We start from the raw sequence: 72089 nt of genomic DNA, 5'->3' as shown, positions 1-72089 counted from the left end.
ACGCTGCCTGCCAGCTGAATCTTTCCCTGTCACTGGGGGACTGGCTCTCTTACGCCCTCTCTCTGCCCCCTGGGCTGTCATGAGTGTGTTCTCTGCCCTGTGTTCTCTGAGCTTTTGAGTAAAATGGTGGAAGGGAAGCATGTGATGGAAAGAGCGATTTCCAGTGTTCAGAGAGAGAAAAAAATGCATCCTGCCTGGAGCAGAAATAAGACTCCTGACGTCGTCTGCTGTTAGCTGTCCTGCGGCTGGTTTTCCAGCTTGGTCTTTGACACCAACAATCATGTGGGCTGGGTAGGGGTGGAAGTATGAAAGGCTTGACATAGAAAATCACAATCACGGGGTGCAGAAAACCAGCCACTTCGACCTTACCTCACTCCACCCTCTTTCCATTCACCACATGGCTCAGTAATAGGAAAGCAATCTAAATGCTGTGCATGTGTATCCATGGTATTGCTTCCTTTAAAATATGAAAATATCCTCAGGATTTTTCATGAACTGTACTTGGTGTTCACTGATATGAAAAGCTGGTTCTTTACCACCACCTTCCTTGCATGGTTTTTGATTCATGGACATGCGCTTCCCCCCAAGTCCACAGCCTCTATCATAACTGCCCACCTCCTACGAGACTGCAGTCTCTGAGAGGGCAGGTCTGAAGTCTGACGCAGTCACAGGTTACCTCCATGCCCAGCATGATGCCTGGCATGATAGGAGGGCTCAATAATTATTTACCGATTAAATAATGCAAAGATAAATCATTAGCTCTCAGTCTAGTCCCAGGGTAGGGGAATCATGTTCACCCACCCCCATCCTTTACTCCATGATGTCTCACTGTAACATGCTAAATCCCAGTGGAAAACCATCAAAGTTGTCAGAAAGGCAATAGAACAGTCAAAAGCATGCAAAAATTCATTATAAAACTTGTGAGACATCGGCCATGGTTCTATCTTTTTTTTTTTTGTCATAGAAGTAGAAGATGAGGGCAAATGAACGTCCTGAGCACCATACAATGGCAGTGACTCCGAGCACCACGACCCTGGATCCGGTCCCCACCCGCTCTGCAGCACCACCATTTTCCCGGCACTCTGTCCAGGCACAGGTCATAGACCATCGTGGTGTCCACAGCAGAGAACTGACTTCAAGTCCTGGCTCTGCCCCTTGCTAACTGGTGGGCGACTGTGGTTACATGCTCCCAGAATTTGTATGTTGAAGTCCTACTTCCCTAGGGACTTCAGAATGTGACCTTATTTGGAAACTGGGCTGTCGGCAGATGCAATCAGTTAAAATGAGATCATGTTACAGAAGGGTGGGCCTCTAGTCCAATATGACTGGTATCCTTATATTAATAAAAAGAAGAAATGTGGACACAGAGACACACAGAGGGAGAATGCCATGTGAAGACACACACAGGCCAGGAGCAACTACAGGCTAGAGAGAGGCCTGCAGCAGAGGGGGCGTGGCCCTGCCGACACCTTGTTTCAGACTGCTGGCTTCCAAAACTGTGAGAAATAATTCCTATTGTTTAAGCCACCCAGTTTGTAGTGCTTTGTTATATACGGTAGCCATGGAGAAATTAATACAGTGACTTTTGGCAAATTAATTTCTTTGTGCCTGTGTTTCATTGTTTTTTTAAAGAAAAGATTAGTAATGGTCCCTATCTCAAGACAATTCAGTCTGTGGTTGGTTGAATTCCAGAGCATGGAATCCAAGAATACAGAGGCCTGACTGTGCTTTCATTCACTAGACACTAACTTTGTACCTTCTCTGTGCTAGAGGACAGCTAAGGATCTCACGAGTTCAGGTGTGACCTTCCAGGGAAGAATGTTTTATATTATTTTATTATTTCTGATACTGAAGCATTGAAAGTAAAATGATCCTAGATTTCCATCAGTTTCTGCTCTACATTTCTAACTTTCTCATAATTTACAAAACACCAGAAACTCAAGAGACTAGGAGAACTTTAAAAGAATCTATGAATGAAGGATTGAAATAGCTAATGGGGGAGTGGGTGAGGACAAAAAAATTAAGGAATTATTATTCTCTTTTCATTTTAAACAAAGGATTCTTTCCTAAACAAAGGATCTCTTATACTTCACACCACTCAGTCAGTCAGTCAGCTCAGTCGCTCAGTCGTGTCCGACTCTTTGCGACCCCATGAATCGCAGCACACCAGGCCTCCCTGTCCATCACCAACTCCCAGAGTTTACTCAAACCCATGTCCATCGAGTCAGTGATGCCATCCAACCATCTCATTTTCTGTCGTCCCCTTCTCCTCTTGCCCCCAATCCCTCCCAGCATCAGGGTCTTTTCCAATGAGTCAACTCTTCGCATGAGGTGGCCAAAGTACTGGAGTTTCAGCTTCAGCATTAGTCCTTCCAATGAACACCCAGGACTGATCTCCTTTAGGATGGACTGGTTGGATCTCCTTGCAGTCCAAGGGACTCTCAAAAGTCTTCTCCAATACCATAGTTCAAAAGCATTAATTTTTTGGCACTCAGCTTTCTTTACAGTCCAACTCTCACATCCATACATGACCACTGGAAAAACCATAGCCTTGACCAGACGGACCTTTGTTGAAGCTTAATTTCTGTGTGTGAGTGTTGTGCAGTTTCTTTGGGAAAGGAGTGTGAATATCTCTACTCTCTTGGCCAAAATGAGCACCAGGAATTTAATTCATCATTCATTCGTCTATCAACCATTCAACAAGTATTTATTGAGCACTTAATATGTGTTAGGGTTTCCCTGGTGGCTCAGACAGTAAAGAATCTGCCTTCAGTGCAGAAGACCTGAGTTGAATCCCTGGGTCAGAAAGATCCCCTGGAGAAGGGAACCACAGTCCATTCCAGTATTCTTGCCTGGAGGATTCCATGGTCTGAGGAGCCTGGTGGGCTACAGTCAATGGGGTTGCAAAGAGTCGGACACGACTGAGCGACTAATACTTTCAATATGTACTAGGTGCTATTTTGGACACTGGACATACAGCAATGGATAGAACTTTTTTTAATGGCAATGTGTTTTTATTTATTTGTTTTTGGGAGTACGGGGTCTTCATCACTGCACGTGGGCTCTGTCTAGTGATGCGCAGGCTTCTCGTTGCAGAGGCTTCTCTTGTTGCCGAGCACAGGCTCTAGTGCGCTCCAGCCTTGGTAGTTGTGGCACATGGGCTAAGTTGCCCTGTGGCATGTGGGATCCTCCCGGACCAGGGATCAAACCTGTGTCCTCTGCATTGGCAGGCAGATTCTTAACCACTGGGCCACCAGGGAAGCCCTGGATAGAACGTTAAAAAAAACTATTTCTTCATAGACTTCACATTCTGGTGAGGGAAAAAGACAGTCAACACAATAAATATATAAAATATATAATATAAATATGTATGTATGTCAGATCGTCATAAATTCTAAAGAGAAAATGAAATCAGGGACATAGTGGGGTGAAGGATTTCCATTAGGGGAGAAATTTTAAATAGAATGACCAGGAAGGCCTCGGTGAGGAAGGTGGCATTTGAAAGCCCTGAAAGAGGTGAGGGAGTGAGCTGTCAGATACCGGCAGAAGGGACAGCAAGTGCAAAGGCCTCAGGGCATGAGGAGAACAGAAGGCAGACTCCCGTGGCTGGAGTAGAATGAGAGGAGGTGAGAAGTGTGTGAGGGAACTGAAGAGAAGGAGGTGACAGGGGCCGAGTCATAGAGGGCCTTGACGTCACCATAAGAGTTTTGGCTTCCGTTCTCACAGCGGAGCAGATGTGTACTCGGTGCTCCAGGGCGCCACATCGAGGATCTCTGGCTGCTGCTTGGTCTCTTCTCGACTGCGTCAGGGGCAAGAGGATGAAGGGAGACGTGTTAGAGGCTCTGTGATGATTCAGACAAGAGGTGGCAGTGGCCTGGACAGGATGGCACGGGACAGCAGCTGGGTATATTCTGAGGGTAGAGTAAGCAGGATTCACTAAATGGGATGTGAAATATGAAATAAAGAGAGGAGTTATGACTAAGTCTAGGGTTTCTGGTCTGAGCAGTTGGAAGAATAGAAGTTTCATAGCAGGCTCACAGGCAATCTCTAGAGTGTGATTCTGGATCCATAGGGTTGGGTTCTAGACACCTATTAAGCCTGGTACTCAATTTTAAAATTATTTCTATTTATTTTTGGCCACACCACATGGCATGTGGGATCTTAGTTCCCCAACCAGGGATTGAACCCATGCTCCCTGCAACGGAAGCACAGAGCCTTAACCATTGGACCACCAGAGAAGTCTGTTGCATGGTATTTGATATCCTTCTATGACTGCCTAATGAATTACTGCAAACTTGGTGGCTTGAAATAACCAAATGTATCCCCTCACAGTTCTACAGACCAGAAGTCCAAAATTCGTTTCAGTGGATGAGATCGAGGTGTCAGCAGGGCCGCCACAGGGCTTCAGGAAAGAATCTGTTCCTTGCAGCTCACAGCCCCTGGTGGCTGCTGGCGTCCCTGGGCTTGTGGCTGCAGCACCTCAACCTCTGCTTCCGTGGTCACATGGCCTTCTTGTCTTCTGTGTGTTAGGTCTCCCCGCCCCTTCCTCTTGTAAAGTTACAGGTGATAGCATCTCAGACCCACCCAGATAAACCAGGAGCATCTCCATGTTTCAGTATCTTTAACATATCACATAATCATCAACCGCCCTTTGCCATTTAAAGTAGCACACATAGGTGGCAGGGACTGAGGCGGATATGTTTTGGAGGGCCATGACAGCCTACCAGACATCCAAGTGGAGATGTTGCATAAGAAATTCCATATATGAGTCTGGATTTCAGGGAAGAGGTACAAGCTGGAGGCACAAATCTACAAGTCATCAGTATTTACGGTCATGAGACTGGACCATCCAGGGAGTGCCTGTAAAAGAAAAGGATGTCCAAAACCCAGGCCTGGGCCCCTCCACTGTTCACAAGTGTGGAATATTGGGAGAAGTCAGCAAAGGAGACTGAGAAGGAGCAGATGGAGAGGCCAGAAGAAAACTGGGAGGCTTCTGAGAGGCACACACAGGATGCTTCTGAAACAGCAGAGAGTAATCAACTATATCAAATACTCTGATGGGTCCAGTAACATGAGATCTAAGAGTACTGGGTTTAACAACATGGAGGTCACTGTCAATCTCAGCAAGGGCCGTTTGAATGCAGAGAAGGGGTCAAAAGTCTGATGGGAGAGGTCTCAGGAGACACTAAAGAAAGGAACAGGAAATAGCAAGCCCTGACAACTTTTCGAGATGCTTTGCCCTGGGAGGCAATACCCAAAACAATCCCCTTACCTGTCTTCACTTTCAGATTAACTGCAAAAAAGGCCATCAGAAATGTTCTGGCTGAAATTCTAGGATCCATAAAACAGGTGGATGCTGAAGATTTCACCTGACTATCTCTTCCAAGGTCTGCCTCGTGAGTCCTTCTTTACCACGAAGGCTGATTGCATTCTGAAAACTCCCCATGAAAGAGTTGTCCCTGAAGTTGAAACCCTTAGTCTCTGTGGTCAGAGGGATCACACACTCTCCCAAGCCCCAGACACAAGCAGGGAGGCCCTGACTCTTAGAGATGTGCTGTGAACCCTCTCCCAGGCACTGAAAGATCTTTAAATAACAAAATTTCCAAGCTGGTGGGAGCCATGCACCATAGTACACACACTCTGGAGATGTAGAGCTAATTAGCCTTGAACTAGGCAACTTTCCAAGTCTCTCAGAGAAGTTTATTTATGCCTCATATAACTGAGGGCAGTGACTACAGTCTTTGATTTTAATTCCACATTTGAGAAGGTGTGAGGCGTTCCTTTAATGCTGATGGAGAACAGCATGAGTAAATTAGCACAGGCTTGCAAGGAGTTAGTTGAGGAAAATTATACAATTCTCTCACGAGTTTCTAGAAGACAACACAGTGTACTTTTCAGAACCATGACACCTAAGGAAACAAGACCAGACTCCAGCAAGGCTGGAGGGATCATCCTAGTCGTCGTTAATTGAGTGCTTATTCTACGACAGGCATAGCACCAGATGCTTCGTGCGCTTTATTGCTTAATCCTCATAAGAGTCTTGTGGAGCAGTTACTCCTGTTAAACTCGTGTTAAAGCTGGAGGAAAATGAGGTTCAGGGAAATCACATGGCTTCAGGCCATTCCCATGGGAACTGCAGGTGACTGCAAAACCACAGCAGGTAGATCCTCATCTATGGAGGTGAAATGCCTGCAGTTCGCCAAGGAAGATGGAACCAGGGCTTCAGGAAAAAACCAATCTGCTTCATTGCCCTACTTCTGAAAATGCTTTGGCGATAGCCAACATCCTTTAAAAGTCTCCTCTGGAGAAAGAAAATGAAATTCTTCCTTTGTGAATTGAGACAGAGACACAAGTGACCTCGAAGGTATGGGGTATGGGGTGCTCCTTATGTAAAAGAAACCTTGTAATTACAGATATTCATTTCTAGACAGAGCAGTCCTCTGAGTTTATTGAGGGAGACTGGGGTTTGGTTATCAGCCCAGTGGACTGTGCATGTTAAAGAGGGAAAGAATGAATGTAGCTCCCATTTGCTACAGCCTGTGTGCCCAATAGGATTTTTTTTTCCCCTATGGCAGTTATTTTAATAAGGTGAAATTTAACACAACACCAGTGTTTAAATACCCCCAGAGAGTAAGTGGTGCATGTGCTTTGGCATATGAAGGGAAGAACTACTGGTTTCCAGAAACTTAATGGGTTACCCAAGGCCAGATCTAGGCAAAAGTTGTCAAATAAAAGTGATCTGCAGTAGTTCTTTTGATCAACACCTTCTTCCTTTAGGAAACCCCAGACAGCCTCAGGTATCTGCTACCTGCAAGTAGAAAAAGCAAGGGAATTCCAGAAAAACATCTACTTCTGCTTCATTGACCACATGAAAGCCTTTGACTGTGTGGATGACAACAAACTGTGAAAAATTCTTAAGAAAATGGGAATACCAGACCACCTTACCTGTCTCCTAAGATACCTGTATGCAGGTCAAGAAGCAACAGTTAGAATGAGACATGGGAACAACAAACTGGTTCAAAATTGGGAAAGGAATACATCAAGGCTGTGTATTGTTACCCTACTTATTTAACTCCCATGCAGAGTGCATCATACAAAATGCTGGGCTGGATGACTCACAAGCTGGAATCAAGATTGCTGGGGAAAATATCAACAACCTCAGATATGCAGATGATACCACTAAAATTGAAGAGAAACTGAATAGCCTGTTGATGAAGGTGAAAAAGAGAGTGAAAAGGCTGGCTTAAAACTCAACATTCAAAAAACAAAGATCATGGCAACTGGTTCCATCTCTTCATGGCATGTAGAAGGGGAAAAAGTGGAAACAGTGACAGATTTTATTTTCTTCAGCTCCAAAATTATGGCAGATGGTGACTGCAGCCATGAAATTAAAAGATGCTTTCTCCTTGGAAGAAAAGCTATGACAAAACTAGACAGCATATTAAAAGCAGAAACATCACTTTGCCAACAAAGGTCCATATAGTCAAAGTTATGGCTTTTCCAGTAGTTATGTGTGGATGTGAAAGTTGGACCACAAAGAAGGCTGAGCGCCAAAGAATTGATGCTTTCTAACTGTGATGTTGGAGAAGACTCCTGATAGTCCCTTGGGCAGCAAGGAGATTGAGGGCAGGGGGAGAAGGGGGTGACAAAGGATGAGATGGTTGGATGGCATCACCAACTCAATGGACATGAGTTTGAGCAAACTCCAGGAAATAGTGAAGAACAGGGAAGACTGGTGTGCTGCAGTCCATGGGTCGCAAAGAGTTGGACACAACTTAGTGACTGATCGACAACAACCTGCAAATAATCCCTCATCTATGGAGGCCCCAGTCCTTCCCCTTCTTGCTCTTACTAGAATTTGTGTCCTGGACTCGATTTTTTGAGCTTCCTCTGAGTTGACCACTAAACTGATTAGAACTGGTGATGTTCAGAGAAGAGAAGCACTTTTAGGTGCTGTGGAAGCCACAGTCAATAGCAGTGGCTTATCTTCCTTTATCCAGCTTTGGACCCACCTCTGAAATTGGCCATACTTTCCCATGCCGTGTATAATCCATTGAGCATCTAAGAGGTATATGCCAAGAAAGACATGCATGCAGAGGAACTACTTTAATAAAATGATCTTCATGGATCTGGTCATTATTCAATAGGAATTAGTTTCTCAAATCCAAGTGAGAGACTAATCAGACAAAAATTACACTCTGAAAAGGTTGCTTTTCATACCCAAACCTTCCCCCACATCACAAAACAAAAGCCAAACTCATATACACACAGCCCAACATTGTAATTCAGTGTCTGTGCTTCAGTATCACACGGACCAGGTTAGTTACCTGTTTCTGTTACTTGTTAACGGATAACGGCCTGGCGTCAGGTGGCAAGTTTCCTCATCTACGAGACCAAGGTGGTAATACTTCATGCCCCAAAAGGGCTTTGTGCAGATCAGATGTGCTAACTCAGTACCATGCTTGGCTTCAGAAGATGTTAGCCCCAGGACCATCACTCTTTGAATAAGAATAGCTATACTTATTGTGTAGCTTACCCATTGGTAACCACTCTTCTAAGAAAGGAAGCTTGGAACATAGGTTAACTTATTGAATTTTCACAACCCTACAATGTATAGGAGGGGGATCATGAAGGACAAGGTGGCCTGGCGTGCTGCTGTCTATGGGGTTGCAAAGAGTCAGACGCAACTGAGTGACTGAACAACGACAATATCGGTACTGTTGTCCCCATTTGAAAGAGGAGCAAAGGAAGGCGCAGAGAAGCTAAGTGATTTACCAAAGCAACACAGCACGGAAACGGCAGAGCACCGCTCAAACCCTAGGAGTTGGGCTCCAGGGTCCGCACTGTCTACCACACCAAGTTCTATGGATTGGATGGGGGGCTTCTCGAAGGCACACCAGGTTTACCCCCATCTTACATCAAGGAAAAGTTGTCAGGCAGAGAGAAGATTATATGTGAACTCTGTCCCCAAAAGGGAAACAGAGGGCAAGCAATTCTCAAGCCTAGAGGAGACTTCCCCTGGGAGAATACCAACTCTGCATGCCCGCTGGAAGGGAGCGGTTCTCAAATCTCAAGTCAAGGTCTGAGTTTCTAGAGCGCTCTGAGATTTAAGCAGAGGGTGTTCCTCACCAGAAATGAACACAGGTCACCATGAAGTTAGGAACGAAGGAGACATTCTATAAAAAGTGCTAAAGAAAGAAGGGCGGGGCAGGAGGGGAAAAGGAAACAGGGAGGAGGAAGGGAGTAATAGTCCTACAGTTGTAATTCACACGCAGCTCAGGATCTGGCAGCATTTATGGGGACAGCCTGTCCAATAACACACACAATACACAATGCTCTAAGGGCCTGTAGGATGTTGAAATGTTTTCTTGAACAAGATTCACAAAAGGAATTCTTGTTGTTTGACGTTCCTCCGGGTTTGTTAGGCCACAATGACCCTTGCGAATTGCTGTGTGTGCCACGGGGCAGTGATTAGCGTATATTCCCACTGGCTGTATTTATTCAAGCCCAAGCCTTGACTCTCCAGTTTGGGTGCTGCTATGTATGTCTCCTACTCCATTCACTCATTTGATACTTGGGCAAGGAAAGGAGTAGGGGAAAGAGAACATCCTTTGTGGAGATATCGCCTAAAATTTTCAATGACTCTAAGGAAATTTTCCAACTTGTGGTTCTTTTCAAAAGCATCTCATCTTTTAACAAAATCTCTTTAAAATTGTATCAAAAGAAGAAATCTGCACTTGGGAATTCATCAAGATAAAGTCTGGGCTGCTCCACCTTCAGACAGCAGCTCCAGGGACCAAAACTATTAGTTGTTGCCCTGTGAACGTTTCCTGGCCGAGTGGACAAAACCAAAGCCAGGGTCCACAGAGAAAGTAAAAGGCCTCCAAGGTGTTGGCCCCTCAGCCTTATTTCTGGGAGTACATCCTGTTGCCATGGGAATAAAAACCCTTCAACTATTGTTTCCAGCGGCTGGCTACATGCAGGAAAACGCTAGTATTATTACTATTATTTTGCAAATAGCATCTATAATTTCCACCAACAAATTCTGAAAACCTATAACCACTTCAGAGTAGAAGGGAACAAATAAATTGCTTTTCAGTTTCTTTTCCTTGCAGTTGTCCTTTTTGAGGGAAATTAGAAATTACAAAGCAGGAGAATGGGCAATGAGTTCTCATCAGTTGTGAGTTGCAAGCTAACCATCTATGCCGTATCCCTGCTATCAGGTACTCGAAGGTCTTCACTGGGCTGACCGAGTCTTTTGCAGTAGATCCATGAACTGCCTTCCAGGCTTCTAGATCCGCTTGCCTGGTGACCTTAGAGCTGAGAAGGGCCACACCCGCCCTGTAGAGGCAGCTGCTGCAAAGTCAGCTTCCTGCTCCCTGGGCAGCACATGGCCAAGCTGCTGCATCCCCACTCCCTGCCTCTTTTTTAATTTCCTAAAGGACTTCTTTGACCACACAGATAAATTTCATTTAAATTCAGGCACATACACCCACAGGCTGATCAACAGAGAGACCATGAATTGAATGATAAATAATACATGCAGACAAAGACAACACCAGGGCTTATTTGTGGATGAAAGAACACTAGAAATTATTTTTGATGGAAGTATAAAGATTAAATTCATGTACGGGGTGGGGGAGGAAGTATTTTTTTTAAAGCTCCTGAAGAAACAACCTTATTGTTTCACTCTCCAAAAGGAGCTTTCTCTCTTGAGTTGGGAATTCAATGGGCACTGGTAACTCACGCCTCAGTGAAGCTGCTTGTCCACCAAGAATACAGCCCAAGGGAGCAGAAACGGAACTTAAATCTAAGATAAGGCACCTGCTGGTGGGGAGGTCTGGAATCTGTCTCCCTGCTTCCAGTGATTTTCTTTGGGGAACTATGCCTTTTCAACTTCCATGTCATACAGCCAAATGGTATTATGTCCCACCATCCACGATGATGGGAACAGGGTTGGGAATATAACCCAAGTCCCACTGAGACCCAGTTGCTGGGCTTGACTTTCCTTTCACTGAAGTTTCCAGCCTCTGAGACATAAGCCTGGAGCTGCGGGTGTTCATGTGGTCAGGAGATCCTGCCTTGAGAACACTGGAGGACTTCTCTGGTGGTCCAGTGATAAAGAGTCCGCCTGCCAATGCAGGGGACACGGGGTCAATCCCTGGTCTGGAAAGATTTCATATACCTTGGAGCAACTAAGCCCATGAGCCCCAACTACTGAAGCCCATGCCCATTAGGGCCTGTGCTCAGAAGTCACTGAAATGAGAAGCAATGAAAGAGTAGACTCTGTGCAGCAATGAAGATCCAGTGCAGCCAAAGATAATTTATACATATGTATAAAGAGCACAGGGAAACGGAGCCAAGAAACAGAAAGCTTCAGATTCCTCCCAACTGTGTAGTGTGCCTGGGTTTAGCCATTCCTGAAGCCAAACTGTGAAGTGAAGTGAAGTGAAAGCTGCTCAGTCGTGTCTGACTCTTTGCAACCCCATGGACTATAGCCCGCCAGGCTCCTCTGCCCATGGAATTCTCCAGGCAAGAATACTGGAGTGGGTCGCCTTTCCCTTCTCCAGGAGATCTTCCCAACCCAAGGATCGAACCCAGGTCTCCGGCATTGCAGGCAGATTCTTTACCATCTGAGCCACCAGGGAAGCCAGACTAACCTCCACATTTTTACATAAACCAATTAATTCATTTTTGTGCTTAAGTCAGTTTCAGCTGGGTTTCTGTCACTTTCAGAGAACCACTCAGCCAGATGGACTGATGATTTCTGCTCAGAGAGCCTATATAACTGTGCAATAGAAACAAATATGATTTTAAATTTAGGAGAAAAAGAACATGGGGAGATTAGGACCCTGTGCCTAAGCAATCACAGAGCCCAGGTTGGGCAGCATCTCATCCCTCTGGTATGATTCCAGTCTCACTTTCAGCTCTGGAGCTCCCACAGGGATTTGAGTAGGAATTTCTATTGCTAAAGCTGAGATACTAACTTGGGATGCTAACAGAGAATTATTTGTGGAACCCGTAACCTTGGGCTTCCCAGGTGGCAGTGGTGGTAAAGAATTTGCCTGCCAATGAGATGACAACCCTAACCCTAACCCCAACCTTAACCCTAAACCCTAACCCTAACAGTAAGAGATGCGGGTTCCATCCTTGCGTCGGGAAGATCCCTTGGAGGAGGAGATGGTAACTCACTCCAGTATTCTTGCCTGGAGGATCCCAAGGATAGAGAAGCCGAGAGGGCTACAGTCCATAGGGCTGCAAAGAGTTGGACACGACTGAAGCGACTTAGCACGCTCACACCCCTAACCTTAAATTTTGACAGTTTAAATAAGTGTTCATAAATATGTATAATATGCATAAACATATACAGATATGGGTATACATATAGATAATTATTTATATTAACATGAAGGCAGTCTTCTTATGGGTAATAGTAAGAAGGTCTATCTCATTGATGGGCAAAACCTACATAAGAAAATCCAGGTTCATCAATTGATAAATTAGGGAGTAATTTATTAACTAAAGATTACACAGGCTGTCTATAAAGAATTACATGGCAGACAAGGCCATTGCCTGAGATCGGGGTGAACAATTCTCAGAAGGAGGGACACTGCCCTGGGAAGACAGCTCAAAAGAGGTTTCATGCAATATGGGAAATGCAATTTAAAGGGGGCGAATTTAAACAAGAGAATCAAATCAAAACCATGGATATTACAAGAATGTATGCTGCTAAAAATAGTTGAATGAGGAAAGTGTTTTTATAAACTGCTCCAAGCAGTAGACAGGACCATTCATAAAGGAAACCATGGATAACGTGAACGATGAAAAACCTAATATTCTTTATCTCAGGGTTTAAGACGACTCCCACAAGGAGGAACCTTCTGGTCCTCGGGGAGGAGTATGGCTTCCATGCTCAGAAGATGGGCTGTCTTTCCTTTTCTGTGCATAGACAGCCTCCAGTCAGGCTCTGTGACTCCTTACCCAGAGCTGATCTACCCAAGTCTTTTGACTGTACCTTCAAAATATATGTAGACCCTAGCTTATTCTCCCCCTTATGTCCTGGACACCACTGGCTCGCATATCGATTCCTGTATCTCCTGGTTGGTTTCCCTGCTTCCACCCTTGCCCTCCTACAGTCTCTTCTATAGACAACAAAGTCAGCCTTTAAAAACACAAGTCAACCATGGCAATATTAATGTTATTTGTTATGTAACTTACTTCATTGATCATTTCTCATCCAGTCTTAATTCTAAATACCATCTATATATTTTTTTGAACTTTTTATTTTGTATTGGGGTATGGCAGAGTAACAGTGTAACAATGTTGTGATAGTTTCAGGTAAATAGCAAAGGGACTCAGCGATACATATATTTGTAAGTATACTTATATATGGTTAGCAAATAAACATATTTGCTATTTATTAAGGAAGATCAAAGCAAAAAAAAATAGATGAATATGTTACTTTTGGAATATGTTATTTTTTGTTATATATTATTTATTTTAATTTTTGAATATATTAATTTTGTAAGTTAAAGAAAAAACATGATGCACGAGTTATTTCCAATATTCTAGGCCATCTGAATATGCCTATTCATCAAGAAGTATTTTTTAGTTATTTAATGTAATTTTTCTGAAGGGAAAAGTAGTAATAGCTTTGTGCTTAGTCACTCAGTTGTGTCCAACTCTTCGCTACCCCATGGACCATAGCCCACCAGGCTCCTCTGCCCATGGGGATTCTACAAGCAAGAATACTGCAGTGGGTTGCCAGTATTCTTGCCAGTATCTCCTCCAGGGGATCTTCCCAACCCAGGGATCAAATCCAGGTCTCCCACACTGCAGGCAGATTCCTTACCAACTGAGCCACCAGGAAAGCCCAATAATAGCTTTAAAATGTTTAAAATAACAGGCATCAACTTAAATGTTACTGTGTGAACTCAAACGTCTGATTGTATATGAGTACATAATTGTAGAACAATATCTCTGATTATTATAGTTGCTATTGAAAATTATTCTTTTGTTGTGAATATAACTGAAAATAAAACAAATAAGTGATAAAATGAAAAAAAAATAAATGTACAAGTCAGATCACGTCACTTCTTGGCTAGAAATCTCTCCATTTCCCCCAGGAAAAGCCAAAGTTTAAAGGGTCAAAACAAAGAATGATTACGACACATTTCAACCAGATAAAAAAATGAAATCAAAGGGCAACATTTTGGCTTTTTTTTTTTTTTCCTTGTTGAAAGGTGAGTGCAAAATCCAGCAGAGAATACAAGTACACTGATATTCAAAGTTTCATAAGACAAAAGCTATCAAACATTTTAAAACAAAGGAGAGGAGACGTGAAGCATCATGGGGATAAAGTAAGAAGCACTGGACTGACATAGGATTGTCTGGATTTATACCCCAGCTCTACCACTTTAACTAGCTATGAGATGCTAAACAAATCACTTCCCCAAGTCTCAGTTTCCTCATCTGTGAAATGAGGGTGCTAATAGTACCTACCTTATCAGGTCATTTGACAATAAAATGAGATAATACATGTAACCAATTGGGTTGACCAAAAAGTTCATTTAGGTTTTTTGTAAGATGTTTTTCATAAAGTTCATTCAGGCATAACCCAAATGAATTTTTCACCAACTCCATACTTAAAACTTGCCTAACATATTGTGGGAGTTCAACAAATGCTGGTAGTAGATATCATGTTTATATCTATTATCTATGTGTTAAAGAAAAAATGTTCAGATAATTTAGTTATGAGAAAGTATCAACATATTACCACAATCATGTTCGCAAGGGAAAAAGGCCCTAGTACTCCAAATCAGAGATACTCAACTGGCAAAGACAATGGTGCATATCACATTGTCAGATACAAAAGAAAAAGAATGCCTGATTAAAGGTCTCTGAAATCTTTTCTGACAACCAGCTGAAGTCAGCTGGGTGGGTAAGTAACAAATTTCCTAGACCCAATTTTCATCTCATTAAAATTCAGCAAAAAAATCGCATAAGCATTTCTTTTCTAGGAGGAAGCTATGGTCTTTCATCACACAGAAAGATTCTACCCCAAACCAGACTTGGAACAATTTTCTGTTACAGAAGAGAAGTGCACTGAAGCATCACGCTCCCTCACTATTTCCTTGGAAGTCCTCTGTATAGGGAGTGTGATGGTGACTCACATTATCATCTCAAAATAATGAGGAGGAGGCCTCACTCCCAAAGCAGACCAAGTTTATGTGGTTAGGTCATATGACATGACAACAAAAGAGTGTGAAAGGAAATCTCATTCATAATAACAGTTCAATGGTATTAATATCATGGAAAGAATATAGTATTTGAGTCAAACAGACTTTAGAGTCAAATCCTGATTTGGTCAAGTTACCTAACCTTGCTTAGCCTCGTTTTACTTATCTGAAAATAAAGATGATGATCTCTGCCTCACAGGGTTATTGTGTGAATACGGTAAGACAAAATATTTTTCAAACATCCAATGTATTTTTCACACAACCCAATGTGTTGTATGTTACATAAACACAAGATAATATTCATCTTCCCTTTTTCCTTCTCCTCCCTACCTGCAATGTCCACTCTAGTTAGAAATTTTCAACTTAAAAAAATGTTTATTTCTATTTATTTATTCTGTTTGGCTGTGCCAGCTCTTAGTTGCAGCAGCTGGGATCTTTGATCTTCATTGCAGCATGCAGGATCTTCAGTTGCAGAATGTAGAATCTAGGTCCCCAACTCAGGATTGAACCTGGGGCCCCCTGCATTAGGAGTGTAGAGTCTTAGCCACTGGACCACCAGGGAAGTCCTCAATTTATATGTCAAATAACAACCCATTAAGTCCCCAAGCTAACTGTCATGCTCTCATTTCCTGCTTTTGTTAGGAATTCTCAGGAGGGGAGCAAAGTTAGCAGGAATCAGACTCTCCCATGTACTCCAAATGGGTACACTTACAACAACCTAAAGCTCACATCTAGGGTATTACCTTCTAATGGTCATGACGTGTCCAATCTTTGGAGCTCAAAAACTAGGGGAGGCTCCCAATGTGTCTGGGAGAATGGCCCTCTCCCCCACCTATGGGCCAGGCTTTGTAACTTGAGTTTATGTCCACAGTCTGAGTGGTTCCAGCCAGCTCCTGACAAGAATCCTCCACCCCCAAGCACAGCATTCAGCTGCTCCTTGGACTGGATGGGGACAGATGTTACAGGATCTCCTCTACCTCATCTTCTTTTCTCGCTCCCAGTTGCAAAATCAAAATTCCCATGTGTTAGATTAGAAGCAAATATGGTGGTGGTGTGTATTTGGGGGAGAAGGTGAAGGAGGGGGTCACTATTGAAAGCAGTCAATTCACTAAGCTCAGAATAAACCTTTATTGAATATTCTGAATTTGAAGGATGTCCAAGGAGGGGAGAAAATATAGACTCAGTCACAATTATGTTCTTGGTCAACTGAAAGAAGGAGCCTCCTCCCTAAGGCCAGAGCAGTTATGTCTCATTCTGCATTATATCCTCAATATACTTGCACAGAATGGAACATCAACAGTTACTGAAAGTATAAATGAATTAGTGAATATTCCTCTTTAGCCAACTTAATATATACTCAAAAGATGTGCTTTTTTTTTTGTTTTATAGTGTACTTTAATATCTATCGAATGAAGTAAATGCTTCATTTCCTAAAATAGATGTGGCCAGGGGATTATAAAACATTTGGTACATTTATTCTGTAATTTGGAATTTTATTATGTGAATTTTCAGAAGATGTGATTCTTGTTAGACCAAAACATTGTTGATGAAGTATCTGAGCACTAAAAGTGATGGTTTCCTGCGTGAGTGAGGATAATAAAACATGTGCCTTGTCAAAATTAGGGACTGGGCTCAGATCAATCAAATGAGACTCAATGAAGAAAAACAAAGTGGTTTCCACATGAACAGACATGGAGTAAGCAGAGGATTGGCACTGTTGATCTGGCTGAGCATGAGTCATAAATGGTTTGGAAGTCCATGGAGGGCCCCGAGGCAACAGCAGAGCCTGATGTATCGGGCTGGGCTGCAGGAACTTTAAGGTCAAATAGGCATGAGTTCATTATGTTTGATTTGGCCTTCACTAAGTACAAACCCGGTGGGGATGCTAAGTGTATTCTTCAAGTTCCAAATTTCAATATCAATGTAAACCAACTAAAGAAGTTTCTGAGGAAAATGAGAATGATAAAAGTTTCGAAAAACAAGTCTTATGAGAAAATACAAAAAAGATGGCCTATGTTTGGTTTTTAAGGAGACAGATGAAGGGGAGTCATGAATCTTTAGGTGCATAAAATTACTTTACAAAGAGGATAGAATTATTCATTATTTCTTTTTTAAAAAATATCTATTTAGTTGACTGCTCTGGATCTTAGTTGCGGCATTCGAGATCTTTAGGTTGCACATGCAGACTCTTTTGTTGCAGCACATGAACTCTTGGTTGCAGTGTGTGGGATCTAGCTAGCTCCCTGACCAGGGATGGAACCTGAGCCCCCTGCACTGCGAGTCTGGAGTCTTAGCTACTGGATCACCAGGGAAGTCCTGATTTATTCTCTTAAGGGAAATAAGTCAGAAAGAGAAAGACAAATCCCATATGAGATCACTTACATGTCGACTCTAAAATATGACACAACTGAACTCATCTACAAAACAGAAACAGACTCACTGACCCTAGAAGACAGACCTATGGTTACCAAAGAGGACAGGGGGTAGAGGAGGGATAAATTAGGAGTATGGGATGAGCAGATACACACTACTATATATAACATAGATAAGCAACAAGGAACTACTCTATAGCACAGGGAACTATATTCAATATTCTGTCATAAACCACAATGGAAAAGAACACACATATATATATATGTCTATAACTGAATCACTTTGCTGCATAGCAGAAACTAACACAACTTTCCATATACAGTGGAGAGTTGAAATAATAAAGGCATGGTGTCGACTTTGCTTCATGAGTACCAGTAAACCCATGACATAGGCAATGAAGACAAACATTAGTGCAGCCTGCTCCACCTGGGGCAGAAGATGGCCCTTAGTCAACGTATTACTCAAATTACATCAAGGCTGTATATTGTCACCCTGCTTATTTAAATTCTATGCAGAATACATCATGCAAAATGCCGGGCTAGATGAATCACAAGCTGGAATCAAGATTGCTAGGAGAAGTATCACTAACCTCAGATGCAGATGATTCCACTATAATGGCAGAATGCAAAGAGGAACTAAAGAGCCTCTTGATGAAGGTGAAACAGAAGAGTAGAAAAGCTGGCTTAAAACTCAGCATTCAAAAAACTAAGATCATGGCTTCAGGTCCCATCACTTTATAGCAAATAGATGGGGAAAAAGCGGAAACAGTGACAGACTTTATTTTCTTGGGTTCCAAAATCACTGCAAATGGTGACTGCAGCCATAAAACTAAAAAACACTTGTTCCTTGGAAAAAACTATGAACAACTTAGACAGCATATTAAAAAGCAGAGACATTACTTTGCCAACAAAGGTCTGTCTAGACAAAGCTATGGTTTTTCCAGTAGTCATGTATGGATGTGAGAGTTGGACTATAAAGAAAGCTGAGCGCCAAAGAATTGATGCTTTTGAACTGTGGTGTTGGAGAAGGCGCTTGAGAGTCCCTTGGATTGCAAGGAGATCAAACCAGTCAATACTAAAGGAAATCAACCCTGAATATTCATTGGAAGGACTGACGCTGAAGCTGAAGCTCTAAAACTTCAGCCACCTGATGTTTAGAACTGACTCACAGCAAAAGACCCTGATGCTGGGAAAGATTGAGGGCAGGAGGAGAAGAGAGCATGAGATGTCTGGATGGCCTCATCAGCTCAATGGACATGAGTCTGGGCAAACTCCGGGAGATAGTTAGGGGCAGGAAAGCCTGGCGTGCTGCGGTCCTTGGGGTCACAAAGAAGCAACACGCCTGAGTGTCTGAACAACAATCACTCCAAAGCTCTGCTTTTCCTCCACTAGCATAAACAAAGTCTACCTTCACAGAAACCTCAGCAGGAGGAAACAATTCTTTATCCTCTCACACAGAAGGACAGAAGGTATCAAAATAAAAATATTAACACATACTAGGAAAAAGCGGTCGAGTGGAGAGGTTTATGCGGTCACCAGCAATGCCAGTTCCCTAATTCCTGTGTGAGTAAATTGGTAAGGCCTCCAGGGCCTAGAGCAAGTGGGAATCTCTGTCCTCTGTGAACTTACACTTTAATTTGGTTTATGCCTCCCCAGTATAGGCTGAGAACCTATACAAGTTGTTCAAGAAGCCTAAAGGAGGTTTTTTTTTAATAGCATGCAGCACAATATGGTCCTCCTCTGGTGGTTTAAGCTCCCATACATCCCCAGGGACACAGTCATAGGCACTCTGTAAAAACCTCTTGGCTTTTCTCCATCTCAGGCCTGCTCTCCCACCCTGGTCCCTGACCCTGGGCATGTTTGTTCTGCCCCGTGTCTGCATTCTCTGTCCAGCTGCCTCTTCCCTAGTTTACAAGCACGCTACTGTCTCCTCAGATTAATGATCCTTGTATTGTCTCTGCTTGACCCTCTCTTCAGACTTTGCCTCGGTGCTTTCTTTTGGATTTCCTGCGACTGCATGAATGCTGGATTACCCAAGGTTACTCTGAATATTGGCTTCCCTGGTGGCTCAGTCGGTAAAGAATCTGCCTGCAATGCAGGAGAGCAGGGTTCAGTCTCTGGGTGGGGAAGATCCCCTGGAGAAGGGAATGGCTGCCCACTCCAGTATTCTTGCCTGGAAAATCTCATGGACAGAGGAGTCTGGTGGGCTACAGTCCATGAGGTCGCAAGGGTCAGACACGACTTGGTGACTAAACCCACTGTGAATATAAATGAATTTGAAGTATCTTGAAGGGTCATCAAGATGCAAAGTATAGACTTTAGGCCCAGATTCAGAAATCTCTCAACCCGCCAGTCTGTAAGAATGTGAGGGAAGTAGATGGAGGTGCCCTCCCCTCAAAAGGAAAAAGCACTCTCTTTGTTCTGATAAGAACTGGGTCACAAACAATATGCCTCCAGGGGTCAGAGAAACACTGGAAATGGCTGAAGGGGACCAGGAAGCAGAGTGGTGGGAACCGTGGCCTGCTAGAGAGCATGCTATGTGTTAGTCTGTATTAGTCTGCTAGGCCTGTCATAACAAAGCGCCCCAGACCGGGTGGCTTAAACAACAGAAATTTCTTTTCTCTTAGTTCTGGGGGCTAGAATTCCAAGATCAAGGAGGTGGCAGGTTAAGTTTCTTCTGCCGCCTCTCTTCTTGCTGTGTCGATGGCCATCTTTTGCTGGGCGCTCACACGTTCTTTCCTCTGTATCTGCCTGTGTCCTAATCTCTTCTTATCAAGGCACCAGTCATATTGGATTAGGGCCCACCATAGTGACCTCATTTTATAATACCTCTTTAAAGATGCTAATTTCCATATATAGTCACATTCTGAGGTACTGGGAGTTAGGATGTCAACATATGATTTAGGCGGACACAGTTTAGCCCATGATACCCTCTAAAAGAGGAACCATTACTTGACTTCTGCTAAAGTGTGCCATCATAACGTGGGTCCAACATAGATGGTACATCTTATTTCTCAGGAGAAAGCAGAAATATAGAATTTCACAGGAAATCCTCAATTTTAAAATGTAGATGACTAGGTTTTCTTTCTTAAAAATATTATATGGGGGAAAAAATACATCATGTGGGCTGTAGATGCCACCAGGCAGTCAGTTTCTGACCTCTTCAGTGAGGCATGTGGCTTTCCTTGGCACCCCGCAGCAGGCATGGCCACTTGAGATGCTGGAGATTAGGCATCCTAAGCAGCTGATACCAAAGGCACGTGGGACAGCCTTGTGGGCTCTTCTCCCAGCAACATGCTGACCTTGACCTTGCAACGGTGAGAGGGCTGGGCAAAGACCAACCTCAGCAAAGAGTGGAAAGAGAAAGTGTACCCTAAAGCCGGGGCCCTGGGGTGTAACATCCTTCCCCAGGCCCCTGATTCTTCTTGAGCTTTCCCGGGCCGGAGATGGCACCCCACAACAAGCAGCCAAAGAGAAAAGTGGAAACTCAGCAAATGACTATGTGGAAGCCAAAGTATTTAAACTTGTTGCTTTTCACACCACAAGCCTCACCCCCAGCACCAGGGTTCAGTAACCTCACTGACCCACTTCAGCACTATTGTCCTCAGGGATAGAGGGATGGAGTAAGGGGTTTTTTGGTAAAGGACACAGGGATGAATGGGAGAGTTGGGTACTCACAGAACCTAATAAGAAGACCAATTCCAAGTGCTCATCAGGAAAGCTCTCACAAACACTCTGACCTGGCTCTGTCCCCAAGAAAACCCTATAAATGGGCACAGAGAAGAAACCAGGACATTTCAGAAAAGATCTGTGATGTCTCTGGGCTTCCTTCAAACACTTGGGTAGAGAAGTCACGGGCTAAGAGTCACATCTGACCCTGCGTCATAACTCTCCTAGATTCTGTAGAGTCTTGGTAGCTAAAGTCCTACCAGACTGAGCTGTCCTACAGCCCAGAGCTGTCTGGTAGGGACCAAGGACTAAGAACAATGGGAGGTGGCCTTCATCTGTCAAACGGACAGGAGAAAGGTCAAGTCCAGAGAGGCAGAGGTGAAACTAGCAAACTGGATCCATGTGGGCAAGGGCCATGATCTAATTCAAGGAGGCCAAACAGGATTGCACTCATGTGCCAACTCTGATTGGTCGTGGCAGCTGGGAGTTGAACATGACCTGCAGCCTTGTGGGGACACAAGGAAAGAGTGCTATGACTGATTAGCCCTGTCTGCCCTGGGCACAAGATGGAGGGTGGCCATGACTGTGTCATCCCTGCTCTAGGAGGTCAGGCAGCACCAATCAAATACCTAGGTTTGGAGATGGGAAATATCAAAAGTGCTTTAGCTTTACAAGAAGCCAGAAGCTAGGTGAGGGGTCTTAGTACAAGAAGCCAGAACAGAAACAAGAGATTCTGCATTATTTGCCTAAGGAGCAAAACAAAAGCTTAGGAGCATGGAGGTCAAAGCAGAGATGGGAAAACCTGAGGTGCTGATTTTGAGAAGCTAATTGATAACCTACAAGCTAGGAAAATGGTAGGAACCGGTGGTTCTCAATCGCCAAAATAAGCAAGGAGCCAGAGCGTAGGTATTATAAACAGGGGAAACGAATGACTGCAGTGACGATCAATGCACGTGTGCCTGGAGGATGGTTCACTGGCCAGAGAAGCCAGGCAGCAAATGCTCTGTGACCAAGGCATGCAGATATGCAGGTCTGATAGAATGCAGCTGCAGTTCGCTAAGAAAAAGCTGGGTCCTAAAATCACTTTAGGACCCAGCCTAACACAGGCCAGTTTCTGGACTGCAGGCTCACTTGTTCACTCAAAGGATTATTTATTAAACAGCTGCACTCTGTCAGAAGCAGAGAGAAAACAAGGCATACTTGGGCCCTTGAGGAGCTCAAACTGAGGCAGGAAAATCAGAAAGGCCCAAGTCACCATAATGAACGTGCTGAGCACTGTGCTAAAGGTAAACGGCATTCAGCACACAGGGACAGCAGAAATTGATGTTCAGATCTGAAAATGAGCGTGAGCTTGTTGAATGCAAGAGCCAAGATAACAAATAATTACACAAAATTACCTAATGTGTACTAGGCATCATGATCAATGCTTTATTTACATACATTAACTCATTTCCGCCTCTGAGGGAAGTATTTTGTTATTACCATTTTAGAGATGAAGAAACTAAGGCTTAGAGATATTAGGGACTTGCTCAAGGTCCCACAGTTAGTTAAATGCAGAGCCACAGTTAGAACCTTTGTGGTCTGCTCCCAGAGCCTGTGCCTTGCTGCTTAGGGAATTAGATCTAAAACGTTCTTTTTAAATTAATTAATTAATTATTTGGTTGCTTCGGGTCTTAGTCACGGCATGTGAGATCTTTCATTGTGGTGCATGGACTCTCTAGTTACGGGGCATGGGCTCCAGAGGATGTGAAGTCAGTAGTTGCAGCATTGTAGACTTAGTTGGTCTGCAGCATGTGTTATCTTAGTTCCCCAACCAGGGATCGAACCCACATCCCTTGCATTGCAAGGCAGGTGCTTAACCACTGGACCACCAAGGAAGTCCCTAAAATGTCATTCTTGAAAGATGTTTCAGGGGTAAAATAGACCTTGGAGTCCACATAATACAAGTGATATCCCGGACAGAGATAGTTAAGGTGGAGGCCTCAAAATCTTGAATTCTTAGATTGTTCTGAACTCTCTGAGACTTCAGAAGCACCCCCACACTTCTCTATATCCCTAGGACAAAATTAACGGGTACCCAGCAAGGATGCTATTCAATCTGAAACAAAAATAAATCAAGGATGAATGACCAGGAAGCTAAGGGCTACCATACCAATAAGAAGCCATGATCCCCTGCCCCATTTCCAGATATGAGCAAGTTTTGAAGACCTAATAATTGAAGGAGAGGTCAGGTCCCCAGGAGGAAGGACCCTGAAACATCACGGCAAGTGTGCCCAGTAATGATTCCTCCAGTCCTTTCCCAAAGAGAAGTGTGACTATTTGCCACATGTACACTGAGGCAAGGAAAATGCCCAAATATTCTGAGGTCTATTGAACCTAAGATCTGACTCAACATTGATAACTGGAGACTCAAAGTAACAACATGGCCCTTCTGTTTGAGTGAGGACACATCAGTTCCAGGAGGCACCCTGGCATAGGTCTGGCTTACTGAATCCAAGGACCCATTCAATGGTTATTCCTAACTCTCTAAATGTACAATTTGATGCACATATACCCACACTATTGCCTTGGACTGTGGGGAAATCCAAGTGGAAACCTTTGAAATGGCATTTCTTACCAAACCCAGTTCAAAATAATAATAAATCAAAGGCAATATAGTTTCTTAGGGGAATGGGAGGAAAAAATGTAAAGGATGCATATCCATTTACTTCACCAGTCTGGTCTCTACAAAAACCAGACAGGTCCTAAAGGATGACTGTAGAGTGTACCACTCAACCAAGCCCAAACACAGCTGCTGTACCAGATGTGGGATATTTGTTGAACCAGATGAACATGGCCTGGGGTACATGGAATGTAGCCACTGAACTGGCAAATACAAAAAAGAGGATCAGAAACAGAAAACAGTGTATATTCAGACTCCGGTCTGAGGGCTAGACCAACTCTCCCACCTGCTGTCATAATACATGTGCTAGTTGCCCAGTCATGTCTGACTCTTTGCGACCCCATGACCATAGCCCGCCATGGAATTCTCCAGGCAAGAATACTGGTGTGAGTATCCAATCCATTCCCTTCTCCAGGAGATCTTCCTGACCCAGAAATTGAACCTGGGTCTCCCTCATTGCAGGCAGATTCTTTACCATCTGAACCACCAGGGAAGCATAGCATAGTTCAAAATAAAACCCTGGCCTGGTTAGACATCCCACAGAATATCACACTGGTTCATTATGCTAGTGACATCATGCTAATTGGATTGGATAAACAAGAAGTGGCTAGCATGTTGCAGGCCTGGTTAAGCAACATGCACTCCAGAGGGTGGGCAACAAATCCTATGAAGATTCAGAAACATCGGTAAGACTTTTAGGTCCCCAGGGATCTGAGGAATGCCAGGGCGTCCTCTCCAAAATAAGGGATAAATTATCACATCGTGTGCATGGCTCCATGAAGAAAAAAGGCCAGGAATGGGTACCTGAGACTTATTAATACTTCACACCACACATGGGAAAATAAGACCATTCCTGGAAGCCACTGCTGCTTGGAAATGGCTACCCGTAACTTAACCATACAAGGAGTGCAAACCACTTAATACAAATGCATCCCTAGCTCACCTCCTCTTACCAGGAACCCAAAAGGCCAACAACACCCAACACAAGAGGAAGTAAGAGTGCAGATCTGTTTTAAAAGTCTGTCCAGTGAACACAATGCTAGGGCCCCTTCCCAGAGCCTTGAAAAGAGTCTATACATGTGAGGAGTCCTGAAGTTCAAGTGCCATCAGCTTCTAGGTAAATCCACAGATGGCAAGGAACCAAGAGAATGAACATATAGATAAGACTGGGGGAGTGTCAGGCCAAGGCTGGGCTGGATATGAGTGCTTATTTTTTAATGCACTTTTCAGATCCTCTTTCTTCAATTCAGTTCAGTCGCTCAGTCGTGTCCAACTCTCTGCAACCCCATGAATCGCAGCATGCCAGGCCTCCCTGTCCATCACCAACTCCCAGAGTTTACTCAAACTCATGCCCATCGAGTCGGTGATGCCATCCAGCCATCTCATCCTCTGTCATCCCCTTCTCCTCCTGCCCTCAATCCCTCCCAGCATCAGGGTCTTTTCCAACGAGTCAACTCTTCACATGAGGTGGCCAAAGTATTGGAGTTTCAGCTTCAGCATCAGTCCTTCCAATGAACACCCAGCACTGATCTCCTTTAGGATGGACTGGTTGGATTTCCTTGCAGTCCAAGGGACTCTCAAGAGTCTTCTCCAACACCACAGTGCAAAAGCATCAATTTTTTGGCACTCAACTTTCTTCACAGTCCAACTCTCACATCCATACACGACCACTGGAAAAACCATAGCCTTGACCAGATGGACCTTTGTTAGCAAAGTAATGTCTCTGCTTTTTAATATGTTATCTAGGTTGGTCATAACTTTCCTTCCAAGGAGTAAGCGTCTTTTAATTTCATGGCTGCAGTCACCATCTGCAGTGATTTTGGAGCCCCCAAAAATAAAGTCTGACACTGTTTCCACTGTCTCCCCATCTATTTCCCATGAGGTGATGGGACCAGATGCCATGATCTTAGTTTTCTGAATGTTAAGCTTTAAGCCAATCTTTTCACTCTCCTCTTTCACTTTCATCAAGAGGCTTTTTAGTTCCTCTTCACTTTCTGCCATAAGAGTGGTGTCATCTGCATATCTGAGGTTATTGATATTTCTCCCAGCAATCTTGATTCCAGCTTGTGCTTCTTCCAGCCCAGCATTTCTCATGATGTACTCTGCATATAAGTTAAATAAGCAGGGTGACAATATACAGCCTTGACGTACTCCTTTTCCTATTTGGAACCAGTCTGTTGTTCCATGTCCAGTTCTAACTGTTGCTTCCTGACCTGCATACAGGTTTCTCAAGAGGCAGGTCAGGTGGTCTGGTATTCCCATCTCTTTCAGAATTTTCCAGAGTTTATTGTGATCCACACAGTCAAAGGCTTTGGCATAGTCAATAAAGCAGAAATAGATGTTTTTCTGGAACTCTCTTGCTTTTTCGATGATCCAGCAGATATTGGCAATTTGATCTCTGGTTCCTCTGCCTTTTCTAAAACCAGCTTGAACGTCTAACCTCTTTCTTATTCCTACGTATATAAATGTTTTCACTACTGTGGCAACTGCCAAAGGCTTTTTATTTATACATTTTATCAAACTAGGTCCCATCCAATATTCTCATAATTGGGAACAGTTGGTAAAGTACAGGCACTGGGAAAGGAGGCGGTTTTCCACCCTCATCCAAAAAGAGGCATGGAGACCAAGAGTCTGGCCCCTCAACTGCTGCTGTGGGTGGGAATCAGAAAGAGCTCGACATTCTTGCCACAGTCTAAAATTCAGGAGTTTTAGACCCAAGCCTGAGAGCTCCCAGCTTCAGTTTTCCCCATCTGCAAATCAATGATATTTACCAGCCAGTGACTGCTGAATGAGTGGCACTACTTAACGGCAAAATATTAGTATCATTGCTTTTTCTCTTTAATATCACAGGCAAGATAAATTTATGATATTGTAATTGTTTCCATGACAGCAAATCATATTGTCCCAAACAGGGGATTTTATGACTTCATGGTTGGATTAAGAAAAAGGAGAAATCAGATTGAGAGTGAGAAATTTGCTCAAGCATAAATATCTTCAACCACAGCAAGGGGAATAGCACAGATTACAGATAGGCAAAATTGCCTTCAGTTTAAATGTTCTTTTCACAAGTTCATCTTGGTGCAGAAGCCCCCGTCTCCAGGCATATAATTTGGGTAATGATGCCTCTTTGCTTGAATTCACAGAAGGCTAATGATGAAGCTCATCTATTTCGGGAATGCTCTGGCAATGCTAATACTAATTGTTTTGCAGCAGATATCTGGATTTCTGCTGTAAGCGGTTTTGTTTGGCTTTTCTAATTGTTTGGGTTTTTTTTTTTTTTCCTTTAACTCCCACAAGGTCTTATCTACATAAATTTATTTGGAAAAAACCAATTTCCAGATAAAAACTGGCTTTTTGTCATCTGAAAATCTGTCAAAAGCTCCTTCTCCTCACGAGAGCATCTGTTTTGCCTTTCTTAGGTTCCTATTGACTTTATTCCCATATTTCCAGCATCTCTCACTAGTTTCTATCTATTAGTTTAAGAAGAAGACAAAATTTCTTCCTAATTTTGAAGCAACTTAAATTTAATCTCAGTTTCATTTAACCACAGACAACAAACAACAACTTGGGACTTTAAAACTCTGGGTCTCTGTCTCCTCCCTCCCTGTCTCTCCTTTCTTCCTCCTCCTCTCCCTCCCCCTCTTCTCTCTCCCTTCCCTCCCCACCCTCCTTCTCTCTCTCTCTCTTCCCTTGCTTCTCTCTCTCCTCATTTCTCCCCAAGCCCACTCCACTCTTTTGCATTGAAGTATTTCTAGCACCTTCCAAGAGTGATCTCCCCACCTCTTCCTTTTAATCCTCAAATAGCCAGAATCTGTGAGTTCCTGCTGATTCATAAAATTTCATGAGAACCAGTTGGCCAGGAGCATGGCGTGGCTTCCTACTCTGCACACCCCAGAGATTTGCTGCATCTTATCAAGTTCTCTCGGTGATCTTTCTCCCTTCTCACTCTGAAGATTCCACTTTGTGGAATCCTATACAATGAATTATAAGCAGACCTCAAAGATATTGCAGGTTTTGTTCCAGACCATCACAGTCAAGCAAATATTTCAATAAAATAAGTCACATGAATTTCTTGGTTTCCCAGTGAATATAAAAGTTAGTTTACACTATACTGTGGTCGTTTAAGTGTGTAATAACATTATGCCTAAAAAAATGTACATACTTAATTTAAAAATATTTTATTGCTAAGTTGTAGTAGTAGAATCGAAGTTCACTGGTCACAGATTATATCTATATAATTATTATACAATTATATTATTATAGTATATATAATATAAATAAATTATATAGTTATAATCAAAGATCACTTATCACAGATTATATATATATAATTATTGTATAATTATATTATTACTATAACAAATATAATAATAATGAAAAAGTTTGAAATATGGTGAGAATTACCAAAATGTGAAAGAGAGACATAAAGTGAGTAAGTGCTGTTGGAAAAATAGCACTGATAGGGTTGCTTGACACAGGTTACCCAAAACCTCCAACTTGTAAAAAAGCAAGAACACAGTATACGTGAAGCACAGTAAATGAAGTGAAAGTGAAAGTCACTCAGTCGTGTCTGACTCTTTGCAACACCATGGACTATACAGTCCATGGAATTCTCCAGGCCAGAATACTTGAATGGGTAGCCTTTCCCTTCTTCAGGGATCGAACCCAGGTCTGCTGCATTGCAGGCAGATTCCTTAGCAGCTAAGCTATCAGGGAAGCCCGAAGCACAATAAAGCAAAGTGCAAAGAAACAAGCTGTGTCTGGATGCTTCAACATGCTTCCATTAGCAAATGCTCCGTGATGCTTAGTTTTAATATATGTCAATTTAGTACCTGGTTATTTAATCAAATGCTAATCTAGGTGTTTCTGTGAAGGCAATTGGTTGATGTGGTGAACATCTACAATAGTTGACCTTCAGGAGATGACCCTGAATAATGTGAATGAGCCTTGTTCAATCCGCTGAAGGCCTTAGGAGCAAGAACAGGCTTCTCAAAGAAGAAATGCTGTCAAGACTGTAACATCTATTTCCACCTGAGTTTCCTAGCTGCTGCCTGCCCTACAAATTTAGGGCTTTCCAGAACCCCACAATCATGCGAGCCCATTCTTAAATTAAGTCTGTGTGTGTGTGTGTGTGTGTGTGTGTTCTCTGAAGAGCCCTGACTGACAGGTGCATGTAAAGAACACACTGGTGTTCAGAGACATGCCGAGCATATACTATGAGAAATCAAGGACACGTAAGATATGGTTCACTCCCCTCCAAAGAGTTATAAGTCATGGGAGAACCAAAACTACCTGTGCCTGCGCCTGCTCCTACAGGTAACTGGTAGGAGCATGAGGTGAAGAAGGTGGTTTGCAGGTTTGAGGAAGGACAGAAGGCCATTAATATCTGCTGGGTCAACACGCAATTTTGGGTGAATGGCAACTATGCCAGGCAAAGGCAGAGGGGCGTAGAAGGGGGTCAGTGAGAATTGAAAGTGACCTTGGCCTTTCTCCAGCGGGGCTCTGCTTGCAGGGTGCAGCCCTCACCTGGATCACCATCTCCTTCCAGGAAAAGCCAGCCCTTCCCGAGTGCTCCCTTCATCCACGCTACCATCTGCCTATTCCATGACGGAGAACTTCTGAGAAATCTTTGGCTCATTCCTAATCTTCATTAATCCAGCTCACTAGCAAATCCTGCTGCCACTTTTGTTTCTTACTATTTAGCCATTCTACCTTTCTTTTTGTACCATCACAGCCTGAGAAGAGACACTGATAAATTCCCATGGGGACAATCTTCCACCTCAGGCTTCTTCCCTCTAAATCTGCTACCCTCCTCCACCGACCCTTGCCACCTCAACCAGAATGATCTTCCCCTACTGGTGTCATTTTTGGTTTTTTCTTTTTATTTATTGGAGTATAAGTAAAAACATTTATTTATACTCATTTACAAACAACATTTACAATGTTGTTAGTTTCTGCCGTACAACAAATGAATCAGCTATGATATACATGTGCCCCCCGCCATGGACCTCCCTCCCACCCCTCTAGGTCATCAGAGAGCCCCGAGCTGAGCTCCCTGTGTGATACAACAACTTCCCACTAGCTATGGTTTCACTCAAGGTGGTGTATTTACGCCAAACCTAATTTCCCAATTCATCCCACTCTCCTCTTCCCACCATGTCCACACATCCATTCTTTACGTCTCCGTCTCTACTCTTGCCCTGAAACTAGGCTCATCTGTACCATTTTTCTAGATTCCACATACATGTGTTAATGTAGAATATTTGTTTTTCTCTTTCTGACTTACTTCACTCTGTATGACAGACTCCAGGTCCATCCACGCCTCTGCAAATGACCCGATTTCATTCCTCGTTATGGCTGAGTAATATTGCTTTTATTGAACCATCATTTTTATGTTACTTTTCTTACCCTTCTTGAGCTGGGATTCTAGCAGCTTTCCACATCGCCAAAGATAGAGCCAAGGTGCTAATCGTTTGTTTCCAAGGCCAGGGAGCTCCAGCCACCTTTCTTCTTCACTATGTCCCTCCCCCTTGGCCTGACCTTCTTCTTGCCCCAAACCTGTTCCTAAGCTGTGCCACGGGCTTGGCCAGGCCACCTGGGAAAACTCGCTGAACCGATCCAGTACTCTCACAGGCTTCCCTGGCCCTGACTATGTGTAAGTCCCACCACTCCCTATCTCTTCCTGTTACCTCGTTCACGGGCTCACCCTCATCTGTCACTCCCGATCCTGGCATCTAAGTGTGATGTTAAGGGAACACACAGGGCCAGGGACAGCCTGGGTCCAGGATCTGGTTTGTCAGCTGGAAGGATGGCTCCTACTTGAAGCACCTGCTTAGGTCCGTGATCTAAAAATGCAGGGAGGAGGAAGCACTCGTGAAACCAGGAAGGCTCCAGCACCATGATGTGCTCACAGCTTTAAAAACAACAGCCAAGGAGCTTCCCTGGTGGTCCAGTGGTTGAGAATTCACCTTCCAATGCAGGGGACTCAGATTGATCCCTGGTTGGGGAACTAAGATCACAGATTCCTTGGATCAACTAAGTCCTCAGGCCGCAACTACAGAGCCCACATGTTCTGGAGTCTGCCCACAACAACAAAAGATCCCACACACACCAACTAAGACCCAATGCAGTAAAAAACAAATAACTGAAAAAGTAAAAGCAGTAATAAAAATGCAGCATTTCTACTTTGAAGTTTTGTTAAAAGGCAGTGGGGTGGGGGGTGGGGGGCAAACCCAGTTCTTAGTGTAAAAACATCCTGTGAATGTAACAACCTTCAATGGGTTGAAGTTACAGGGAAATATATTCCCTCCCCAAACCCCAAACCCCTATTCACATCGCAAAACAGCAAAGTCATGGACCAGGCACTGTGATTTTAGCCTTTCTCTGAACACTCTCCCTCTGGCTCCTGACAGAGTTTGGAGATCATCCTTTGACCTCATTCTTCAGAGCCAGCGAACACCATCAGCCTGTGAGCCAACTTGGCCTAAACATCACCCCTGAGACTCAAAACCCGGCTTCAGAAGAGTGGGCAGGCCTGGAGACACTGGAAGGAGAGAGGGCAGCAGGCCTCGCTGGCTGTTACTGGAAGGACCAGGTCAGGGGAAGGAAGTCTTCCACAGCCGGTAGTCAGATGAAGAAATGGAGAGACAGCCATCCTCGGAGAGACGCTGCCACCGAGAAAGGCCGAGCTGGAGACCCTGAGTTTCCCCCACAGACCCTGCCTGACCCCCCTGTATGAGCATCCCCCCACCCCGATCCTCCCCTACTCAACTGTCTCTCCAGCAGGTATACACTCCCCAGTTAGAGAGGTTGATGCTAACCTGACTGAATTCTAAAAGCAACCAAGAAGGCTTAAAAAAAAAAAATTCCTGGTGATCTATTTGGAGGAAATCTGCTGGAGAAATAAAAAGGTAGCGCTTTGAGTAGCACCTGCAGCCCTGATGGTTGTGTGCGATGCAAGTGAAACAAATCGTCCTGAGCTTCTCTACCCGGGAAAAACAAGGAGGAAACGGTCCATCTTGCCTTTGTTTGCGGGGAATTTCAGAATTCCCATCTCCGCTCTTTTCATTCTGTGCTCTTAGCCAAACGCAAACCCTGAACTGCACACTAGAGGTCGCTGTTCATTACGCTCCAATCTCATCTCCAAGGCGCGTGGGGGAAGGGCTGACCGCCTCTTTTCTCCATGTAGTGGGAGGAACCTGCAGGCTCCGGCGGCTGGGAAATCTGCTTGGTCACACCCAGGGCAGGTATGTCAGGAGGCCGGAGCCCGCAAGTGCGTCGCTCTTCCTGACACAGGCTGAAGTATAACAAAGGAAAAAAGCAAATTAGCAAAGGTGCTTCCAATTGTAAAGTAGTGCCTAATTGGTGACTTTTAAAACATTTGCCCTCTCCTCCCCATCTTACCAAATGGAACCACATCCTTCCAAGTGACCCACCATGAGCAATAAGAAGGACCTGGCTAAAAAGCCAAGGTTTAAACAGACGGTACCAGCAGCGAGCCACCAGCAATGACACCACTGGGTTGGTATCCTCCCCAGCTGGTTCTGTGCCCAGAATATAAAACAGCTAAGAAATAAAATGACAAGACAACAAAGCAGATAACACTGGAAGCAATTACAGCCTCTCTTGCTGCTGAGATTTCTAGAACTGCCACTCAAGAAGTGGTACAATTCTAATCGAAGGCCATTACCCATGATCCAGATCGCAGGCTGGCTGATTCCTATTATTCCGTTCCTAATTTTCCTAATTATGTTCACCTGTCCCTTCTTTAGTCCTGACTTTGTAAGTTGCAGTTCATTTCACCCAGACCCATCTCAAAGGCAATACAGAGGCTGGCGTGGACAAAAAAGTCAGCAGGATCATTGTTTCCAGGCAAGTCACAAAGTGTTTATTATTTGCTGCATTTCCATGTCTGTCTTTTACTCTAGATCCAGAGTAGAATCTATTAATAGATGTTGATGCAGAGTCCTTACACATACAGGCGCTGCTACGAGACAATGTATGTCAATATGAAGATTGTAGCACTGACTCCAACTCTTAGGGAAATTCCTAAAAGACAGAGCCCAAAGCACTGGTGTAGACAGAGAAGGTTTCTTGCTGAAGGGTAGGGGGGCTTAAACCTTTCTGCTTGTGGGTTGCAAGCAGAGGTGGGAGCACGTGGGGCCAGGAGCAGCCTGGCAAGGGCAGGGAAGTAAACAGGAGCATGGCTTCTGTGGGGAGACCCAGGTGATGCTCTTGCCGCAGGCTGAGGTGCTGTTGCTGAGTTAGAAAGGAAAGAGGGAACCACTAAAGGTGCAGAGCGGGAGGGGCACAGCGTGTATCATGATGAGGAGTCTGGACGGACACTTTTTTTAATCGTGGCAAAATATACATAACATAAAATGTGCCATTTTAATAATTTTTAAGTGTATAATTCAGTTAGCATATCCACATGATTGTACATCCATTGCAGCCATCCATCTCAGGGACTTTATCATCATCTCAAACAGAAACTCTGTACCCATTAGATGATAATTCCCCACCTCCTCCTCCCCCAGTCCACGATAACCTGTAATCTCCTTTCTGTCTCTGGGGCTTCGTCTGATCTAGGTATCATGTACAAGTGGGCTCATAGAACATTTGCCCTTCTATGTCTTGCTTATCTCACGTTGTGTAATGTCTTCGAGGTCCATCCATGCTACAGTATGTGTCAGAACCTCATTCCCCTCTAAGGCTGGATAGTATTCCATTGTATATATATATATTACATTGTGTGTATCTGTTCACTTGTTGATGAATACATGAGTTGCTTCTACTCTTTTTTTGGCTATGGTGAGTATGCTACTATGAACATTGGTTTAAAAGTATCTCTTTGGGCCCCTGCTTTCAATTCTTTGGGATATATACCTAGGACTGGAATTGCTGGGAAATTATGGTAGTTCTTGGAGAAGGCAATGGCAACCCACTCCAGTACTCTTGCCTGGAAAATCCCATGAGCAGACGAGCCTGGTGGGCTGCAGTCCATGGGGTCGCGAAGAGTCGGACACGACTGGAGCAACTTCACTTTCGCTTTTCACTTTCATGCATTGGAGAAGGAAATGGCAGCCCACTCCAGTGTTCTTGCCTGGAGAATCCCAGGGATGGCGGAGCCTGGTGGGCTGCTGTCTATGGGGTCACACAGAGTCAGACACGACTGAAGCGACTTAGCAGCAGCAGCAGCAGCAGCATGGTAGTTCTATGTTTAACTTTTTGCAGAACTACCAAATTGGTTTCCACAGCAGCTACACCACTTTATAGTCTCACCAGCAAAGCACAAGATTCCAATTTCTCCACATCCTCACCAACACTTGTAATTTTCTAGATTTCTGATGATGCCCATTCTAATGAGTCTAGAGGGGTATTTCATTGTGGTTTTGATTTGCATTTTCCTTATGATTAGTGGTGTTGAACATCTTTTCATGTGCTTATTGACCATTTGTATATCTTTTAATGAAAAATGTCCATTCAAGTCCTTTACCTGTTTTTGAATGACTGTACACTTTAGAAGCAGTATGTTTCTGTTTCAGCTTGGCCACTTCCTATCTGTGCAACCCTGAACTGGTTACATACTTTCTCTGTGCCTCAATTCCTTCACCTGTAAGGTAGAAAAAAGAGAATTTACCCCATAGCATTGAGCAATTTGTATCCGTTATGCATTATGAACAGTGCCATAGCTGACACGCAGTAAGTATTAACCTTGGAAGATATGAGGTGTCCGGGAGAGGAGAGAGACCCGGGGAGCAGTTAGGAGAGAGTGTCCTGCCACAGGGTTGGTGGGAATGGCCTCAGTCATCTCATCGTCCAGCCTCTCTATGTAACAGGAGAGAAAAGAGACAAAAATGAAGCCCAAGGGTCCAGTGGCAAGAGAGGCTCTCGAAGCCTTCTCTCTAAAATCCTGGACTCTTCCCCTCTCTGCCTTTGTTTCAGCCTGCAGCATTTGTTAATGTCCTCATAGGAAATGACTTGAACATCTTCAAAACCACCTGGACCTCCTCTTCCTGGCATCACAAGCTGGCATCCACGGGCCCGCAAAAGCTGTCAGTTTTGAGGCTGAGAAGGGGAGCTGGTGTGAGCAAGAGGTAGAGTTGCCTCCAGAATTCCTCTTTGGAGAAAAGCACCCCTGGGCTCTCTCAGTGTTCAGGGTACTCCAGGTTTCAGATGGCATCACAGCCCAGATGACCTGTTCCCGATTTTCTGCCTACCTCCTGCATGTGTGGGAAGCCAGTTAGAGTAGAAGACCAGGGACCATGGGACCCCCGCCCACCCACTCCACCCAGGGTCCAAGAGTGCACGCAGCCTCACTCTTGTCAGATGGTGGCCTCACTGAACAGAAGACCTGCTTGACCTCGTGTAACTCTGATTGCTCTGTGCCTGCCTGCAAGGATGAAGATGCTGCCTCCCCATCCCCATGGTGGCAGGTGACAGAAATTGTTGGATAAATGACCAGAAAATGAGCTGAGGTCAGGAGGTCTGCTGAAGGTTTTTACAGCACCTCAGACACAGAACTCCTCACATCACTCCTGGTGCATCAGTATAGGCTCATCTCACAGATCCTGAAGCTGAGGGTCATTTCCGATTTCCTAAACTGTCCCGCCTCCAGCAGCACAAGCTGTTAATTTCAGCTTTAGGTAAACCCAGCTGCCCCGCGTCTCTATCTTAGATCCCGCCAATGTGCTTTCTCCCGCCCGCTGCTCCAAACAGCACAGCACCATGCGCTTCATCTCTGATGAAGCCACACGCCCCTCTGCGCGGTCTGGGTTCTGATGATTCACATCAGATTTCCTGTTTGCCTTCCTTTATAGACACACGGCTCCTGGTGTTTTCACTCTTCTTGTGGTACATCCGGCCTAAGAACACTTATCGCACTTGTCAGTTTAGCAGCTGTACTTCTCTGCCCACACCACCCCAGGCAGAAGAAGATAGTTTCACATTTTAAACTGTTTTGATTATTTCTTCTTTCTTACACTTTTTCCTCTCTTCTTCTAGGATTAGTAATAGTGGGTTTTTACAACCCCAGGGTCCTAAATGCATCTGTAATAGATGGTCCAACAGGCAAGAAGCATGAACTGGCGCCATCACAAGGCCTCCACCAGACGGGAGGATGAGGCCAAGGGAGCCACAGGAGGAAGGGGGCCCCCCAGGCACTACACAGCCACGTGGAGGAACCCAGTACCACAAGGATAATTAACTCTGCCTGCAGAAGCCTGCCGTGGTATAAACCAGTGGTTGTCAAACTGAGCTTCCCAGAGGTTCCAAGACAGAGAGAGGATAGACAAAGAACAGGGAGACATGGGTGCTGGACCTTCTCCTATTCAAACAGAGCAGCTCAGAAGTCCTAGGCTTCATACAAGCTTTTCCTTGGAAGAAGGGCATCTGTGGTCCCAAACATGCAAACCCAGCAGTGAACTTGGAAGGAAGGGTTCCATCTCGGAAGGCAGGTCCTGGGTTCAACCTAGCTCTGTGGCCTTTGGCACAACATTGACCTTGAAGACTCCCTGCCATGGCTGGAATTGAAAGCTTTAGACAAGGAGATGGGCAAGGCCCTTCCAGGTTTTTGTTTTTTTTTTTTTAATTGAAGGATAATTGCTTTGCAGAATTTTGTTGTTTTCTGTCAAACCTCAACATGAATCAGCCATAGGTATACACATATCCCCTCCCCTTTGAACCTCCCTCCCGTCTCCCTCCCCATCCCACCCCCCTAGGTTGATACAGAGCCCGTTTGAGTTTCCTGAGCCTCACAGCAAATTCCCGTTGGCTGTCTATTTTACACATGGTAATGTAAGTGTCCATGTTACTCTCAACATACACCTCACCCTCTCCTCCCCTCTCCCATGTTCATAAGTTTGATAATCTCCTCGAATGGTATTTGTAACCTTAAGATGGCCCATCAATTTCAAGTCAGAAGGACTTGAGACTGAATTCCAGGTCTGTCCTTGGCAGCTGTTATCTGAGGCAAGACCCTCCTCCTGCCTGAATTTCAGGTCACCCTCCCCTGTGACCACGAAGTCAATGACTTCGTAAGGTTATGGTGAGGATTAAAAGTAATACCTGGGGCCTTCCCTGGTGGTCCAGTGGCTAAGACTCCACACTTCCAATGCAGGGGGCCCAGGTTTGACCCCTGACCAAGGAACCAGGTTCCACATGCTACAAACTAAGAATTCGCCTGCCTCAGCTAAAAGATCACGAATACCACAACTGAGATCCAGCACAGACAAATTAACTAATTATTAACTTTAAAAATAATATCTAGAACTTTTCTTGGCTCCAAGTAGTTGTTTAGTAAAGGGTAGCTATGACCTACCATGATTTTTATGCATTTCTATTAACTCCTTTGTGCTCGGAATTTGCCCTCTTCGTATCTGAATTGGGCTTCCCTGGTAGCTCAGCGGCTAAAGAATCTGCCTGTGATGCAGGAGACCCCGGTTCAGTTCCTGGGTTGGGAAGATCTGCTGGAGAAGGGATGGGCTGCCCACTCCAGTATTCTTGGGCTTCCCTGGTGGCTCAGCTGGTAAAGAATCCACCTGCAATGCGGGAGACCTGGGTTCGATCCCCGGGTTGGGAAGATCCCCTGGAGAAGGGAAAGGCTACCCGCTCCAGTATTCTGGCCTAGAGAATTCCATGGACTGTATAGTCTATGGGGTCACAAAGAGTCAGACATGACTGAGTGACCTTCACCCACTTACTCATTATCTGAATGAAAGTTCATCAAGATGTTAATACAAGGATTTTCATAGCAGCAAAATTTATAATACCAAAAAAAAAAGTAAGAGGTTGGGGTGCAGGAATAAACAGAATGTGTCCAGCAATCAGGAAATGAATAAATAAATCATGAATTAGGCCTTTCTGTATATCTGTATTTTGTGACCATGGATAGGTTTGGTCATTGATCTATTTTATCAAAAGAGAGATTATAGCCTATCTTTTTATTTATCTCTTCATACTATATTTTAAAAGTAAATTCAATAAATGTTCTTTTTAATGTAAACTTTTTCTGTCCTTTGTATGTATTTGGTAAGTAAAGAAATTGTTACCGTAAGGAGGTGATGGTGCAGTGGTGATAGATCAATTTCAGAGGGTGGAGGAATCCTGGCATGTCTTTCAGGCCAGCTATCAACAAGGATCAGGCCCTTCAGATGGATTTGCTCTGGCTCATCTTTTTCCTGGACCACATTCGCTGCACCTGATGAATGACTTGCTCCTTCCTGGGATCTTCTCCAAGTGAAATAACCCTCCGACCCTTGTTTTTATTTTTCTCCATTTTATAGCAGAGGAACTAGGAGAAAGAGGAGTTTACAGTTCTTACCAGGTCTCAAAATATTTAACCGAAAGCTCAGCTACATATTATCAGGGTTCTCCAAGGACACAAACTCAGCTTCTCCGATTTCCATGTAGATTTCTGAGCAGTTGGGTTGGAGAGTGAAAAGACTTCACATCTCCAGGCAGATAATCTATTCCACTTTCAGGAAAAAAATGTTGCTGTCCCTATAGATAAAGCTCAGATCTTGGAGGTTTCTCGGTTTTATTCTTAAAATTTCTTTTCCTAACTGCCTCTAAATAAAATGTTCGTTTTTCAGGTATGCAGGTCAGTGCTGAACAAATATTCCCAACTCGCAGATTAAACACTCTAGCCAATACTAGTTCAAAGATGCAGGATCTCTGGCCTAGGAAATACTTTTCTAAGTAGGACCTTCTGGTCCTTTTGTCATCTGTGAACATCCCACACACACATGTTGAATGTCACACTACTTCCTCTGACTTCAGGGCCCCACTGTGACATCCTGCCACACCTGACTTCTTCTGAAGTGTGCAAAGCTCTACACAACCTTTCCTTCTCCTTTCCCACATACCCCTCCACCACCCAAACTCCCTGATTCTCATATAAACTGGAAGTTTCTCCCTCCTCATGTAAACATCAGAAGGGAAGTAGCTGATTGAGTAATTTAGCTTATAGTGTAAATGACTGACAGCTTGATAATTTTCTCATGGAAAGTACAGTTTAGTTTCTTTTTCCAGCCACACTGCGCGGCATGTGGGATTTTAGTTCCCTGACCAGGGATCAAAACCATATCCCCTGCACTGGAAGTGCAGAGTCTTAACCCTGGACTGCCAGGGAAGTCCCCCAAACACAGTTTTTATCAGAGGCATTTATTGCAAACCTTTACCCAGCTGAGATTATAAATCCTCCACATTTTCTTTTCTGTTTTCCTAACCCAGCACAGATTGGATGTCGGTGTACAGTCCTATTGTGGGAGGGGTCCTCAGGGCTGAAAAGATCTCAGTTCATCAAGAGAGAGGCAGTTCTTTCCTGGTAGACTGTTTTCCTGTGGTCCTGACTGCTTCCTGTTTGGGTGTCACATAAGCTGCCCTTCCCTTCCTCTGTTTTTCCCCATGGCCCAGATCACAGCGGGTGCCTATTCTTACTACTAGGTCTCCGAGATGCCAACCTTCCATGGCAGACTTGGGGAGCACAGTGTAGAGAAAAGTAACTAGGATCTAGGCTAGGAGTCCCATTCATGACATCATGATCACAGCCTGTTCAAGAGCCCCTGGGATGTCTTGAGTGTGCTTTTAGGCAGCATTTACTTTCCTCCTACCTCTTCCACTTTCTACCGTCACGGTTCCCCTTGCAGGGACCCCTGCCACCCGGCTGTCCTGTAGCTCCTCTAATTACCGTATGTTTCTCTGAATCATAGTCTAGGAGTGAGGTCTGTTCCCACCATTGATAAAAATACCTTTCATAAACCAAAATATGAGACAGTTGGGCCTACTGAGTGGCTTGCAGCTGCCAATGGGACCACTTTTTTAATTTGAGTACAATTTTTATTTATTGTTCCCCTTCCCTTTGGAAGTTGGTTCAAATCCTCTAGACCAGGAGAAATTGCGGAATGCTGAATAGTACCAAACCAAAAAATAAATTTATCACCAAAGTTTTGTTAATAAGACTGAGTATATGGCTTACAGCAGTGAAGGAAAGCCCTTTCCATCAGATTCTTAGCAGCATATCTAAGTGGGAAGGGCTAAAGAAATATATTTACTGAGATTTTAAAGTCTAGCTTAAGACAGGTATTTCAAAGTGGGGGTATGGTCAAGACTGGGGAAGGATCGTGATACAACTTAGGACTGGTAGATAAATTAAAGCAAGGATTTCAAGGCAAGAGACTCAAAGGGTCTCTTGTCACTGGATTTTTCTTTAATTAAAGAGTTGATTGGTCTTGCAGAAAGTTCCTGCAATGATCAATAAAGTTATCTGCACTTTCATCACCCTGGCCAAGTGTTTCCTAGAAGAAAGAAGTTATATGTCAGTGGAAGAGTAAAGTCGTGTGTGAAGAGTAAGCTGAGAAGGAGGTTTGACCCTCAATAGTAATGAGACCCACACAGTGCTGTCCTGAACCGCCTCCCTCTATTCCCATCCTGCACAACCAGCCCCACTCTTCCTTTCAGAACCTGCAGACCTAGAAGATTTAGTTCATCTTCTCTTGCTATAGTTCCTTTCTCATCCTGTTCACCATCTGGCAAGGTAAAGGATACTTATTGTCATACCCAACTCAGCCACACACTGTCTCTCCTTGAAGCCCATCCAGATCTCATGAAAACAGAATTCCTTCCAGCCTTCTGGGCAGGCCCTGACAGGCCTGAATTCACACACATAGGTATGCACCATTGGCCTTGGCTCTACAACTCTCATGACACTTGAAGATTTTGTGTAAGAGGCAGGATGTGAAATTTGGACATCTAAAGTGGCGCGAAGTTCAAAAGTACCACATTAATTACTTCCCAGGTGGCACTAGTGGTAAAAACCTGCCCGCCAATGCAGGAGACCTGGGTTCAATCCCAGGGTTGGGAAGATCCACTGGAGGAAGACATGGCAATCCACTTCAGAATTCTTGCCTGGAGAGTCCCATGGACAGAGGAGCCTGGCAGCCTAGAGTCCATGGGATGTCAGAGTCGGACATGACTGAAGTGACTTAGCACACAAGCACTGGGGGAAATGGGAAAGAGATGGCTAGATATCCTCCAACATTTTCGCTCCCCCTTTCACAGTATGGAGTTATCACTGAATGTCAGCTGCCCAGCCAGGGACTATATTTCCCAGCTTTGCTCACCTTTTAGTGCGGTCATGTGGCAGGTTGTCACTGAAGAATAAGCAGAAATGACTCCTATCCTTCTAAGTCACCATTTTAAGAAGTGAGTGTACCTTCTTCATATTCTGCTTGCCCTTGTGCCAGCTTGATGTGGATAAAGTAAGGCCCAGAGGATATCAAGAGATAAAAGAGTCCTCAGTCTCAAGAGCATCAGGTGGGGGAAAGCCACTTGCCATGCAGGAAGTGAGGGAGAAATACACTCCTATTATGTTAACCATGAAAAATGTTTGGTCTACTTGTTACAGCAGCTAATTCAGGAAGTAAAATGACAATAACACTCCTATAGGGAGTCAAAAGAAAATGATCCCATCATTGTTTTGAACTAAAAAACCATACCACAGTGAAGAATATCCAGTTCAAGCTGTGGGTGACCTTGATGGGAAACCAGGACAAATTAATTTGGCTTTTGGCATATTAATAAAGTGGCAGCTATTTACAGAATGTGTTATTAGCTGATCATCCTTTGAGAACCAGTTTGCTTCTTGGGAAAGGTTTTGGCAGCTCTGAATAGGCTGATAGTTCGCGTTCTTTCCTTGCTCCTGGTAATTAATTGAGATCACTCTAATTTGTGTATTAGATGCAAAGAAAGATAGGGGCAAAGTCACATTTGAGCCATCCTCAGTACCTAGGCCATTCTTCCTAGAGCTAAACTTGCTGCAGGATCAGAATAATCTCTTCTGGTGTCCCTCTAAACACCCCCTGGGCCCAGAAAAACGAATGCCCTTGCCACAGAGGAGCCCTCACTCTGGGGGCCTGCCCTGCAATTTTGCCTCTCTAAATGTGAGTGTTTAAGCTGAGTCAAAGAAAACAATAGAACATGGCCACAAGGATAGGCGAGAGCCCTCTTTTCCCTGTGTTCCTATCACATTGTAGAGAAGGACATAGTGTTGATCAAGGTACAGTGTCCTTACCAGGTTGCCTAGGACCACATGTGTTTGAGGACTGCCATGCTGGTTCCCAGCCCAAGAACGTGGCACTGAGAGGCACCCTGTCTATTTCTGACGCTACCCTGTACCCATATGATGGCTGCAAAGCATTTGACCCCACCAAGTCTCTGTAAAATAAGGTTGATAAAATGGGCCAATCTCATGGAGGAGAGGTAGTTAGATAGTAAATGATTACAGACAACAGCTATGAGAGAAATACACAGTACTAGATAATAAACACTACAGATGCGTTACCAGCCTCGGTGCTGAGATGGTTCTATCAACTACCGCAATGTTGTTAATAGGCTATACCCCACCTGGGCTTCCCAGGTGGCTCTAGTGGTAAAGAACTCGCCTGTCAATGCAGGAGAATAATAGCCACGGGTTTGACCACAGGGTAAGGAAGAACCCCTGGAGGAGGGCACGGCAACCCACTCCAGTATTCTTGCCTGGAGAATCCCATGGACAGAGAAGTCTGGCGGGCTACAGACCATGGGGTCACAAAGAGTCAGACATGAAGCAACTTAGCATGCACACACAATACAAAATAAACAGTTTAAAGTTTGGGAAAAGATGAACTCATATATAGCAAAAAGAAAGGAAAAGAGTCTAGTGGATTTAAAAAAAAACATTTTTTCCTTGCTCAGTAAAAGTTTATAATGTGGGGGGGTGGGGTGGGGAGGGGAAATGTAGCATTTGGCTCATTTAACCTGAGTACAAAAGGATTCCAGGGTAAATAATCTCATTAGAAGAAGCTTTCCAGCTCACGCTTGTTCATTCATTCAGAAGAGCGTGCGAGCTCTCTAGCAAACTGGTTTTGTGGCATTCTCGGGTAAGGAGGTCACGTGGGCACCTGCAGACTTTTCCAAGTGTGAGTCTGGCTTCGGTGGAGTTGTTTGTGGGCCACATGAAAGCCACGCAGGTGGCTTTTTGAGGTTCAGATGGGCTTGAGGAGAGAAGCTGGCTTCAGGCACTGGAGGGCTTGGAGACCTCACAGACGCAGCACTAGGTGCTATTTTTAGATCCCACTTCTTCAGTCTTACTGACACGATAAATGCTGAGCAAAATAAGACCCTAAAGGAAGGCACCCGGCTTAACCACCAAATGCAGCAGAGAATAATAATTAAAAGCTCTTCTCCTGGAGGGCCACCTTTGCTCTGTTGGTTGCACCCTCTTAACTTCCAGCTAGAAATTCAGCTTTTAGTACCTGAGGAGCAGAGGGAATGCCTTTGGATTTTATTATTTTTCACAACTTGGGATTTTAAAATAAAGAGATCTAAATTTGTTTCGGGTTCAAGATTGCTTTTTGTTTTAAAGTTTCCAAATTGAAATTCCATAGAAATTTAGACTGCCTGGGGGCTTACTAATTCAGGGAGAAGTGCCATCGCAAATAGACGTGGTGGTATCGTCCCCCCACCTCCTGAGCTGAAGCAAGGGATAACCTGTTGCACACGTGGCCTTCTGTCCAAGAGAGGCAGCCACAGAAGGGAAAGTGGCTGTCCTTGTGGTCTGTTTCAATTTGAGGAATAGAGACCCACTGGAGAGAAGTCAAATAAAGGAGACTTTATTGTGGGAATACGTGAGAAACGAAAAAGAAACAGAGTTCCAAGGACATCTGAGAGGAAGGGCTGTAATAGAGCTAGTTCTCAGAAGTGCTGAGGGGAGGTCCTGGCTTCAAGGACACTCAGTGGACCCCAGAGGTAAGAACTAATGGATCTTCGCTCCAAAAACTTTAAGATCGGCCAAAACCCATGTCAGATGATGTCACCCCTCTGCTCAAAATGCTCCAGGAGGTCCCCATCTCACTCAGAGTGAAGACAAAGTTCTTGCCACAACCATATGTAATTCTCTATGTAATTCTCATGCCCTGCTTCCCTCACCCATTGCTTCCCCCTCAGTCACTCTGCTGGGGCCACGGTGCCCACTTTGTGGTCCTCAACATGCCAGGAACCCTCCTGCCTCAAGGATACTGGCCTTGCTGTTCCCTCTGCCTGGATGCTCATCCCCTGACACCTGCTATCATGTCTTTCTGATCTCTGCTCACATGCCATCTTTGTGAGTCCTTCTCAGCCCCAGTACTTCCTGTTCAACCTGTCTGCGTTGTTTTGAAAATTGGGGGTTATGAAAGAAATTCTGTAAATTTCATTTATTTACTCTTGGCCTGGCTGGGTCTTCGTGGCTGCACTTTTGGGTTCCTCTCTAGTGGCGGTGCTTGGGCTCCTCGTTGAGGTGTCTTCCCTTGCTTCCCAGCACGGGCTCTAGGGCATGTGAGCTTCAGTAGTTGCGACTTGTGGGCTCTGTAGTTGTGGTTCCTGGGCTCTAGAGCACAGGCTTAATAGTTGTGGCATCTGGGCTTGGTTGCTCCACGGCATGTGAGATCTTCCTGGACCAGGGATCAAACCCACGTCTCCTGCACTGGCAGGCGGATTCTTTACCACTGAGCCACCAGGGAAGCCCCAAGGGTCATGAAGGATTTTAAACATACTCGAAAACTGTGTAATGAATCCCACCATCAAATAGATATCTACATTTTACTGATCTTGTTTCTCGTTTACCAATCTTTCACTTTTCCCCCTGCATCATTTCTAAACCTCCCCAGCACTTGTCACTAATATGTGTATTTCTTCTTCTCTTGGCTGTTTTATGTCTCCCCCTTGACTGTCAGCTCCCCGATGGCTGCGGTGTTTGTCTGGTTTGCTCACTGCTTTCTCACCAGCACCTGCCAGAGTGCCTGATGCGTGGTGGATGCTCCCTCGTTATGGCCGAATGATATAATGAAGCAGGCACACCGCAATGCCACCTGTTCTCTTCCCTACAATCTCCCCCACCATCTGACCGGAACCCGAACGCCCCAGGCAGCCCTACTCTGACTCCACCCAGTGTTTGTCAGCCACGGCCGCCCCCTGACCCCCTCCCAGACTCTCAGGAGTTCCCCAGTCACAGAGGCAGAACCAGAACGGTGGAGCCCTCTATGTGCCATGACACAGCATCCTGGCAAGCCTGTGAATTAACTTCCCCAGGGTCTTCGATTACTGCTGATCATGTGACACAAAATTGGGCACCCAACAGGGACCCAAGGTGGGGCATTTCCCTTAGAAAGGGGTGTGAGTGAAGGGCATGTCTTCCGCAGTAAATTGTTACCAAGTGTGATGAGATTAGGCTAGGTTTCTTTTTATGTGAATGAATAAATCTCCTGGGCAGCCTCTAATCATTCCAGCTATCCCTGGAGTTACTGTGCGTCCCATAGAGAAGCTACTTTTTCACCAAGCTCCACCTGTGAGGGGAGGAAGGCTGCAGAGGGAACAGCTTGCCTCAGTTCAGTATCTTCCATCACTTTCGAGACTGTCACCTGGCCAAGACCTTCAGGCATCAGACACTCTCCAATTAGGCCATCAATAAAAGCCAGGGGGTGTTACCAGCCATGATGACAAGTTAGGAACTGGAAGGACCGGAAATGCGCTAGTGCCCCGGCAACCACAGCTTGGATGGCTTGCCCAATGCTCCTTGCCCAGTATTTCAGTCTGCCTGCCAACGGGGTGTGACTTCCTCCTGGGTCAACTCCTGTGTGACCAGGCCAGGGCAGATCCAGAAGAGAACCTCACCACATCAAAGCGTATCCTGGGGCTGCTGCATTCATTTTGGCAAAGACTTAATTTTCCCTAGGGCTGGGTGGCCCTGAGACCTCTCCTCCACCTGACTGCCACTTAGGATGACTTGTAGGGCCACCTGGTTTTCAAAGCCACCTTATAAGGTTGTAGAGTCTCAGGAGCTGTGAGTCCCCAGGCAGATTCAAAATTTTAAATTAACAGTATTTCCTCTATTGGATGTTGGATATTTTAGCAATAGGGGTTGATTGAGACCTCACATAGGCATAGTCTTTTCCTAGATACTTTCAAGAATAGAATCTATATCCATGTGGTGCTGTCTGGAACAGCCTTCCTACAGTTAAATTACTGAAATATTTCTGCACCATTTAATAAGTAGCCAGTGCCCTAAGCACCCCCTCTCCAAAGTCCCCAGCCATCTCAGCCCCTCCTCCCAGACTTCTGGACCTTGGCATGACCCAAGGATGAAAGGGTTAATGCTGGCCCACAGGGATCACCGGTATCTGTAGTGATGGCTTAGCACATGCTCTATGCAGGCATGCATGCTAAGTCACTCAGTCATGTCCAACTCTTTGTGACCCTATGGACTGTAGCCTGCAGGCTCCTCTGTCCATGGGATTCTCCGGGCAAGAATACTGGAGTGAGTTGCCATGCCCTCCTCCAGGGGATCTTCCCAAACCTGGGATCGAACCTACGTCTCTTATGTCTCCTCTATGGGAAGCCCAACTGTGCTATACCAACTGTTAAGTACTCTATCACCTCTCTCCCTTCCCCCTGACTTGCACATCTCACTTCTAAGGTAAAAACAACCACCACCACAACTCTCATTTTAGACATTTTTATCCTTCCTAATCTATAGAGAGGTGGCTTCCCTGGTGGCTCAGCAGTAAAGAATCTGCCTGCAATGCAGGAGACGTGGGTTCAGTCCCTGGATTGAGAAGATCCCCTGGAGGAGCAAATGGCAACCCATTCCAGTATAATTGCCTGGGAAATCCCATGGACGGAAGAGCCTGGTGGGCTACAGCCCATGGGGTCGTAAAAGAGTCAGACATGACTAAGTGACTGAACAACAACAAATTAATAGAGAAGGATGCAATGGGATTGGGGTTGGACCAAGTCCTAATCCCACACAGAGACAGGGCAGCCAGAAACAGAATTGGTCATCCAAGTGGCGATGCTATAAACATTTTCCTCTGCTTTGGACTTCTCCACCAGAAAGATATCCACAGGGAGAGGAACTTCTGTCTGATTTGTACACTGCTGTATCCTAGCACCCAAAACAGTGCTTGGCGCACACACACATCCCCCAAAACACTCAATAAATCAATATAGCTCCTGAATGAAGGCACGGATTCCCTGCTCTGACGGCTCAGTTATTGCCTCACTTGACAAAACTGGGAGGATCTGAAGCTTTTCAGTACTTCACAATTTAGATTTTTTTTTTTGAATTATTCAATCTCTTCAACCTTGAGGCCCAGAGGAAGCACATTCACCATGCTGACCATTGCCAAAGTCCCCACGTCCACGGCCATGTGATGCTGGTGATCTGTGATCTGCAAGGCATTCTGGTCTCTCCAAGAGACTTTGTCATTTCCAGAAAATTAGCTTCACACATGACACTGCATCGACCGGTTAAACAGAAGCCGCTCCAGGACCTGAGCCGGAGCAGGTGAGACAGAGCGAGGAGGGCCGTCATGCAGTCGTGGCCCTGTGACAGCCACGCCGTGGTCATTGTGGCTTCTTGTGGCAAGCTGCTCCCAAGGAGTGGAGCAGGGTCTGGTCAGGAGGTAGGGGCGCTGGCGGCAGGCCTCCGAGACCTGGGTTAATCGAGCTCACACTCTCCAGCCTCTGAAGAAAACCGCTCCGGAGAGTGAAAAAATCCTGGGGTTTGTTCACTAAGATGTCCCTCATCCCCTACCCACTGCCCAGCGGTGCTCCCTGGGGACGTGTTTTTTTGTCCGCAAGTTCTCTCTGGGGTTTGAATGGTAAAGGGGTGAAGTCTCTGAAGGAAAATTTGAAACCTGTGACATTTGAGAATCAGCTCTCCTCGCTGTTGACAAAACTCTAGGGGAAAGTATCAGCCTCGGAACGCCTCTCACAGGCAAATCCACACATCCCTCTTGACGCTACTTTGGAATTAGTTTAGAGACCAGTGTGGCTCCCACTGCAGGTTCTCCAACGTGAGCCGTGCTCCCTGGGGCCCGTGTGCTCAGGTGGCTGTTATCTGTCTGTCTCCATCCTAATCATGACATCCGTGGCCCAGCTGGCCCGGCGTCACCATGACACTTTGCTTTTAACCCCTTTCATCCCTGCATCGCCAAGCAGTTTGCAAACATTAATTAATACCCTCTTGCAGAGTAGCGAGTTTCATTATCCCTGTGTCAAGGTTTGAGGAATCAAGTCACCACAGGCTGTGACCCATGGGCCACAGACTGAGTTAGGATGAGAGGGAGAGTCTAAATTCTTGGCCACCAACCGCCCACACCACTGGCGTGGCCCCATGCTTATGGCCGGGCATTTATTATTTGAAGCTGCTCGCTTCAGCCCACACCTCCTCTGAGGTCTTATTCTGAAGCCACCGCGGGCAAGGATGTGGCAGCCCAGGAGGGGTGGAGAACGGGAGAGAGCAGTGGTGGAACACACATCAGACAGCATCTGAGGCCCTCAGACACAGTCAAGAAAGTGGGCCTGACGTGGGAGTTTTCTCTCACGAACATCAGACCACAAAGCTTCAGCTCACTCCCCGAGCCTTTCAGACATCTCACCATCCACACTTGGTCCCTGCCTCCCTAGCTAGAGCCTCAGTTCTTATGTCATCACCTCAATCCCATGCCATCCCTTCTGGAAACACCTCCATTCCCACTGTACCCTCTCCTGCTGACAGTCCTTGATGTGAGCAAAACATGTCCCTTCCCTTCCTGAGAGAGACAGTGCTCACATTCTCTCCATATTCATCCTCAGCAACAGAGATGTTGCAGGAAGGAGCCCCCACTAATGTGGCAAAGCCGCTGATTTCCTTTCTCGCCCATCCCCTGTTCCCACAGACACCCCCAGGGCAGTTCTCTTCCAATAAACACACCCACACTCCTTTGCCTTGAAGGCCTGGCCCTCCAGCTCACCTTCTGTATATGGAATCTCCCTAGAAAAGGAAGCCAGGAACCCACTCTACTAGAAACCAGCACTCAGGGAAATGGCACCATGTAGAGGGAACGCAGGGATGCCTAAGAAAGCATCTTGCTTGGAAGTTGGGTTCCCGGCTGTTGCAAACAAGGACCCTTTTTCTCCCCTAGAAGGAGGAGAAACGCAATGCAGGAGAGTCCTGACAAGTTTTCATTCATAAAGAGGCAGTGTGGTGCAGTGGCCAGGGGAATAGGTTACAGAGCCGGACTGAGAGCAAACCCTGGTTCCACAGTGACTGGCTGTGAGACACGCACCTTTCCTCATCACTCAGAGCTTCAGCTCACTCTTCTGCAAATTGGCTAAAATCATGCCCCCTTCTCAGGATTGTGATGATAAATGAATGACTTTAGGCATCTAAGCACTTCCCTGGTGGCTCAGTGGTAAAGAATTCTCCTGCTAATGTAGGAGACACAGGTTCGATCCCTGGGTCGGGAAGATCCCCTGGAGAAGGAAATGGCTACCCACTCCTGTATTCTTGCCTGGGAAAACCCATGGACAGAGGAGCCTGGTGGGCTACAGTCCATGGGGGTCACAAAGAGTCAGACACACCTGAGCAACTGAATAAAAACAACAACGAAAAGGCACCAAAAGTTCTTAGAACAGTATTAGTTCTTAATAATTGTCAGAAGCCAACATTTCTTTCTATAAGTATGCTGGGTGAGGAGCTGACCCTCCGGGGGTCTAGTTGGGGAGACAGACAGATACGTGTTGTGCACTATGGTCCTGGCTTGATGGGGACACGCACAGGGCAAAATGAGTGTGCCTTTGTGTGAATTTGGAAACAATTCTAGTCCTGAAGGCACATGCTAAGCAGTGGAACTTGGGCTGGAATTCAGGGATTTAATTCCTCAGGCAGGTGACATTATGCACTGAAAAATCTGTACAACTGTATGTGGTGGAACTTCAGAATAGCATCACCCACCCTGGAGGAGAAAAGGAAGAGCATCGACCACCCGGGTCAGAGATGGGTTTGGAGAAGTGATGGCTGAATTTATCCTGATTGGGGATTCATTCATCAAAATGGATAGGAGAATCTGAAACCGTGTTTGAGGCGGAGAGAACAGCATCAACAGGAGCAAAAAGACAGGAAAGAGCACATTCAATGCAGGAAAATACAATTAATTGGGTACCACCTTAACCATGAGGCGAGGAATGGCAGTCCACGTGTTAGACAGGGGCCCAGCAAGGTAGCAGTGGGCCTGCCGTGTTAACTGCAGCCCACCAAGTCTAAGGGGAGCGGGTCACGGGTGCAGCTCTTTACACTGGCTCAGGTTACTGACTTGAATGTGATTTCTTTCTCCTTCTCTGTTCTACTCTGGGATAACAGTGGGTGTTGCTAACACCTGGTACCCTGAGGACCAGTGACCTAACAATGACTTTGGACTCCCATCCTTTCCGGTCATCAAGAATAGACTGGGACCTTGTGTCAAGAGGGAGTCTCTCTAATTTGTGGAGGAACGCTAAATGAAAGGTTGAATTATTTGTACCTTCCCTGTGGTACAACGTCCTGTGAAATCCCAGGGGCATGCTCACTCAAGTCACTTCAGCAAGAGAAGACATGGATACATTCTGAATACAGAATACTGCCAGAACATTGCACAGCTCCACTGAAAATGAAATATACCGTTTCATGGCAATGTGGACATTCTCAACTATAACTCTGTTTCGGAGATTCAACTCCTATTTTGTGTTCTACTAATCAAATACCACAAATAGTGAATATTTTCTCATTGGGCAATCTGCAAAAGCAGAGTAGATAGATTTCCAGGGCAGCAATAGGCGTTTATACACAAAACACAACCCTAAGCCTGAGAACTCCTCACCCCATCTCAACCTAGAATTCAAGTCTCGGCCCAAGTCTCTTTCAATCACTTCATGTAATGATTCAGTAACTGTTCAGGGCAAAACTTTTAGAAAGCAGAGAAGGACTGGCTTGGATGGGAGAGCTGAGGAAGGCTTGATGTAAGAGGAGGAATTTAACCTGGTTCTCAGAGATTGAAAGGAGTTTCTTGGGGGCTGCAGAGGAGATTTTAGACCAAAGAAAGTACAAGATTGTGAAAGAGTCTGGTGTTTCAGAAAGCAACAGGCCATTTCACCAGGAAGACTGTGAAGGAGGGTCAAAGCGCTAGGAGGGGGGCCATAGCTGTAGGTTGGAACTGGACTTTGATGAGTCTTAGAGTCATGTGATCAGGTTTGCTTTTTAGAAAGATATTTCTGTTGGTTTATAAAGGATGGGCCAGAATGCAGTGCAAGTAGAATCAGGGACTCCACAGATGGAGTCATTGCCAACCCCCTACCCCCGGGTGAACAGTGGTGATGGCCTGAACTAACATAACACAGTGTGGCTATTTCTGAGGTAGAAGTCTCTAGCTTTATGATTGACTACGAAAGTGAAAGAGAGGAAGAATTCAAGATGACTGAAATTTCTAACCTGGGAAACTGAGGAGGTAGTGACACTGTGAATCAAGATCAAGAATACCTGAGGTGGAGGAGGTAATGGATTAAAGGGTTCCATCTGAGATGTATTCATTTTGAGGTGACATAAGGCAGTCCAACTGGAAGTATCGAGTTGGTCACTGGAAATACTTGCCTAAGCTAAGAAGAAAGAACAGGACTGGAAACAGGGATTTAGAAATTCCTGTGGCTTTAGCCATATGTAATTGCCCACAATCGATCACATTTTACCTACAAAAATAGCAATTTCATTAGGGAGAATATTTTATATTCAAATATACTGAATAAGAGGGAAGAATCCCAAGGATAGGATATTATTTGGAAAACATTAATTTCCAAGAGTGGGCAGAGAAGGAGAAATTGTGAAGAAAATTGCAAAGGATTGGTGCAGTTAGCAACACGGGGGAAACTGAAGAGGGAGGAATAGTGAAGAAATCAGAGTAGAGTGCTTCTCAGAAAGGAGTGGTTTTCCAACAGCCTCAAAGGATAAGAGGATGCAAGTTAGGAGGACAAAAAACAGGCCCTGAATCTGGCATTTGGGAGGTGACTATTCCTCAGTGGGAATTTCAGCTGAATGGTGAGATAAGAAGTAGAAAAGGAAGAGCTGGCAGCAAAGTTTTGTTTGTACGCTTTGTTTTTTAGGGGTTTCTTTGGTGGCTCAGGCCGTCAAACATCCACCTGCAACGTGGGAGACCCAGGTTCAAACCCTGGGTGGGGAAGATCCCCTGGAGAGGGGAATGGCTACCCACTCTAGTATTCTTGCCTGGAGAATTCCATGGACAGAGGAGGTTTGGGAAGACTCGTGCATATTTGTGTGTGAAAAGAAGCCAGAGAAAAGAAAGTAATTAAAGATACAGGCCAGGAGAAATGGAGAGAGCGGGTCCTGGACGGGACAGAGGGATAGATGTGGATGCATGGGGGGAGGTTTGCTTCAGGCAGAGGGACGGAGGTGGCTCACTGAAAGCTTTGTGTCCCTACCATCATGTGCATTTCTAGCCACGTGCTCAGACAGATCATACTTATTAGTGTTATTATTTTGTCATGGGACAAAAATTATTGCTATTATTATTTTGTCATGGGACAAAAATCCTTCTCAAAGAGAAAGATGGAAGAGATTTTAATTACCAGAACTTCCTTCAGAGATGGGTTGCAGTGCCTTTGAAGTATTCTTGGGCACACCCACCTCACCTCACAGGCTGAACCATCACCACTGAGCCCTCTCTGCTGGCCATCATGGGCCTGCCATCACACGAAGAGCCACCTCCTAAGAAACACCTTAAAAGAAGCACTTAGGTTCTCTGGCCAGAACTGAAGAGGGTATCTGAGTTCACTGGTTGTCAGTCTCTGGGGAGATGTTTGAACATTTCTTCTGGTCCTGGAACCAAGGGTCCTGACTCCTATCACCGAGAAGAGTTGGGGCAAAGGGCTTCCCTTTGGCTCCAGTGTCTAACAAAAAGAGAAATTAATCACCCAGGCAAGTTGGTATTTTTTTTAAAATGATGGATCACAAGCATAGACGCTGTCTTAAAATTCCCAGCTAATCCTGTCCTGGTTCTCATCACTTTAAGACCAAAGTGCTAGGATTATTTAGTCATCTAACCAGAACAGTAGGAGAAACAGGATTAGAAACACAAGTGTCCTTGACCATGAAAGTTAAGAAGTTAAAAAACCCAGCAGGCCAGCCCTCTAACAAAAGAGCCTGAAACCATTAAGTAAGGGACTCAAGTTGCCAGCTGAGTTGCCCACAGATAGGGACCTTGGAGAAAGAATGTGATGTCTTGGTAAAAAAAACGACCAGATGAGAGACCTGGAAGGCTCCCACTAAACCCTCATACATAACCCACAGAGCACTTACAGGTGTCCTAACTGTCAACTTACAGCAGTCTCTAGTACAAGAAACCTATCCATTTTAATAGATGCTCAATAAATATGCCTCTAACAAATGAGCAAGCGAATGAATGAGTTCTATTGCCAGGTAACTATACTGTTTTTCTAAATGTGAGTTTAGCTTATCTTCGTGCTGCTGCATGCATGAGAAAGAAAATGGGGGAAGTTTTCTTACTACCAGTTTCTAGTCTAACATGACAAAACCAGTTTCTTTTTTTTTTTTTAAGACACAGATATTCAATCTATGCTTTCATGTATGCATAGATACACACACACACACACACACACACACACAGTGAGGGGTGTGGAGTGTAGGCGTGGGTAAGACTATAGCTTAGAGTAAGATGATCTCAGATTCTGAAAGATTATGAGAACACTAACACAATTTTACATCTAGTAACATCAAGGGGATTTGTACCAGCCTTTTGAGATAAATAAAACTGTAATAAAAATTTTCCAGCATCCAAAGAAGTTTTGATTTTAGCTCTTGCCTTTTGTTCCCTTCAGATGCCTTCTTTTTACTCTATAATCTTCCACGTGTTTCTTACATTGTGAAGCGATTTTGTTGCTATGGAAACCACAGGGTTGGCATAAAGCTCAAATACGATGTTAACTTATAACGTGATTGAAATGTGTCCCATGGTCTGATAAAAAGCATTTGGAGGAATTCCCATACCCTAATATAGTCATGTGCCCATATAAAACACATATCTGGGAATATACCTTTTCTTCTAACGGGTGGACATTTGGGTGGGCCAAACATGATTAATGAAGAAATGTCTCTTCAATGCTACTCTGAATGAGAATATAGCTTGGTTAGGAAATTCCAGGTATATAAAATCACATTAATTATGATTTATAGCTTACAGAGTTTATCCTTCACATGCAAATCTTTGCCTTGTTTGCAAAGCACTTAAGTCCTACCTTTCTGAAAGTGCTTCCCTGGAAATACTTGACAAGAACACATCAACCATCTAAGGGGGATTTTTTTTCATGTGACTTCCTGCCTGAAGGCAAAAGATAAAGACGCTCACCTCTTGGAGTCTTTTCCAGGCCAATGAAAGCCAGCTCTCCCACTGGAGATTTTGCTCTGCTTCTTAGGCCAAGTTCTGCCTCCAGACTAACACATATGTTTCTGATGTCATCTTCTGGCTTTGAGTCTCTAAATGATTCAGTGGCAGTGGAATCTGCGTTAATACTCTGAAATCACTTATTACTCTGATAACTAGAGGGAGCCTGGGAAACCCACAACCAAAAACCCTACCTAGTTTATTTGAGGAAAAGTCCCAGCTCTGTAAGAGCTGTTGGACAACAAAGACAGAAGTAGAATAGAAGGCAGTTAAAAAAAAAAAAAAAGAGGGCAAGCCACTCTGCTCACCGCCCTCCCACACTCCCCACGACCTCCGCCAGCTACCCTTCCCTCCGCCTAGTCACTTGTGGGTGTATCATCACAACACCACTCTGGAGAACATTCTGTTGGGTAATAAGAAAGCATAATTATATGCTTCAGAGCTGGTGGGGTTTTCTTCTATTTTCAAAACAATGAATATCCTGTGGAAAGATAGCGCCACTTGTGAGTAAGCTGAGATGCCTTTCCTTGAACACGCAGACAGTGGTTGGAAAGAGAGACCAGAGGACGGCCCTATTTCCGTTTTTATCCCTTGGACAACCTAACCGCATTGTTTCGTGGCACCCCCCAGGAGCAAACCTCTCTGTAAACATAAGCAGAAGTGTAACATCTTCAAAAGAAAAATGTATATTCATCTCTCTCTTTCGCTCTCCTTACACTGAATAGCCTATCTAGTGCTGAGAGAAATGTGGAGATATTTATTAGTGCACACAATGTAAAACTCAAGACTGACCTCCACAAAGCATTGTATTTATTCTTTCAGATCTTCTTATTCCTTGGTGGCTCAGAGGTAAAGAGTCTGCCCACAATGCAGGGTCGGTCCCTCGGTTTGGAAGATTCCAAACCCATTCCAGCATTCTTGCCCAGAGAATCCCATGGACAGAGGAGCCTGGCGTGCTACAGTTCGTGAGGCTGCAAAGAGTTGGACGTGACTTGAGTGACTAACACTTTAACTTTCTTATTGCTTACTTTAGATATAATCAATGAAGAGGTGGGAGCTGTTTTAAGTGACACGGTAGCCTTGAGGGTTTGGAATCGGAGTAAAGCTCCATAAATGTGCAATAACATATGGTCTTCTGAAGCAGAGGTTTTTCCCTGCAATTATCACACCAACATTTTCCAAGTCCAGCAGAACCTCAGGGAGAACAGTTGTCAGTGGGGCTAACATTTCCAAAATGTTAATCCTTGTAACTCCTCTGTTTACTAAATATTGACACCTGATTCCACAGATAGGAAAACCCAGAACCAAAGAGAGTCACAGACGTGCATATCTCAGGGTCCTTGTTTGGACCAGACTTCCGGGGCCCAGGCTATTTTCTTACCTCTAAATCAGAATGTCCTTCAGAAAAGGCTGTGTTGTTTCTAAAATATCATGTAAATGTGGTTGTTTGTACCACAGCCCACTACGCTCTCGGTTCCACTCAGATTGCCCAGCACAGTACATGCTCTCAAGTAAAAACATCACACCCTTGCTTTTATAAGGCTCAGGTCAAGTTCCTTGGACCACATGGACTCTGTCTGTAGCATGGAAATGAAGATTGCCCATAGCTGTCAGAATATGTCATCCTTCAAGAGGAGGCAAAGCTTTGTAGGGCCCACACCACCAGCCACTGCCCCTCACTGGATCACGGCCTCATGGAGTTTCTGTGGCAGGCGCTAAGGACCCGATTTCTTTTATTTCGGTGGTGGTCTGGGAAATAGAGTCTTGCTTCTTGAAAATCTGTTCTTTGGCAGTAAATACCAAACTTAAGGGGCTGAGTCACTTTTCCTCATCCAACTTTGTGTTTTGCTTCTTAGGCAAGCGGGAAATTTTGGAAAACCCAATCTTAGGAGTGTGCAAGTGTGTGTGGTGTGTGTGTGTGTGACCTTGGAAAGGAGGAGAGGAAGAAGAAAAAAATATATATATATGCTAGAGTTAATTTGCAGAAGATAATTCACGTCCTTAGTCTGTGGCCTTGAAGACTGTCATTTTATTAGCACAAATAGGCGAGAGTTTAAAAAAAATAGGAAAAAAACCCTTCAGTGATGTAGGGAAAACGCCTCGGCAAATGGAACACATCTCTTCCAGACCTCAGATCCTTCATTACAAAGTATCTTCCTTTTCTCGCTATTGGACCCACTCACTGGTGGGGAAACAAATGCCAAGAGTTTCCCAATAGCATCAAGGAGAGATTCTGAAATGAAAATCTGGAGCATTACAGGAAACTCTTGAACAAAGATGTCTAGCCTGCCTTGCCGGAAGGCTATGGGGTGGGGGGGTGGGGGGTAGGGGCGGTTCTTTACCTAGTTAAGGAGTAACCAGGGCCAAGCCCTCAGCAGCGTGATGCTGCGTCTTCTTTCTTTGTTCTGGCTCTGAGCCTCCAGATGCAGGAATTCAGAGACATTGTTTGCTAAACTTTTTAAACCTCTCACTTGATTGACACCACTTTCTACATCTGAAACCAGACCACAAGATTAGGACTACATTAATAGGTACCAATCATTTTCATTTTGTCCCAAGAGCAGAACACACATTTATTTGGGAAACTTTAATGGGACATGTTGATCGAGACACAGTGAGAGTCCCACTGATGTCTTTAGCATCTGAATCTTGCTTCCTACAAATACTCAGCTAATCTACACGCATATGAAACTTCTTCAATGTGTTTTGAATCATGCAGACACTTTAGGGAGACAAAAACAGTAAAGACTCTTCATACTGATAAGCTAGCAGAGATTAGCATCGATTCACATGTGAGTGAATAGCTAAAAACACAAAGGGAACCAGAGTGAGATGTCATAACTCATCAGGGTATAAGCATACAATATTTTAATCTTTTGTTTATTCATTCATTCAGCAAATATTAAGTTGGCACCTATTAATATCACGTGTCAGGCACTATTCAAGGTGCCAGGAATAGAGCAGAGAACAGAACAGATAAGAACCTCAGTTTGCATGATTATTACCCAATAATGCAGCAAGTCAGATGATAAAAAGTAAGTAAAACACAGAGAGATAAATTGTGTCAGATGGAGATGAGTGATATGGAGCAAAATGAAGCAAGAAAAGCAATGTAGAATGAGAGGTATGTGTGTGGGGTGAGGAGTTTGAAATTTAAACATTGTTGGGGAAGCCTCATGGAAAGGATAACAGCTGAGCAAAATCCTGAAAGCAGTAAAGGAAGGAGCCACAGTCAGACAGGAGCAAGGAAGAACATGACAGACAGAGGGAACAGCAAGTGCAAATGTCCTGTGGTGGGAGTATCACTCCCATGTGTGGTTGGAGCAAAGCAAATACAAGGAAAGTATAAAAGAAGACATTAGAGAGCTATGGGCCGGGCAGGGTATGAGCCAGATTAAGAAGGGTCATTTAAAGGACGTGGTCTTTCTTCTAAAATGGGGAGTCAGTGGAGAGTTCATTTTGTTTTGTTTGCTACTCACTAACGTGGGCAACCTTAGGCAAATCAATTAACTACTCTGAACCTTAGGTTCCTCACCTGTCAAATGGGGACAGTAATAGAATAATAGTACCTATATTAAGCATGGTTGTAAAGATTTTCTTTATTTTGGTAAAGTGAAAGGCACTCAGTCAAGTTGAACTCTTTGTGACCCCATGGACTGTAGCCCACCTGGCTCTTCTGTCCATGGAATTCTCCAGGCAAGAATACTGGAGTGGGTTGCCATTCTCTTCTCCAGGGGAAAATATACACAACAATGGTTAAAATGATTAATTTTATGTTAAGTGTACAGTTAAGTGGTATTAAGTACATTCACATTGTTGTTCAACTATCACCACTATCCATCTCCAGAAGCTTCTCATCAATACAAATTGAAACTCTGTACCAATTAAACAATAACTCCCCATTCCCTCTTAGCCCCTGGCAACCATTGCTCTACTTTCAGCCTTTTTGATATTGCTATTCTAGTACCTTATATAAATGGAATCATACAAGAATTATCCTTTTGCGACTGGCTTATTTCATTAAGCATGTTCTCAAGGTTCATCTAAGCATGTTCTCAAGGTTCATCTACATGGTAGCACATGTCAAAATGTTCATCCTTTTTAAGACTGAGTCATATTCCATTGTTTGTACATACCACATTTTGTTTATACATTCTTCTATTGATGGACACATGCTGATTCCTCTTTTTGGTTATTCTGAGTAATTCTTCTATGAATCAGTCAGTCAGTCAGTCAGTTCAGTCGCTCAGTTGTGTCCGACTCTTTGTGACCCCATGAATCGCAGCACGCCAAGCCTCCCTGTCCATCACCAACACCTGGAGTTTACCCAAACTCATGTCCATCGAGTCGGTGTCGCCATCCAGCCATCTCATCCTCTGTCATCCCCTTCTCCTCCTACCGTCAATCCCTCACAGCATCAGGGTCTTTTCCAACGAGTCAACTCTTCACATGAGGTGGCCAAAGTATTGAAGTTTCAGCTTCAGCATTAGTCCTTCCAATGAACACCCAGGACTGATCTCCTTCAGGATGGACTGGTTGGATCTCCTTGCAGTCCAAGGGACTCTCAAGAGTCTTCTCCAACACCACAGTTCAAAAGCATCAATTCTTCGGCGCTCAGCTTTCTTTATAGTCCAACTCTCACATCCATACATGACCACTGGAAAAACCATAGCCTTGACTAGACGGACCTTTGTTGGCAAACTAACATCTCTGCTTTTTAATATGCTATCTAGGTTGGTCATAGGACTGTACAAATATCTCTGAGTTTCTGTTTTCAATTCTTTTGGTTATATAAATACCTGGAAATAGAATTGCTAGATCATATGGCAATTCCGTGTTTAATTTTTTTAATTAATTAATTTATTTTAATTGGAGGCTAATTACTTTACAATTTGTAGTGGTTTTTGCTATACACTGACATGAATCAGCCACAGGTGTACATGTGTTCCCCATCCTGAACCCCTTCCCACCTCCCTCCCCATCCCATCCCTCATCCCAGTGCACCAGCCCTGAGCACCCTGTCTCATGCATCGAACCTGGACTGGTGATCTATTTCACATATGATAATATACATGTTTCAATGCTATTCTCTCAAATCATCCCACCCTCACCTTCTCCCACAGAGTCCAAAAGTCTGTTCTTTACATCTGTGTCTCTTTTGCTGTCTCGCATATAGGGTCATCGTTACCATCTTTCTAAATTCCATATATATGCGTTACTATACTGTATTAGTGTTTTTCTTTCTATGTTTAATTTTTTTAATAATGGTTTCATAGCAGCTGCACTATTTTACATTCCCACCACCTATGCACAAGGGTTCTAATTTCTCCACATCCTCACCAACACTTGCTATTTTCTCTGTGTGTGTGTGTGGTGCTTATTAATAATAATCATCCTAATGGTTGTGAAGTGGTATCTCATGCTTTTGATTTAGAGTTCCCTAATTACAGTGAGGGCTTCCCAGGTGGCTCAGTGGTAAAGGATCCACCTACCAATGCAGGAGACTTGGATTCAAACCCTGGGTTGGAAAGATTCCCTGGAGAAGAAAATGGCAACCCATTTCAGTACTGTTGCATGGAGAAGTCCATGGGCAGAAGAGCCTGGCAGGATATAGTCCATGGAGTTGAAAACGAGTTGGACACAACTTAGTGACTAAACAACAACAGCAACAAAGGTCAGCGATGTTGACACCTTTTCATGTTTATCGGCCATTTGTTATCTTCTTGGGGAAAACAGCTATTTAAGTCCTTTGCCTCTTTTTCAATTGGGCTGTTTGGTTTTTTTGCTGTCAAGTTGTATGTGTTATTTATATATTCTGGAGATCAATACCATTTCAGATATATGATTTGCAAATATTTCCCCCCATTTTGGAAATTACTTCTTTACTCTCTTAATAATGCTTTTGAAGTCCGAAAGATTTTAATTTTGATGGATTCTAATTTATCTATTTTTTCTTTTCTTCCTTCTGCTTTTGGTATCATATACAAAATATCATTGCCAAATCCAACAGTGTGAAGCATTTCTTCTCTGTCTTCTTCTAAGAGTTTTATAGTGTTAGCTCTTATGTTTGGGCCTTTGATCTATTTTGAATTAATTTTTGTATATGGTGTGAGATAAGGTCATTGGAAAGTCTTGAAGAGAGGAGAAACATGATCTGGTTTCCATTCTTTAAAGATTATTCTGGCAGCTATGTTGGGGCCAGGGTACTGCCAGCTGTGCTTTATTCAATCCTCTTATACAAAAGGTGGATTTTCAGACAACATCTCAATATGATTTTATAACTTTTCAGTTATGTCTTTGTTCAACAGTTGTCTAAATAATTGGATACTACTTTCGAATGAGTATGTGCATAGCTTCTACCTCATTCCCAAACAAAAATCCTAACCCATTATATGGGGAATAGATAGTTTCCTCTACATTCATATTACACTCATTATTATTTAATGCAAGTATTCATTGGCTGCTTACTACAAGCCAGGCACTTTCCTAGGTTGAGGAGATATAGTGGTAAGAAAGGCAGATCCTGTGTTCTTGAAGACATTCTGGTCTTGCATTAAAAAATTGGCCTAATGAATAAATGGTCCTCATATCTAGTGATTACAAAAAGAATGATTAAATCAACTATTAAAAAAAAATGACACTTTCTATTCTCAGTCATACCCAAAATCAGTTGAGACATCAAAACCAAACAATATCAATACAATTCATAGAAAACTGTGCTACTTAAACACAGATGTTTATTTTTTCTGTGGCCACAGTCAGCATACCATATCCATAGATTCATTCAGTCCTACTTTGTTTTAAATTTAGAACCTAGTATGTGACGCACACTGCTCTGGGAGCTGAATAAATAAGACTGAGGTGAAAGCCGGCATGAGAGAGGAGCGCAGAGGACAGACGGTGGAGGGCCATACGGACCCCAGGAATGAGTACACCTGCTGGGATCATTGTCCAGGGTTAAATGATTTTGGGTGTGTTCTACAGCGTGGCGTGGTGGCGCTTAACCCAACTGCGCATAACTACCCAGGACTCTTCTAAATGCCAATTCTTGGTTCCACTCTCAGAGATCCTAATTTAATTGATCTGAAGTGGGGCCAGACCATCGCTTTTTTAATTTTAGATGTTTTATTCTGTATTGGGGGATAGCTGATTAACGATCTGTGGTAGTTTCAGGTGGACAGCAAAGGGACTCAGCCATACACGTCATGTATCCGTCCTCCCTGAAACTTCCGTCCCATCTAGGCTGGCACATAACATTAAGCAGAGTTCCATGTGCTATACAGTAGGTCTTTGTTGGTTATCCATTTTAAATATAGCAGTGTGTACATGACCTCCCCAAAGTCCCTAACTATCCCTCTCCCCCAGCAACCGTAAGTTCGTTTTCTACGTCTGTGAATCTCTTTCTGTTTTGTAAGTAAGTTCATTTGTATCATCTTTTTAGATTCCACACATAAGGGATGTCATATGACAATTCTCCTTCTCTGTCTGACGTACCTCACTCAGTATGATACTCTCTAGGTCTATCCATGTTGCTGCAAATGGCATTATTTCATTCTTTTGAATGGCTGAGTAATATTCCATTGTAAGTATTTACCACATCTTGTTTATCCATTCTTCTGTCGATGGACATTTACGTTGCTTCCTGTCTGGCTGCAATGAACAGTGCTGCAGTGACTATTGGGATGCATGTATCCTTTTGGATCATGTTCTTCTCCAGGTATATGCCCAGAAGTGGGATTGTAGGGTCATAAGCTAGCTAGCTCTATTTTTAGTTTTTTAAGGAACCTCCATACTGTTCTCCATAGTGACTATACCAATTTATATCTCCACCAACAGTATAATGGGGTTCCCTTCTCCCCACACCCTCTCCGGCATTCATTGTTTGTAGGTTTTTTGATGACAGCCATTATGACTGGTGGAAGGTTATATTTCACTGTAGTTTTGATTTGCATTTCTCTAGTAACTAGTGATGTTGAATGTCTTTTCATGTGCCTATGAGGCCATCAGTATCTTTTAAAGAGTCCCTAAGGGACTCTAAAGGGCTTCCCTGGTTGCAAAAGAGTTGGACATGACTTAGCAACTAAACAACAATAAGGGGATTCCAAAACACAGCTCGGGTTGAGAACCAGTGCCATGGAACTTTGTGGCTGCATTTACCTACTCATCCATGTGTCAAAGAAGCTCAGGGTAGCTCTTTTCTCTAAAAACAAACCTTCATTGCTTTATTTTTTCCTTATAGCCAAAATAACCTCTGCTTACTGTAGAATAATGCATAGGAAAGAAAAACATCACCCAGAATCCCACTTTTCAGAGATTTTTTCCACAGACATTTTGGTGTATTTTCTTTTCATACATTTATCTGAGCTCTTTGTCCTCAAAATGGTATACAACTTCTCTCATGTTTAATAATGTACCATAAAAAATCATCCAATGTCAGAACAAAAGACTATTTTGACCCTGCCTGCAGGTAAACATTCAACTCTCTACACACAGAAATGGGATAGTTCTCTTTAGGCAAGCATATTTGCTTGACTCTTAATTTTCATTTTTTAAAAAGGACCTTAGTCTTAATCTCCACCTGCCTGATCATCCAGTCACATCTCTCTGTCCTTCACCAACAGCAGAGGGTACCCATAACTCAGGGCCTTGCCTTGAATTCTTTCATATACTTTTCAAAAGCTTGGTTGACAGAGATAAGATCTATAGAGGATTGCCTGAAGGACATGAGTCTATTTATTCCTCTTTCTACTCCAAACTGTGTCCTTGCAGCATGCCAGACCTTGGAAGATTGCCTACATTGAGCATGCTATTTTAACTCCTTGTAAAAATGTGTTTACAGGATTGAACCTCAGCTTTATATCTTCAGTCTTATTGGCATCACAAGAAACAACTCTCTGAAGTTTATCATCATAACTATTATGAAAGTAGACACTTTATTATGCCAGACATCATTTATTTATATTACTCAGTGTTCCTTTTATGAGAATCCACAAAAGTGCTCAGAAAAATAACTACTGTTTCTATGTTTCCTTAACCTCACTAAATTTTTTGTCTCTATTTTCCTTTGACTGCCAGGAAGCTCAGTAAAATGGTACCTCAACTAGCAATTATGTGTATCCATACTATGCAGTCATACATTTCCTCTTAACTCTGGCTTTATGACACCTCTACCCTCATCTTCCCTTCACCTATTTTCTCTTCAACTATTCATAAAATAGTCTTTAACTATTTTATGTTGGGTGCATTTTTAAAGTCTTTGTAGGAAAGTAGAAGGGGGAAAGAGAAAACAAGATGGGGAAGATAAAGAGAAGGTAAAAGGAGAAAGAGAGAGAAAGAGAATGGTGGGAAGGGAAGAAAAGGGAGGCAGAAAAGCAATAAAGGACAGCATAATAAATAGTGTCAGAACTGGGCCACAGGGGTCTCAAGGGGGAAGAGATCACCTTGTAGCTGATTGTTTTGGACACTGAAGACCTGAAGAAGTCAATGGTAGTGCAAGCTCTTACAGAGAGCTGCCCTCTGCAAGGCCCTCTGCCAGGTACTTTATTTTTTTTTTATGTTTCAGTTTTTTTAACTAATTTGTATTGCAGTATAATTGCTTTACAATGTTGGGTTAGTTCCTACTGCATAGCAAAATGAATCAACCATACATATACATACATCCTCTCCCACCCAGGTCACTGCAGTGCATTAAGTAGAGCTCCCTATGCCATACAGTAAGTTCCCATCAGTTGTCTATGTTCCCTTCTCCCCCTGGAGAGGGAAATGGCAGCCAACACCAGTATTCTTGCCTGGGAATTCCCATGGACAGAGGAGCCTGGCGGGCTACAGTCCATGGAGTCGGACACAACTGAGAGACGGAGCACCCGCATCAATAGTCTGCGTGTGTCAGTACCAATCTCCCAACTCCAGTGATCCCTTCCCTCCACCCCTTGTATCATACATCTGTTCTCCACATTTGTGTCTCTATTTCTGTTTTGCAAATAAGGTCATCTCTACCATTTCTCTAGCTTCCACATATATGCTTTAATCTACAATATTTGTTTTTCTCTTTCTGACTTACTTCACCCTGTATGACTATCTCTAGGTCCCTGTCTATACAGATGACCCAATTTCATTTCTTTTTATGGCTGATAATATTCCATTGTATATATGTACCACAACTTCTTTATCCATTCATCTGTTGATGAACATTTAGGTAGACTTCATGTTCTGCCAGGTACTTTAAATGCATCATTTCATTCACTCTTCATAGCAACCTTTTGAGAAAGGCACTATCATCATACCCATTTCTCAGATTTAAAATAAACAAAATGCCAGGACTATAGAAAGGGGAAATAACTCATCCAAGTTCACATTGCAAGCAGTGAAACTAATTTTTAATCCAGATCTGTTTGCTAAACACCACAAGCCTGTAGTTGGAGATTAATATGGCTCTTGAAAAAGGACTGTTGAAGTTTTTTACAGAAATCAACTCCTGGCAAGAGGTTTTTTCTTCTTAAATAACCCTTTATTTCACTATCATCTTGGAAGGGGGTACATGTGTGTGCTGTAAAGGATGACTCTCCCCTTCATCCATCTATTTCTGTCTCCCAGAGAAATGGAATTACATCGAAAGTGAGATCAGGAATGGGAGGGAAGTGGCACACACTGGCTGGCAGGAAGAGTGAGCAGGAAAGCCAAAAGGACAAAGGGAACGCTGACAAGACGGAAGGAGAAAAGTGAACGGTGGGAGAGCAGACGGGAAGAGATGCTTGCAAAGAACCCAAACCTTGACTGAAGGCCAGGGAGAAAACAAAGACAGTCTTGGCAGCAAGCCTGGCGTGAGGAGTGGCGAACTCGAGCTAAAGTAACAATGAGATGCTCAGGAAAGATGAAGTTCTAAGGAGAGAAAGAAGGAAAGCTTTTCCATCTGCTCTGCTCTGGGTTCACGGCAGGGGTCAGGGTGGCCAAGGTGCAGTAGGGACACAGCACCTACTCTAAGTCTTCAAGACCCTAATTTTTTTTTTTAATATTTTTTTAATTGGAGAGCTGGATGTTTCTATTTTTACTAAAGATTTTTTTTTTAATTCCAATTACGCAGTTGTTCTACAAAATCGTAATTTTCCCAACAGCTCTAAAATCCAAGTAAAACTCAATATTAAAAAAAAAAAAATCTCTAAATCCCTGAGGGAGCTTTATGGTAATGCACGGATGAAGATGGATTCGTGGACACCCAAGAGGGTGCCCATCTGCAACTGTACCACGCAAAGAGAAGCTCCATTCACAAATGTACCCACACGCCACAGGGTGCTTAGCGGTTCCATTAGCAGCAAAGTGGAAACTCATCGTTTTCCTCTGGGTAAGGGACATCATCTCTACTTCAACTCGGTCTTTTTAAAAATTATCCCGTTCACAATACAGCTGGTCATAGTGTCAAAAGATTCCATTCAGGAAAGCACCCAAAAGCCTGGCATTTATATCCTGAATGAAAATCATGACAGCTCTTTTTTCTCCCCGCCAAAGTTTTATTTTGAAAAAGGTCAAACCTACAGGAAGGTTGCAAGAAAAGTACAAGGAAATAGCATATACCATTCAACTCCATTGGCCAGTTGTTAATATTGCCACATGTATGCCTTCTTTCTGTGTATGCGTGATACCTACACATACACACTTGTTTTGTGCAGCACCTTCGAGCCTTTAAAGAGTTATTTGCTGGTGTTATAATCCCTCACCCCAAATACTTCGGCATATATCTTCTAATAAAAAAAGGCACTCCCTTTCCTAACCACAGTACAATGATCATACTCATAAAATTTCACAACTGACATAGTACTATTATCTCATAAAATACAGCCTACATTCAGATTTCTCCATTTATCCCAATAATATTCATCATAGCTGAGTTTTCCTTCCCAATTCAGGATCTGAAAAAGTAGCAATCATTGTATTTGGTTATCATGTCTCTTTAGTCTCCTTCAACCTAAAGGAGTTCCCTCCGCCTTTAAAAAAAAAATTCTTTCATGAAATTTACATTGTAAGAATCCAGGTCAGTTACTTTGCTGAATGACTTCAATTTGCATTTGTCTAGCTGTTTATTCAAGGGCTTCCTTATTGGCTCAATGGTAAAGAATCTACCTGCTAATGCAGGAGATGTGGGTTCAATTTCTGGTGTGGGAAGGTGCCTGGAGAAGGAAATGGCAATCCAATCCAGTATTCTTGCCTGGAGAATTCTGTGGACAGAGGAGCCTGGTGGGCTACAGTCCATGGGGTCGCAAAAGAGTCAGCCACTACTAAGCAAATGAGCACAAGTTGTTTATTCAGAATTAAATTCATGTGATGCACCAGAAATTAGTTTGTATCAAGTGAAATTGTCATTTTTATAGACCAAAACCAGTCAAATATCAGCAATTAAGTATGGTTGAACTTAACACACAGGAATACTGTATTCTTATTACATCACATCAAAGACACACGATGCTTGTTTGTCTCATTATTAGTGATGTTTGATCATGTGATTAAGGTGGTGCCCACTAGATTTCTCCCATTGTAAAGGTGTCGTTTTCTCTTTGTTATTAATGAGAAATCTATTATCAATGGACCCTTTGAGACTATATAAGTATTCTGTTTCCCCATGGTCTTTTACACAATTATTTTATCTTCCGTGGATGATTCTTCCCTGAATCTATTAATACCATGGCTATATAAAACAGTGTCTTTCTGTTTTCATTGCTTCCACTTTTATTAGCTGACATTCTTCTGTAAAATGGTTTACCTTCCCACTATTTATAAATTTCTTAGTCAGTGAGGACTCATGGATTCTCTTTTATTTGTTATAATTCCTTCCCGCCATTATTCACTATAATCATTTCCACATTAAACATTTAACTTTTTTAGCTTACCAAGTCATTCTTGCTTTTCTAATCCCTGTATACCTTCCTCCTACGAAGTATATTATCTGCTTTGTCAAATGTGAATTTACATTTCCTGAGAGGCAGTTCCAGAATTCACCAGAGAAGTGAGATTTTTAATTTTTGCATTTGGTCTGAACTTTCCATCTCTTTTAAACATCTTAGGTCAGTTCCCTGAGTTTGATCAACTTTTACTGGGAAACTCTCCTCAGTTGTCACCACTTTGTTGCTAACTATAGTTACACATGATGGAAATGTGGTGGCGGGGAAAGCATGGGTTTGGGAACCTCAGCAATTCAGACTGAATCCTGGCTTTGCCTCTTAATAGTGACACAAGCTTGAGAAACTTATTTTACCTCTTTAAGCATCCATTTCTTCCACTTAAAAAAAGAGAAAGAGATTCTAATCCCTGATAAAGGGTGATTGTGAGCATTCAGGGAATGCTGTAGACAAAGTGACCAGCTCATTAACTGGTATGTACAAAGTGCTCAACTAAGTGGTAGTTATGATTAGCATTATTAATTTTTTTATTGGTTACATATTTTTTTTAATTTATTTTTAACAAGTGGTACTGGGAAAACTGGTCAACCACTTGTAAAAGAATGAAACTCAAACACTTCCTAACACCATACACAAAAATAAACTCAAAATGGATTAAAGATCTAAATGTAAGACCAGAAATGATAAAACTCCTAGAGGAAAACATAGGCAAAACACTCTCTGACATAAATCACAGCAGGATCCTCTATGGCCCACCTCTTAGAGCAAGGGAAACAAAAGCAAAAATAAACAAATGGGACCTAATGAAACTTAAAAGCTTTTGCACAATGCAGGAAACTATAAGCAAGGTGAAAAGACAGCCTTCAGAATGGGAGAAAATAATAGCAAATGACGCAACTAATAAAGAATTAATCTCAAAAATATACAAGCAGCTCATGCAACTCAATACCAGAAAAATAAACGACCCAATCAAAAAATGGGCCAAAGAACTAAATAGACATTTCTCCAAAGAAGGCATACAGATGGCTAACAAATACATGAAAAGATGCTCAACATCACTTATTATCAGAAATGCAAATCAAAACCTCAATGAGGTACCATCTCACGCCAGTCAGAATAGCTGCTATCAAAAAGTCTATAAACAATAAATGCTGGAGAGGGTGTGGAGAAAAGGGAACCCTCTTACACTGTTGGTGGGATTGCAAACTAGTACAGCCACTATGGAGAACAGTGTGGAGATTCCTTAAAAAACTGGAAATAGAACTGCCATATGACCCAGCAACCCCACTGCTGGGCATACACACCAAGGAAACCAGAATGAAAGAGACACATGTACTCCAATGTTCATTGCAGCACTGTTTACAATAGCTAGGACATGGAAGCAACCTAGATGTCCATTGGCAGATGAATGGATAAGAAAGCTGTGGTACATATACACAATGGAATATTACTCAGCCATTAAAAAGAATGCATTTGAGTCAGTTCTAATGAGGTGGATGAAACTGGAGCCTATTATACAGAGTGAAGTAAGTCAGAAAGAAAAACACCAGTATAGCAAATTAACTCATATATATGGAATTTAGAAAGATGGTAACAATGACCCTATATGCAAGACAGCAAAAGAGACACAGATGTAATTTTGGACTCTGTGGGAGAAGGCGAGGGTGGGATAGTTTGAGAGAATAGCATTGAAACATGTATATTATCATATGTGAAATAGAGCGCCAGTCCAGGTTGGATGCATGAGACAGGGTGCTCAGGGCTGGTGCACTGGGATGACCCAGAGGGATGGGATGGGGAGGAAGCGGGGAGGGGGGGTTCAGGATGGGGAACACATGTACACCCATGGCTGATTTATGTGAATGTATGGCAAAAACCACTACAATACTGTAAAGTAATTTGCCTCCAATTAAAATAAATAATCTACAAAAAAATCATTTTTTACTGAAGGATAGTTTCTTTTTTAAAATGTTTTTTTATTTGACTGCATCGGATCTTAGTTACTGCACATGGGATCTAGTTCCCTGACCAGGGTTCAATCTTGGGCCTCTGCATTAGGAGTGCAGTCTTGGCCACTACCACCAGGGAAGTCTGATTAACATTATTGTCATTTTTTTCATGCTTACATTTCTTTTCAGGTTTTACCCACTCTCAGATAATTTTATATCTCCCAAGTTATTTTCCTACAGATACATAATTTTCTACTTCAAAGTGAGAAATCATTTTACCCTTTCCCATCCATTTTTTTTTTCATTTAGGTCCTTTTGCATGTAATTGACTCTTCTTGATATCGCATTCCTCCTAACCTGCAGCATCTGCAAATTCCACTTAAATCATTTTTTTTTTCATTTCTTTGCAAAATTTATAATTCTGAGTTTATTTTATATTCTCTTTATCCTCTTCCAGAAACATTCTCTTCCAAAAAAGTCATTTATAGTCACCCTATATTTAGTTAGGAAGCCTTTCTCCTCCCTCTCACTTTCTTTCCTCTCTCTCTCCCAGCCCTTGCCTCTCTTTCTCCCACCCCCCGCCCCTTCTCTTTTTGCTTTTCTTTCTTTCAAATGAGAGATATGTCTTGGAGTACCTGCAGGCCAGACAGTATATCAGTAGATTCCCTGACCTCAGTCTAGTAAGAAACTGGTGCATAATCCAAGGTAGACTAAATATTACAAAGTTATAAAGTGACTTGGAAATTTAAAGAAGAAAGGAAGAGTGAGTAAATGCTGGACATTTGACGTCTCGGAAGATAATTGGTAAAAGTTTAAAACCAAACTATAATCTCAAGTAACGTTAAAAGATTCATCTAACATTGCAGGTTCACGAGGATTACACATGTTCACTGTACACAGAGGTGCCACATTCAATTTCTAACGCAGAAAAGTCTACTGCTGTTATTTATCTCTACCATACAAGACAGAACACTGCATCTGATGCTATAAATAGAAAGAAAATCATCCTGGTAATTTTTTTCTGAATTATCCTCCAATTTACTAATCCTCTTTTTATTTCATCTAGTATTTTTAACCCATATGATGAGTTTTAAATTCCAATTCTGTTTTTTCTAGAAGTTCTACTTGGATTTTTTTCAAAATTGTTTGGCTAATTTTTAAGATTTTTTTTATTCCATGTAGATATTTTCAAGTTTGTCTTTTATTTCTTTAAATATAGTGAGCATGGTGGTTTTATAGTCCTTGAAGAATATGAAACCTTTGTAGATTTGTTTCTCTATCTGTTTTCCTATTGTATTTCCTTCATGAAGCCAACTTACTCGTCTGCTCAGTTATTTTTTACTGTGAGCAGCTCATTTTTCATGGAAACTTATTTGTGGGACTTCTTTGTGGCCTATTATGAAGATGTTTTCATCCAGAGAGAATTTCTTGTTGCTTCAACTCAGTTGCCTAAGGCCACTGCCATTTCCAGACCACTTTAATCTAAATTTAAGCTTGAAGTTTAACTACCCAAATGATATAAAATTTGTGTTAAAAAATGCACCAGGGCAGATTTTTGTGGGCTGAGATGTGTTAGTGCCAGTCCCTTCCAATACTGGCTCTCCTCAGAACCAAAACCACTTTCTTCACAGTCCACTGGAGGTAGGCGTATGAAGTGTACATTCATTTCTGGTTGGTCCTTCCCCTAAGGATCTAGTCCTCTGGGGCCCTAGTTTTATGGGCAGGGTGTCCCATCAGATAGTTCCCTACCTCTGATAGGCTCTAGCCTTTGTTCTAAGTCCTCTCAGTCTCTCGGACTATTAAATCAAACCCAAGCTGGCTGGCTTCAGCAGCTTTTGGCAAATAACTTTAGGGCAAAATTACATTCCTCAGTTGTTTTGCCTTCACTTAAGATTGGCCTAGTAATTTTTTTTTTTACAATATTATTAACACTTCTATGGAAAAGTCTTAAAGAGATGGGAATACCAGACCACTTTACTTGCCTCGTGAGAAACCTGTATGCAGGTCAAGAAGCAAAAGCTAGAACCAGACATGAAACAGTGGACCAGGGCAAAATTGGAAAAGGAGTACGTCAAAGCTGTATATTGTCACCCTGCTTATTTAACTTATATGCAGAGGACATCATGCAAAATGCCGGGCTGGATGAAGCACAAGCTGGAATCAAGATTGCCAGGAGAAACACCAACAACCTCAAATATGGAAATGATACTACTCTAAAGACATAAAGTGAAGAGAAACTAAAGATCCTCTTGATGAGGGTGAAAGAGGAGAGTGAAAAGGCTGGCTTAAAGATCAACATTCAAAAAACAAAGATCACGGCAACTGGTTCCATCTCTTCAAGGCATATGGAAGGGGAAAAAGTGGAAACAGCGAGAGACTTTATTTTCTTGGGCTCCAAAATCACTGCAGATGGTGACTGCAGCCATGAAATTAAAAGACTATTGCTCCTTGGAAGAAAAGTTATGACAAACCTAGACAGTGTATTAAAAAGCAGAAACATCACTTTGCTGACAAAAGTTCATACAGTCAAAGCTATAGCTTTTCCATTAGTCATATACAGATGTGAGAATTGGACCATAAAGAAGGCTGAGTGCCAAAGAACTGATGCTTTCAAACTGTGGGCTGGAGAAGACTCTTGAGAGTCCTTTGGACTGCAAAGAGATCAAACCAGTCAATCTTAAAAGAAGTCAACCCTGAATATTCACTGGAAGAACTAATGCTGAAGCCAAAGCTCCAGTACTTGGCCACCTGACATGAAGAGCTGACTCACTGGAAAACACACTGAGGCTGGGAAAGATGGAAGGCAGGAGGAGAAGGGAATGACAGAGGATGAGAAGGTTGGATGGCATCACCAACTCAACAGATATGAGTCAGAGCAAACTCCAGGAGACAGTGAAGGACAGGGAAGCCTGGTGTGCTGAAGTCCATCGGGTTGCAAAGATTTGGACACGACTTAGCAACTGAACAACAACAACAACCCTTCTATGCTTCAAAAAATATTTTAGATTACATATTATCAAGATTTGATTT

The 72089-nt window shown here is 43.5% G+C and overlaps 1 long non-coding RNA gene across 4 annotated transcripts; it reads right to left on the bottom strand.

The window, feature by feature from the left end:
- Positions 1–28145: 28145 nt before the first annotated feature.
- Positions 28146–54453, bottom strand: LOC122422928. Of its 4 annotated transcripts, XR_006264027.1 has the most exons (5): positions 54188–54453; positions 37991–38232; positions 34656–34769; positions 34438–34554; positions 28146–32238 (listed from the first exon to the last, which is right to left on the bottom strand). It is a non-coding gene; the product is annotated as an uncharacterized LOC122422928 (long non-coding RNA). The 4 variants fall into 4 exon arrangements; XR_006264029.1 differs by lacking the exon at positions 34656–34769; XR_006264028.1 differs by lacking the exon at positions 37991–38232.
- Positions 54454–72089: the final 17636 nt, after the last annotated feature.

This window comes from Cervus canadensis, chromosome 20 (assembly GCF_019320065.1).
Source record: "Cervus canadensis isolate Bull #8, Minnesota chromosome 20, ASM1932006v1, whole genome shotgun sequence".
NCBI lineage: Eukaryota > Metazoa > Chordata > Mammalia > Artiodactyla > Cervidae > Cervus > Cervus canadensis.
This window is presented reverse-complemented; position numbering and strand designations above follow the sequence as displayed.